General features: G+C 39.4%; 1 protein-coding gene and 2 long non-coding RNA genes across 3 annotated transcripts; 1 reads left to right on the top strand and 2 right to left on the bottom strand.

The window, feature by feature from the left end:
* Positions 1-27480: 27480 nt before the first annotated feature.
* On the bottom strand, positions 27481-29575 carry LOC104242013 (uncharacterized). Its single transcript, XR_714860.2, has 3 exons — positions 29112-29575; positions 28641-28764; positions 27481-27793 (listed from the first exon to the last, which is right to left on the bottom strand). It is a non-coding gene; the product is annotated as an uncharacterized lncRNA (long non-coding RNA).
* Positions 29576-43915: 14340 nt separating this feature from the next.
* On the bottom strand, positions 43916-47649 carry LOC104242011 (uncharacterized). The gene is made up of 3 exons (XR_714858.2): positions 45754-47649; positions 45217-45651; positions 43916-44154 (listed from the first exon to the last, which is right to left on the bottom strand). It is a non-coding gene; the product is annotated as an uncharacterized lncRNA (long non-coding RNA).
* Positions 47650-49950: 2301 nt separating this feature from the next.
* LOC104242012 (uncharacterized) lies at positions 49951-51805 on the top strand. Its single transcript, XM_009796984.2, has 3 exons — positions 49951-50059; positions 50812-51491; positions 51594-51805. Exons 2-3 carry the CDS (start codon positions 50834-50836, stop codon positions 51644-51646), a joined length of 711 nt encoding a protein of 236 aa, XP_009795286.1. The 5' UTR covers positions 49951-50059; positions 50812-50833; the 3' UTR covers positions 51647-51805.
* The last annotated feature ends 20284 nt before the right edge of the window (positions 51806-72089 follow it).

Here is a 72089-nt window from a genome sequence, read left to right as displayed (position 1 = left end):
GATTCATTGGTAGACCTATATGGATGTATGTTCTGCATCGAGATGGCTTTGTTGACTTCGAGTTGCTATTGGTGAGGGATGTGTTGATTCGGTTGTTATTGAGTTATTAGTGTTCTGAGGTGATCTATGAGTTACTTCTCTGTGTTGTGAGGCGTTATGATTTGTTGGTTATAGGCACATATTGTGCGGTTCTATTGGGGATTCATAGTGGAAGTCGAGCCGGAAGAGTATTGGGTATTGCTCGATGGATGGAGTATCGGTTATGTCCTTTTGGGGTTGTGTGGTGTTATGTTATTTGCTTCACCGTGGTTATGATGATTTGGTTTGGTTATAGACATCAAATTGGGCGTGTTTTTCGATTTTGAGCAGACTGACTGGAGGTGTTTCACGTGGACCAGTGTTTGGATAGGGTCGCGCATTGCAGCGAAGTTATGTGGAGGTATGATTCGTGTGTTCTGTTTCTACGATGTGTGACGAGTTCTCAGCTGTGTTGTGGTGGTACTGGTGAGCTTGCGGTACATCTCTTTCATTTGAGTTATTTTTCATGATTTGAGTATGTCTGGATTGTTGCTTATTGGTGTGTGGATTGCACGAGTTGTGGCTTTAGATGGCATTGATGTGTCATGTCACCAGAGCAGTTGTGTTGGATTAGATGAGATTGTTGGGATCTAGAATGAATACAAACAGATTCGGTTTCAGCGTGTTGGAAGGATAATATCGATGTTCGGCTCAAAAATTCGCTATGGTTCTTGCCAAAGGGGAAGTGGCTTCCTGAATGGGTGATCTAGGGAATGATTATGACTTTCTACGTGTTTCATTTATCAGTGGTAGTGTACGGAAGTGTTGGAATGAGGATTTATTTGATAAGAGGCTTGTTATCGATATTCGGTAGTTTTGAGCAACTGCTGTGATTAGAAGTTATCGCTGCGAGTGTTTGAGTTATGTGGTATATCATGAATTGCATCTGAGGTTGCAGGTATGGTTTGTTACAGCTTGTTTGGACTTATTCAGAGTATAGATGTGAGATTCTGATATTGTAGATGATTTCAAAAGTGGAAATATGGTTCTAAGGTTTATGGGCTAGGTTGGATTGTGAAACTATAGTTACATTTTGTTATCGGACCTATATGAGATAGGGTGAAGTGGGATCACCCCCGGGTATGTGCATGGTAAGGTTACATAGCGATTTGATGGGTTTCAGAACAACTCTGGGCACGTTCGAGGACGAATGTATGTTTAAGTAGGGGCATGACTAGCCCCGCATGATGTATTATGACTTATGTAAACCGTCGGTTTTGGTTTTCAAGGTAATCAGAATGAATTAGGAAGAACAGTTCTCAGTTTGAACATTTAAGTTTGAAAGGTTTGACCAAGTTTTGAATTGTTAGTATATGATCTCGGAATGGAATTTTTATGATTTGGTTAGCTCCGTTAGGTGATTTGAGACATAGGAGCATGATCGGAATGTGTTTTCGAGGTCCGTGGAAGGTTTAGGCTTGAAGTGGCGAAAAGGGAATTTTGGTATTTTCCGGTTGATAGGTGAGATTTTGATATAGGGGTCGGAATGGAATTCCGGAAGTTGGAATAGGCCCGTTGTGTCATTTGTGATGTGTGTACAAAATTTCAGGTCATTCGGACGAGGTTTGGTAAACTTTTTTATCAAAAGCGGAACTCGGAAGATTCTTGGAACCTTAGGCTTGAATCCGATGTTATTTGGTTGATTCGATGTTGTTTGAGATGTTTTGAAGATTGGCATAAGTTTGGATAGTGGTATACGACTTGTTCGTGCTTTTAGTTGAGGTCCCGGGGGCCTCGGGGTGATTTCGGGTGGTTACGGGTGGTTTAGAGTTAGGTTTGGGAGCTCAAGTTTTTCTATTGCTGTCATAACTTCACATGCGGCTAGGGGACCGCAAGTTCGGACTCGCAGAAGCGGATTTTGGAGTTGCAAAAGCGGCTAGGAGAGGGGCAGGCTTGGACCGCAGAAGCGAGGTCCTGGTCGCACCTACAATTGCGTAGGTGCGGATTTCTTTGCGCAGATGCGACATTGGAGTTTTAAGTGAATTTCGCAGGTGCGCACCTAGGACCGCAGGTGCGGCCATTTAACCGCAGGTGCGGTTTTGCTGGTTCAGAACATTGAGTGGGTTTTCACCATATTTTACTTGGGAGATAGCTTTGGAAGGCTAATTAAAGAGGGAATTCAAGAGGATTTCGTGGAGGTAAGATTTTTGGACCCTAAACTTGTTTCTATGATGAATTTTAACATTGTAAGCCTGAAATCTATGGAAAATCAGTAGCAAAATTGGGGGTTAGGGGTTGGATGAGGATTCTATTGATGTGATTTTTATCGGAATCCAAGATGTGGTCCCGGGGGTCCGGTTTGGCTAATTTCGGGATTTGTGTTGTAATTTTGTTATTTTCGGGTGGGCTTTGTCCCCTTAGCATATTTTGATGGTATGAATCTGCTTTTGGCTAGATTTGGAGCATTCGTAGGCCGAGTCGATAGGCAAAGGCATCACGAGCTAGAGTTTCGACCGGATTGAGGTAAGTAATGATTGTAAATGTTTGTCCTGAGGGTATGAAACCCCAGATTTCACATCATTATGCTAATTTGAGGTAATGCACATGCTAGATGATGAGCGTGGGGTCATGCACCGTTGGAAATTGTGATGTAGTCCGTCCCGCATGACTGTTAAGTCGCGTATTTGATTGAAAACTGTTTGATATCATTGTGTTTTGGAAATTATTATCATGTTTTGGGCTGAATGCCATATTTGGGCTTCGTGCCAACTTTTTGGACTCTTCGGGAACACTACTATCCCTCATTATTTTGACTTCATATTTGTACTCAGTCATGTTGTATTCTACTATTTTCATAACTCAACCATATTTACTCCGTTTTGATATTTTAAATGATATTTTGGGCTAAGCATCATGTTTTACTGTTGCCTGAGTGACATGAGAGGTTTCTGACTGAGTGAGGCCGAGGGCCTGTGTTGTGAGGATATTATGGGATCAGGCTGAGTGCTGCACTAGTGTTGTACTAATTTATGATTATGAGGCCGAGGGCCTGATTTGTTATGCCATGAGGTGGCTTGATATGAGGCCGAGAGACTGTTTGATTATGCCACGAGATGGCTTGATATTGCGCTTGGGCCGTAAGGGGCCCCTCCCGGAGTTTGTACACCCCCAGTGAGCGTGGGTACCCTGAGTGAGTGATATTGATTATGCCGCGAGGTGGATTGTTATTGCGCTTGGGCCGTAAGGGGCCCCTCCCGGAGTCTGTACACCCCCAGTGAGCGCGGATACCTAGTGTGATATGTGATATAGCCTAAGGGGCTGATGTTATTCCATGTTATTGCCCGAGGGGCAGTTCTTGATTTAAGTTATGCCCGATGGGCTGATTACGAGTGATTGTGCGGTAGCCCGAGGGGCTAGTTCTGTTGATATTATGCCCGAGTGGCGGTTTATGGTACATGTTTTGCCCGAGGGGCTGTTTACATTTCTATCATGTTTACTCACTGTTTTATCACTCGTTTGAAACTATTGAAAATTATTTTTAAAAGGTTTTACCGAAACTGAGCATGATTTACGAAGTAAATGATTTCTGTACTGTGTTGGAAATATCCTGCATTTGTTGTAGCGTTTGTGGTTTACGTGTTTTTCTTACTGCTCAGCTTTTATTTACTTTTATTTTTGCACCCGGTAGCGGGTGTTGATTGCTTAGTGGCAGAGTCATCGGAGTTAGCAAGGTAGCTGCTCGATGTTCGCAACCCCGCTTTTCTCCCTCTTGTTTTCCTTAAACTGTATTTAGTACATTTTCAGACTTTTCATTGTATTAGGACCCTAGTAGATGCTCGTGACTTGTGACACCCCGATGTCGGGCTGGTGTATTTATTTCGCACTATTCATTTAGACTTTCATTATGAAATATTTGATTAATTAAAGACTTAAAATTGACTTTTATTGATTAATGGTTAATTCGGGAATTGTGTCGGCTGCCTATTTTCATGGTAGGCGCCATACGACCGGATCGGTTTTAGGGTCATGACAAAAAGTTAGACTTAACAGCCTCACTGGTGTTTTCGTTGTGACATTATCAAATAGATTCACCTGCCTTTCATCCTTTTGGTTTTACTTTTATTTTTAGTGCGAAAATTGATACTTTAAAGGTGAATCAAATATAGATTATATGTAGATTGTAGTGTTAATCTTTCACTAAGATCTAAAATATAAAATGGAACTTTGAAAGTGGGTCAAAAGCACATACCTAGAACTTAGAAATCTCATAGAACACTATCCTATAAAGTATAAATAAAATAACCTGAATAAAATAATTAAATAATTAAATTTGCTTCCGTGGAACTGTGATGACCCAAGGGGTCATCTTGTATTTTGGAATCCGAATCTGGGTTCCGAGGTCTTGAAGACCTCATTTTCCTTCTCCTCGATTTGCGTGCATTGTCCGGGCACGTTTCCGTAAAGCTTTTATGTGAAATTTAAGAGAAATATTGTATTTTGCCTTTAAAATTGATTAAAGTTGACTTCGGTCAAAATATTTGGTAAACAGACCCGGACCCCTGATTTGACGGTCCCATAGGGTCCGTAATAAAATATAGGACTTGGGCGTATGCCCGGAATCGAATTCCGAGGTCCCTAGCCCAAGAAAAAAAATTTAAAAAAGTATTATTTGCTTGAAAATATAAGGACTTTTGGAAATGAAATGTTGTGTGATCTTGATTATATTGGGCCCATATTTTGGTTCCGCAGCTCGATACAGGTTTAAAATAATAACTAAGTCAAATCTGTGAAATTTGGTAAGAATCGAATTTGATTTGGTAAAAATCGGACCCTTAGTTAAGAAAATGGAAATTTTAATGTTCTTAAAAATTTCATGAATTTTGGTGTTAAATTCGTTATTTGGCGATTTGATCGCACGAGCAATTCCGTATGATATTTTTAGACTTGTGTGCAAGTTTGATTTGGATCCCCGAGGGCTCGAGTGAGTTTTGGATAGGCCACGAAGTGGGTTAGGATATAGGAGATTTTTTGTTGCAGCTGGTATTTTTGTTGCAGGCTCTGATCTCACAATTGCGAGGTCAGACTTCGCAATTGCGAGGGTTTGATCGCAATTGCGAAGAAAGCCCAGGCCAGCACTTGTTCGCATTTGCGAACCTCCCTTCACAATTGTGAAATCATCAGGGAGGGGCCAGTCATTGCAATTGCGACAAAATGCTTGCAATTGCGAAAGGAGTCAATATGCAGCAGGTTAGCAATTGCGAAGCCTGTCTCGCATTTGCGAGTGCGAAGCTCCTGTCGCAATTGAAACATCTGCACCTGAACAAAACATCTTCTAGACAGGATTTTCACTTCATTCTTCAAAATTCCAAAACCTAAACTCCTAAGAGTGATTTTTCTAGAGAAAGTTCTTCCCCAAATCATAGGTAAATGAATCTTAACTCTTTTTTCTTAAATCTATTTCACCTTTTAACATGATTTATCTCAAAATCTAGGTTTTTTCATGGGAAATTGGGTGTTCTTAGGTAGAAATTAGGATTTTCAAATTTTGGGGATTTGGACCTCAATTTGAGGTCGAATTTCAAAACCAATTGCATATTTGAGTTCGTGGGTGAATGGGTGATCGGGTTTTTGTTCGAACTTTGAGTTTTGACTAAGCGGGTTTAGGGTTAGTTTTTGTCTTTTTGGGGAAAACATTGGGAAATCTATATTCATGCATTAGAATTGGTTTATTTAGTATTTATGGATGTTATTAAGTAAATTATGACTAGATTCAAACGGATTGAAAGTGGAACCGAGAGGTAAAGCGGTAATTGAGGCTTGATTTTTGTTCGTGGAATTGAGGTAAGTGTTTGGTCTAACCTTAGCTTGAGAGAATACGTGTTGTGGTCTTATTTGCTACATGTTAGTGTTGAGTACGATGTATAGGTGTGGTGACAAGTATCTATACATTGGTGTCGAGCATGCCCGTGAGTCTTATACCATGATTGTTGTGACTCTATTATGTAATGTCTGTGCTTAAATTGATGATTATCAATGCTGAACAAGACGTATGATAATTTCTTGATAATTGATCATTGTTGAGTATTGTCTAAGTTGAGATTTATTTTGTGAGGTAACTATTGAAAAGATATTGGTTATAGCTGATTCCCTTGCCAGGATGTTATTGTTTATATTCTTGATTCCCTTGTCGGGACGTATTGTTTCTATTGTTTGGGTGAGGAAGAGTGTAAAGCACAAAGGGTGATGTCGTGCATGCTATTGTGAGTGAGTGTTAATGCACGAAGGGTGATGCCGTGCCGATATTGTGAGTGTTAATGCACGAAGGGTGATGCCGTGCCAATATTATGAGTGTTAATGCACGAAGGGTAATGTCGTGCCGATATTGTGATTGTTAATGCACGAATGGTGATGTTGTACCACTATTGTGAGAGTTAATGCACTAAGGGTGTTGTCATGCCCTGATTATGAGAGTTAATGCACGAAAGAGTAATGTCGTAGCATTTTTGTTGTTTCTTATGGTGAGAACGAGAGTAAAAGCACGAAGGGTGATGTTGTGCGCGTGTTACTGTTTCATTATTTCTTTGATACAAATATGGTGTTCATTATGCTTCTCTATTGAATTACTGTTAGAATTTGATATTCCCCGCAACATGTTCCCCTTCCCATCTTTATCTGTTATTTCCTGTTATTATTGTACTGCTCGTATATGATTTAACTGCACAGGTTTATATGGTTGCCGTGTCCTAGCCTTATTACTACTTCGCCGAGGTTAGGCTCGACACTTACTAGTACATGGGGTTGGTTGTATTGATACTTCACTATGTGCTTTTTGTGCAGATCTCGGTGCCAGACCTTGTAAATAGCTTGAGGTAGTTGCCTTCAGTACAAGTAGACCAAGTTAGATCTGCTGGCGTCTGTAGAGCCTAAAGTCCCCCTTTCCTCGCTTTAGTTTTTTGCTGTCTCTTTTCATTTCGAGAACAATTGTACTTTTCTTTCTAAACTGATGTTTGTAGAAATTCGTAGATGTTCGTGAGATTGTGACACCAGATCATTGGGGTAGACATGTATTGGAGTATTTTGAATTGTTATAACACTTCCGCACTTTATATCTTCTTAGCCTTAGTTACTATTTATCTTTGTTTGGGTTAATTGCTAATGTGTTAAAATCATAGTAGTTGGCTTGCTTAGCTTTCACGAGTAGGCGTCATCACGATCCCGATGGTGGGAAATCCGGGTCGTGATAAGTTAGTATCAGTGCACTAGGTTGCCTAGGTCTCACAATTCACGAACAAGATAGGTAGAGTCAGAGGGATCGGTACGAAGACGTCTGTGCTTATCCCCCAGAGGCTAGGTAGAGTCTGAGAGATTGGTATGGAGACGTCTATGCTTATCCCCCAGAGGCTACAGAGTTTAGGAAAAACTTCACATCTATTCTTTCTCGTCTTATGACTTGATTTCTCAATGCTAATTGAACTTCCACTTTGTTCTTTCGTAGATGGTGAGAACATGTACCGCTTAATCAACTGACCAACAGTCCGAGCCCCCAATGGTAGCTCCTACGAGGGGAAGAGGTCGAGGCCGTATTAGAGGTCGAGGCAGAGGCAGGGCTCACCCCAAAACTCGAGTAGTAGCACCAGCAGCGGAGCCTCAGGTAGAGTTTGAGGATGAGGTTTTAGCCTAGACAGTTCCAACAGGGCTAGCTCAGGTCTCAGAAAGGTTCATCGCCACCCCGGTACCCCAGGATGCACTAGTCCATCTAGTGGGCCTTATGGAGAGTGTCAGTCAGGCAGGTATATTCCCTGTAGCACTAGCTGTCTCTCAGGCTGGAGGAGGATCCCAAACTTCTACTACTCGCACTTTGGAGCAGATGGCTCCCTAGTTTCAGACTTCAATAGCTCAGCAGTTGGGGTAGTTCCACCGGGTGTTGTGGCACAGACCGGTGTTATGTCGGCTATGTCTGCTGATGCCTTATGGATACTAGATAGGATCACCAAGCTTTTACTACAATTTATGGCGATACATCTTCAAAGGATCCCTAGGATTATTTGGACAGTTTTCATAAGGTTCTGCGAAATATGGGGGTAGTGGAGCCCAATGGGGCGAACTTTGCTGCTTTTCGTCTGTCAGGTTTTGCCAAGAAGTGGTGGAAAGATTATTGTTTGGCTAGACCAGCTGGGTCACCAGCTCTGACGTGGGATCAGTTCTCTCAGCTATTTCTAGAGAAGTTTCTTCCTATCACTCGGAGAGAGGATTATCAGAGGCAGATTGAGCGTCTCCAGCAAGGTTCTATGACTGTCACCCAGTATGATACTAGGTTTGTTGATTTGGTTCGTCATGATCTTCTTATACTACCCACCGAGAGAGAGAGAATGAGGAGGTTCATTGAGGGACTTGCTCAGCCTATTCGATTGCAGATGGCTAAGAAGACAGGGAGCAAGATTTCTTTCTAGGATGCGGCCAATGCGGCCAAGTGGGTTGAGATGGTTCTGGATTAGGGGAGCGGTCAGGGGTCTGACAAGAGGCCCCATCATTCTAGTAGATTAAGTGGTGCCTCGTCTGGAGGCAGGGATTCTTTTGGTAGGGGCCATCCTCCCAGGCCGTTTCATTCAGCACTTCAGGCTTCTCATGGTGCTCTAGGTGGACGTAGTTCTCATATGCTGTATTCAGATCAGCTACCCTACAGTGCATCACCGGCTCCTATCAGTGCACCTCTGTTCTAGAGTTTTCAAGGTGGTTACTCAGGCCGTCAGGGTCAGTTTTAGGGTCAGCAATCCCAGCAGCCAAGGACTTGTTATACTTGTGGCAATCCGAGGCACATTGATAGATTCTGCCCTCGAGCCTCGAGCAGTTCTTAGCATCAGGGTTCTTGTGCTATGGTTCAGGCACCGTGTGTTCCACCGCCGGCTCAGCCAGCTAGGGTCAAAGGTAAAGCAGCTAGAGGTGGAAGTAGACGTGTTAGAGGTAGAGGTTAGGCCGTTAGAGGTAGAGGCCAGCCAGCAGGAGGTCATCCCAGGGATGTAGTTTAGAGTAATGGGGCCTAGCCATGATGTTATGCTTTCCCAGCCAGGCCTGAGGCTGAGGCATCCGATGCCATTATTACAGGTACGGTTTCCGTTTGCAGTAGAGATGCGTCAGTTCTATTTGATCCAGGGTCTATATACTCCTATATGTCTTCTTATGTTGCTTCATATTTGGTTGTTCCTCGTGATTCTTTGAGTGTTCCCATATATGTATCTACGCCGGTGGGTGATTCTATTGTTGTGGACCATGTCTACTATTTGTGCATGGTTGTTATTGGGGGTCTTGAGACTAGTGTAGTCTACTCCTCGATATGGTTAATTTCGATGTTATTTTGGGGATGGATTGGTTGTCACCTTACATGCTATATTGAACTGTCATGCCAAGATTGTGACCTTAGCTTTGCCGGGTTTGCCTTGATTGGAGTGGAGAGGAACTCCTGGTCATTCTGTCAGTAGGGTTATTTCTTATATGAAGGCTTGGCATATGGTTGAAAAGGGATGTTCTGCTTACTTGGCATATGTTCGTGATTCTAGTGCTGAGGTTTCTTTTATGGACTCTATGCCAGTTGTTCGGGAGTTTCCAAAGGTTTTCCCTGCAGACCTGCCAGGGATGCCACTCAACAGGGATATCGAATTTTGCATTGATTTGGCTCCGGTCACTCATCCCATTTCTATTCCTCCATATCGTATGGCCCCGCCATAGTTGAAAGAATTGAAGGAGCAGCCGCAAGACTTGCTTGATAAGGGCTTTATTAGACCTAGTGTCTCGCCCTGGTGTGCGCCGGTGTTGTTTGTTAAGAAGAAAGATGGATCGATGAGGATGTGTATTAATTATCGGTAGTTGAACAATGTCACCATCAAGAAAAAGTATCCATTGCCGAGGATTGATGATTTGTTTGATCAGCTTCAAGGTGTCAAAGCGTTTTCGAAGATTGATTTGAGATCTGGGTACCATCAGTTGAGGATTAGGGCATCTGATGTACCTAAGACAGCCTCAGTACGGGCATTATGAGTTCTTAGTAATGTCATTTGGGTTGACGAATGCCCCGGCAACTTTTATGGATTTGATGAACCGGGTGTTCAAGCCTTATCTAGATTCCTTTGTGATTGTCTTCATTGATGATATTTTGATCTATTCCCGTAGCCAGGAGAAGCATGAGCAGCATCTTCGAGTCATTCTCCAGACTCTGAGAGATAGTTAGTTGTATGCTATGTTTTCGAAATATGAGTCTTTGTTGAGTTCAATAGCATTCCTGGGCCATGTCGTATCAGCAGAGGGTATTCAGGTGGATCCTAAGAAGATTGAGGCAGCCAAGGACTGGCCTAGACCCACATCAGCTATAGAGATCCGGAGTTTCTTGGGTTTGGCAGATTATTACCGTCGGTTTGTGGAGGGATTTTGATCTATAGCAGCCCCGATGACTAGGTTGACCCAGAAGGGTGCCCAGTTCAGGTGGTTAGACGAGTATGAGGCAAGCTTTCAGAAGCTTAAAACAGCATTGACTATGGCACCGGTGTTGGTTTTGCCCAAAAGTTCAGGGCCATATACAGTATATTGTGACGCATCTCGTATTGTACTTGGTGTGGTGTTGATGCAGAATGGCAAGGTTATTGCATATGCTTCGCAACAGTTGAAGATTTACGAGAAGAATTATCCAATTCAAGATTTGGAGGTAGCAACCATTGTTCACGCACTGAAGATTTAGAGGCATTATTTATATGGTGTGTCATGTGAGGTGTTTACAAATCACAAGAGTCTACAGTATTTGTTCAAGCAGAAGGAGCTAAATTTGAGGCAGAGAAGGTGGTTGGAGCTATTGAAATATTATGATATCACCATCTTGTATCATTCGGGGAAAGCTAATGTAGTGGCTGATGCTTTGAGTAGGAAGTCAGCCAGTTGTCACGCCCCGAACCTGGGGAGGCGTAGCTGGCACTCGATGCCGTAGTGGCCAAAGCGAACCACTCTATAACTCAGTCATTCCTTTTTATAACTATCATGGGCCAGCATGGCCGCAACTCGTAATGTAAAATTGTATGTGGGCAAATGTTATATCAATGAACCATCGTTCATAAAACATGAATACTTATGGGCCGTCAAGGCCTCTAACATACTGTACATAGTAACCATGTGTCTACAAATCCTCTAAGATTATTTGACATAAAATGGGACAGGGTACCGGCCTACCCATAAGTTTATAGCAAAACTCTTACATGTGACTCATAGACTCGGTTGTGCTCCGAATGAGATGGAGTCTTGCCGATCCTTCACTGAATGCCAATCTCATCTACGATGAAGTCTCGTCAAACTGATTATCTATACCTGCAGGCATGAATGCATCATCCCCAACAAAAGAACATCAGTACGAATAATGTACTAAGTATGTAAGGCATGTAAATAGGTAAATACAGGACATGGAAGAAAATGTGGAGTAAATGACTCAGCCTGTAAATCTGGATGGTTCTGTAAATCAAAATCAGGAAATATCTTTAATGTCATGTAATGCATATGTTTGTACGTACATAACATCATCAAGCCTCTGAAGGCATCCCTATCATATCATTTCAGCCACTGTGGGCAACATCATCATCGTATACCAGCTGATCAGGTGGTGGTGCATATATAACGACGTAACCTTTTTCCCATATCCCATATACATATATTTACATATATACGTGTATATAACACCATCAGGTGCCACTGTAGGAAAAATCATCAACGTATACCAGCTGATCAGGTGGTGGTGCGTACATAACGCCGTAACCTTTTCCCATATCCCATATAAATATAATATACATATATACGCGTATATAACGCCATCTGGACATGGAATGAAATATGTTAATAAAATCTCCTCGGAATGCCACAAAAATCAATATACCTTTCAGATAAACTTTATCAAATACGTAACACAAAAGTCTATTTGCTGAAAATTTATGAATAATATGTCAATAACACTTCATCAAACTCACAACCTAGTATTAAAAAAGAGGTAAATTAATTAACCAGTAAAGTAAATAAAATAATATTGGCTGATTAAAACACAAAACAGTTGAAAGAGAAAAAAAAACATAAGGGGGGGGAAATAACATACAAGGATACTTGTTGTCATAATACATACCATAAATGATGCTTAGGCTTTAGTAAACATACTTAAACATCAAAATGCAGATATTCATTCTGTAACAACCTGACCGGTTATTTTAAGCTCTAGCACATCGTTCAGGAGTTTGAGGCCATGAGTAGCTTCACTTCAAGTAATAAGATTTGTACACATGGCAGGAATTGAATTTCGGGAAGTTCAGAGTTGATTTGGAAAGAAAATCCTTATTTTGGAAGCTCTAAGTTGAAAGAATTGACTAAGATTAGATTTTTGAGTAAACGACCTCGGAATCAGGATTCGAAGGTTTCAGCAGATTCGTATGATGATTTCAGACTTGGGCGTATGTCCGGATCGGGTTTTGGAAGACCCGAGAACATTTCGGCACCTATTTTGGAAGTTAGCATTTTTGGAAGAATTTCATAAGTTTGGGTTGAAGTGCATTTCAGTGTTATCAATGTCTGTTTGGGATTTTGAGTCTGGGAATAGCTCCGTATGGTGATTCTGGTGTTGGGAGCGTGAACAGAAGTGAATTCGGAGGTCCGTGGGTCATTTTGGAATCATTTGGCTAAAGATAGAAATTTGAAGGTTTTAGAGGAGTTTGACCGGAAGTGGACTTTTTGTTATCGGGTTCGGAATCCAATTCCAAAAGTTGGAGTAGGTCTGTAATGTCAAATGATACTTGTGTGCAAAATTTGAGATCAATTGGACGTGATTAGATAGGTTTTGACATCAAATGTAGAAGTTTGAAGTTCTAAAGTTCGTTAAACAAAATTTGAGATCAATTCATGATTTTGATGTTGTTTGATGTGATTTGAGTCCTCGAGAAGGTCCGTATTAAGTTATGGGACTGGTTTGGATGATTGGACGGGGTCCTAAGGGCCTCGGGTGTGTTTTGGATCAAATTTGGATAAAAACCTGCTGCTGGCATCTGGCTTCCTTCTTCGCGAACGCGAAGGGAGTCCAGCATTCGCGAAGAGGAAAGTGGGAGGCTTGTGGATTTGGCCTTCGCGAACGCGAAGTGGGAATCACGAACGCGAAGGGGTGGGCTGAGTTGACTACGCAAACACATATGGGAAATCGCGAACGCGTAGAAGGAAAGAGGGGAGCGGGGTCTGAGTCCGTTGGCCTACACGAACGCGAGGCCTGTAATGCGAACGCGTAGGGCCCGGGCGCTGGCCTTCGCGAACGAGAGTGTCGGGTGGCGAACGCGATGAAGAAATTTTGGGGCTGAAGCAGGTTGTGCTTCGCGAACACGAGGGCGTTTCTGTGTTCGCGAAGAAGGGCAGTGCTAGGCAGTGAGTTGTTTTAAGACGAGATTTGACCCATTTCTTTCATTTTTCTCTTAGCTTGGGTGATTCTTGGAGGATTTCAAGAGGGGGTTTCATCATTCAATGTCAAGGAAAGTTATCCCCACTTATTAGGAGTTAAATACATTGATTATGTATGGATTTTAACATGGAAATTAGTGGAAATTTGGGGTTTTGAGGAAGACCTAGAAATATTATATTCTTAAATTTTGACCACGATTGTGGACATAAAATTGAGTATAAATTATATATTTGGGTTCGTGAGATTATGGGAAAACTTTATCTTCGAAAATTTTTGGAATCCGGGTATGTGGGCCCGAGGGCAATTTTGTCAACTTTTCGATCGGGGTTAAGAATTGTTATAAATTGGATTATAATGAGTAATTGAATATATATTAATGGGTTTGCATAATTATTGACTAGTTTTGGAGCATTTTTTCATCGACTTGAGTCTTCGAAAGGGCGTGAAATGCCGGTTATGGAACTTCGGAGCGAGGTGAGTCTTCTTTCTAACCTTGTAAGAGGGAATTGTCCCCATAGGTGAATTAATTTGATTTGTGCGTCTATTTGTGGGAGCTACGTACGCACGAGGTGACGAGAGTCCCTGCATAGCTACTATTATGTTTATGTCCGGGTAGTCTAGGACCTAAAAGCATGCTATACTTGGAATATTTGTAATCTTATTGACAGTTTGAATTGCTTAAATCACATTGAATTAGTAAATAAATTCTAAAAAGATTAAACTTCATTTTCAAAAATTGTTAAAAGAGAATTGGCTTTTCTTTGGATAATTGTTCTCTGTCGACTTCTTGATTGACTATATGTGTGTGTTAAATTTCGGAAAGGGTCGAACGCCTCAGTAGATTAAATAGATGCATCTATGGTTCGCGCCATTCGACCCTTTGGCAGTGCACAGTTTAAATATTTATTGGATTGGGCCGTACGACCTCGGCATGATTTGCACATGCTTGTATTGCTTGACTTGAGATTTATAGATGTTGATATTTGCTCTCCTGGCTTGGGATAAATTGATAAATAATAGATTATGAATTTTGAGACTTCTTAATATAAAAAGGAATGTTTACTTGCTCCTTGACCTACTTGAATTTTCTGTACTTTTTTAATAAATCCATGATTATTCGCATTATTAATATATTACTATTGGACCATTAGTAAGTGTCGTAGTCAACCTCTCGTCTCTACTTCTTCGAGATTAGACGGGATACTCACTGGGTACGCGTTGTTTTCGTACTCATACTACACTTGCTGTGTATTTTGGTTGCACAGGTTCATGTGTGGTTAGTGGCATAGAGGTAGGGTTGATACGGGAACTTAGATGAGCTGCATCTTGCGAGACGATCTGCAGACAATGGAGTCTCCCTTAGAGTACTGTACTGTATTATTTTATTCCTGTCCAATTGTATTTCGTACATTTATTGTATTTTATTTCATTCCCTAATAAATGCTCATGGACTTGTGACACCGGGTTCTGGGATGATTATGGGGTATTGTATTAATTTCAAACATTTTTATTAAATTTTGAAACGGTTAGCTTTTACTAGTAAAATTGAAGGAAAAATTATAATTTTCAACATTGTTAAAACAAGGCCTAAATTAAGTATTTATGATTGGCTTGCCTGACAGTGATGTCTGACGCCATCACGACCCTTAGTGGATTTTGGGTCGTGACAATATGGTACTAGAGCACTAGGTTCCCTCAAGTCTTACGAGTTATGAGCAAGTCTAGTAGAGTCTCACAGATCAGTACGGAGACGTCTGTACTTATCTTCGGGAGGCTACAGGGCTATTAGGAGTACTTCCCTTCTTGATTCCTCATCGTGCGGTTTAATTCCTTTGAGACTTATGCCTTTATTTCATTCCTATTCAATCTTATACGACGTGAAGCACTTATTATAAATTAGGAATTGAGAAATTTTAAAGGTACTACAGAGGTGATGCAGGATGCTTCTCCCTGCGTAGTTGATCTGACTATTTTCGTCTCCTTGCGGAAGGATATTTTGTCGTTTCATCTCAGCAGCTGTACTTCTAAGAGCTCTGAGGCTAGGCACAACTTGCCATGATGCTTATGAATGGTTGTCGCGCGGTATTGATGTGATGGTAGGATTCTTGCCTACGTGTCGGGGCAATGAATGACTCAAATGGAGGTTTACTCAGAGCATGATTTAGAGATTCAGTATTTTATTCCCAGCGGGGGGAAGGCAATCGGGCTATGAATGTTTAGATTTGGGTTGATAGAGTAACAAGGCTTGGTATTTACGAGCTTGGTGGAATTTTCATCTGTGATGAGGTATCGTTGTCCTTGTTGAATGTACTAAGTTTGCCGGTGTTAACACCTTCTACAATTCTCCTTAGGGGTAGGATATTGAAAGATAGCAATGGGGTAGCAACCGTTAGAGATTGCGGGGTGCGGTGGTTCAGGATGGAATCGATGTTTGTAATGTCTAGGGCTCAAGAAGAGATGATCTCTGGAGATGTTTAAAGTTAGTAGCGGTCTATTGGTTCAAGAGCTACTGAGTTAGATTTTTTATCTAAGGCATCAGCTGAGCGGCGAAGGATGATGAAGGACATGTGGAAAGTGTCAGGTGGTGGTTAAATTTCTAGAAGGCCAAGTGTAAGAAGTGGAAGTGGGAGAGTGGTAGAGCAACACGTGGATTCAGTGGAAGGATAAATACACTCTTGAAGAAAGTTTGGAGTGATTCGGGAATTTTTTGTGGACGGTGATTGGGTCTACGAGCATAATTTGAAATATTGGCTAGCATAACGGTGGGAGATTTGATATGACGGAAAGGAGTTACTTGACATGCAGAAGGATACAACATAACTTTGAATTGGAAGATATTATCGCACATTTAGTTAATGTCCACTCGGAGTGAATGGACTTCTGCAGTTGGTGGATGAGCACGGGCTCAGGATGGATTATTGATGTCGTAAGAATTGTACCCCGTGAAAAGACATTGGAAGATGTCGGCGTGTAGTCTCCACATTTCGGGGATGTCTCCTATGAGCATATCAGCGGTCGCGTGGTTGGCAAAGCTTCGGCAAAGGATTCTATTAACTATCCGGTAAGAGGTCTAATATGTGAATGTTGCTAGGGATTCAGAGTGTTTATGAAATGCTAAATGAAGGATTTCGAGGAATCTGGCGGTTTAACTGTGCAAGGTCATGTCAATAAGAGATAAAAAATCTTGGTGGGTTCCAAAGTGGTGTAACAGTGGCTTCAAGCTAAGTGGGAGAGTCCCACCGCCTATGGTTGGATTGTCTGGTCGCCTATTTGTGAGATTTCTAGTTATCGGCATATTGATGGGCTACCGCAACTAAGGAAAGAGAACATCAGCAGTAATTGAGCAAGGGAATTGAAGAATGTGTTCTATAATTAGCATCATCGACTCATGTTCAGGCTTTGGGAAGACTCAGGAATTATGCTTCGCGTAGAGGAGAGTTGCAAGAAAGGTTATTCGGCCGGGTGCCTCTTTGAGAGGGTGGTCATGTGTTATCGGAGCCTTGCAGTTGATTATATTCGGGATCATGTCAGAGTGGGTGACTCTCAATAACGGTCCTAGTGAATTCAAAGGTCATAAATATGGTGCCTAAGGGTTCAAGCCCGTAGTATGGTTAAGAAACAATCTTTTGTAGCAGCTTATAATAAGAGGCTCAGAATATTTACTTTGGATTAGTAAAGGAATTATCAGAACGGGTGTATTAGTTGAAGATGCGAATATGCGTGCAAGGAGTGTATGAAACGATTCATAGGTTTGGAAATAGGGTGGTCTCGTGGAATGGGGTCACTCAAGGTGAGTGTGGATTCAAGTTGGTGACGTAAAGAATGAAGCTATTATTATCTCTAAGGCAAGTTAAGGATGAATTAGAAAAGGATAGATTTATTATCTATGGTTGAATTGGCATAGCAATGGCGATGCATGCGAGGTTCGACGGTCGCCGTAATTGATATTGTTTGGAAGTATTCAAGTATTATGGCCTGTTATGTGTAGGTGGCTCCCGAAAGGTTTGTGGTGGTTTAGACCACTACTTTAGGATTTGAATGTTCTATGGTTATGAGAATTCACTCGCGTGTTGCTATGGTCCTCCTGGAATGAGTTAAGTAAAAAGTTTCCAGGTGATGAAGTGTTTACCATATTAGTGGTCCAGGAGTTAAGATGAAGATCTTGTGCTATCACATATTGGCATGTTGGGTGCAGTGAGTGATATGGAATTTGAAAGTGAAGATCAAGGTTGCGGTTCGGTGTTGACAAGGATGTTACGAACTCGGATGAGAGTGAAAGGGATTTGAATGATTATAGTAAGCTGGCATTGTCTTCAGCGTCACTTGAGATTGGTGTTTTGTAAAAGAGGCTTTGCATCCGGGTTATAGATTCTTGATTACTTTTCAGAGTTAGTGCGGCCGGTGGTATGGGTGTGTAGACTTGTTATCTGTTACGGAAGGTTGTGGGAACGGCCCCACGTAAAGATTGTATAAGTGAAGCATGTAGTCACTTGATTGATTAAAGAATTAAACCAAGTATGAAGATTGTGGTGATATCATTAATTTGAGAATTTATGCCTGGAGGGCACTCGGTTTATTGGGTTGTGGACTATGGAGGACTGCTCCGATTATGGTGGTTGTTCTTGTGTGTTATGGAAAAAAGGGGTTATTATGGACCTAGGAAAGATTATGGACCTAGTTCGGTACGATCAGAATCAGCTGGAGGTCTGTAGATGGATTTAAGTATGAATATGAGTTCTATCTCAGGCCAGATGTGTTCATTTCGGCATAGCGCTCCTTATGGAGGAGTATTCAGCCGTTGGATGTTATTTCATCATCGGCTATTTCATGTAATATTACATTGTGTCGTGTGAGTTATGAAACAGCTTGGTAATTTCTTATGTGTCGATGTTCCGCGTAGAGATGATGTTATATGAGCAGGATGGCTCTTGAGATTCAGATCGTATGTCGCACCTCGGTTGTGCTTGAGTTTTGTAGTGTATGGCGCTATATGTCTTCCCAGGGATGGTATTATGCACTTAGCGTGCCTGTGACTGATATTCTGTATTTTGTTGTAATGAGCAATTTAGCTCGATGTATATCTCCTTATGTGCATTCTATGTGTGGATCGGGTGGCACGTCGCCATGGGTATGTTATTTGGATCGGGTTGCACGCTGCAATAGTGTGATGTTGAGTACGGTTTTCTATATGCTATATTTGTGTGCCTTGTTTCCTATTTTCTAAGGAAAGTCCATATTATTGCGTGAGTTGAGTAGTCCCTTCCAGAGTTCATTTTCCTGTTGTCACATTCGAGTTCATAACCTATTGGCACATTGTGGCATCATATAAGACTTTTAATCGTGTCCGGGGTGGCTTATTGCCTGAGTAGTTTGTGACGACCCGACCGGTCGTCTAAAGAATTAACGCCCTTATCCCCTATTAACTGCTTTCCTCAAATTTATTTCTACTATTTTGATTTGCCGGGATGTTCAGTTTTGAGTGTCGGAGAGTTTTGGGACACTTAGTCCCTAAATGAGAGCTTAAGTGTTGGAAAGTTGACCGTAGTCGGAATAGAGTGAAGATGGCCTCAGAATGGAAATTCGTTGGTTCCGTTAGCTCCGTTGGGTGATTCGGGCTTAGGGGCATGTTTGGATTGTATGTTGGAGGTCTGTAATTAATTTAGGCTTGAAATGCCGAAAGTTGAATTTTTGAAATTTTCGGTCCAATAGTGAGATTCTGATCCGAGGGTTGGAATGGAATTCCGGAAGTTGGAGTAGCTCTGTAGTGTTGAATGTGACGTGTGTGCAAAATTTCAGGTCATTCGGACAAGGTTTGATAGACTTTTTGATTGAAAACGTATTTGAGAATTTTGGAGTTCTTAGGCTTAAATCCATGGTTAATTCGAGGTTTCGATGTTGTTTTAGGTGTTTTAAGGATTGGTACAAGTTTGGATAGTGGTTTGTGACTTGTTGGTGCCTTCGGTTGAGGTCCCGGAGGCCCCGAGATGAATTCGGATGGTTGACGGAAAGATTTTTAGAATTGGAGTTGCAGCCTCAGCTATTCTTCTGTCATAACCGCACCTGCAAGTGTGGGACCGCAGGTGCGGAGCCCTAGAAGTAGTGGATTAACCGCAGAAGCGGAAATGAGGAAAGGGGCCAGACACCGCAGAAGCGGCATAAGGAACCGCACCTGCGGGACAGCAGATGCGGAATCTGAAGTCGCAGGTGCGAGATTGAACTTTTAAGTGAGAAACCGCAGAAGCGGTTCCCCCAACTGCAGAAGCGGTATCGCAGATGCGATTACAGGGCCACAAATGCGGAAATCACTGGGAAGAACTTATAAATTCTTGCCTTCGCGAAATTTATCCATTTTTCATCTTTTTCAAAACGGGAAGAAGCTTGGGGAACACTTTTCAATAGGGATTCTCAGAGGAGTTCATTGGGGTAAGGTCTTTGGTCCCTAAACTCGTTATTGGAATGATTTTTATCAATTTGAGCATGAAATATTAAGGAAAATCAGTGGTAATTGGGGGTTAGGGCTTGTCTAATTGGAGACCTTTGAGTGATGATTTAAAGGACAAATTGAGGTCCGATTTTGATACTTTTGATATGACTGAACTCGTGAGAGTGCGAGGGTTCTGGAAATATAAATTTTACCCGATTCCGAGATGTAGGCCTGAGCGGCGTTTTGGTCATTTTTACATAATTTCGAATATTAGCTTAGAATTTAATTGTAGAATCAGTTACTTGAAGTGTTATTTACATTATGCAATTGAATTGAATAGATTTGGGCCATTTGGAGTCGAATACTAGTGGCAAGAGTGTGGTTTCAGGTTGATTTCGAGCCGGTTTGAGGTAAGTGGCTTGTCTAACCTTGTGTGGGAGACCTTCCCCTTAGGATATGATATATTTGATAATTGATATGCCTTGTACGTGAGGTGACGAGCATGTACTTGAGCTAATTGTTGAAAATCCAGTTTTTCCTTAAGTATTTCAATTGAGATCTTTTTCCTATTTTATTCTACTTGCGAATATAGCCTGTTGCTAGTTTAGAAAAGCATGTTTAGTGGACTTAATTGCCTATTTTCTTAAACTGCCTTAATTGCATTACGGGAAGTATGTTAGGCTAGAATTAACTGTTTACTTGGTACGAAATTTAGCTTAATTGGGTATTCTTGTGTTGCTGCTGTGTGTTTTTACTTTGGGACTATGGGACGGCATCCCGGGAGATCCCCTGTACGTACTTATGATCTGAACTAAGGTGTGGGATACCATGAGATCCTTGGTACGTATATTGAGGATACTAAGAGATTCTTGGAATACCAAGAGATCCCTTGCATATATTGAGGATACCAAGAGATACTCGGGATGCCAAGAGATCCCCGGCTATCATCCTTGTTAAGAGTGATACTTCCTGGTGTTTGCCTTTATTTCTGTTTCCATTATTGTACTCCTTGTTATCCTGTGTAGATTCTTATTGTAGATTCTCAATTGTACTATTTATCTTATCCTGTCATCTTATTATTTATTTAATCTCTATAGGGCCCTGACCTTCCTCGTCACTACCCGACCGGGGTTAGGCTTGGCACTTACTGAGTACTGTTGTGGTGTACTTATGCCCATTCTGCGCATGTTTTTCATGTGTAGATCCAGGTACCGCTACTTAGGCCTACCATCCTTGAGGGAGGTGACTGTTTTAGAGACTTCGAGGTACATCTGCAGCGTCCGCAGACCGAGGAGTCCCTTTCTATTCCTGCTTTTAGTATTTATCCCTTCTGTATTTTTCTATTCTTATTAGACATTCCTAAGTTAGAGCTATGTAGTATTTTCTTAGCTTGTGATTCGTAGGTTTTCGGGTCTTGGATTTACGTATTGGTGTTAAGAGTTAAACATGGTGTATGTCGAGTGGCATATTTAAACACTATTATTACTTTATTCCTGTTTTAAATTGTTTTACTTCCGCAAATTTTGGTCTTTCTTCCGCAATTTAGGCTTACCTAATTGTAGAGACTAGGTGCCGTCACGATGGTTCACGGAGGGCGAACCAGGGTCATGACACAGTTCGTACTGGGTGAGATGAGATCATTGATTTAGGATCAGTGCAATCTGATTATATGAGGTATATTAAGGAGAAAAAACCATTACTTGGTTCAGAATGAGGTGATGGTTCTTATCAGTAGTATAGACCCAATGATTTGTTGATTCGGCAGTTGGTTATGAATTTCTACGCGTCTCTTCCATCGTGGCGGTATTGTAAGAGTTAGATCAAGACCTATGTATATCATGAGGTGTGTTGCGAGCATCAGATTCGGGGAATGTTGGTTATTATGATTAGAGAATGTTATTATGGTCCTGTGAATAAGGATATACATGGCGAGAATTCAGCAACGGCATGCAGTCATGTTCTAGTACCTCGTGTAGTGATTGATACGGTATTCATATATTGAAAGCAGGTCTGGCAGAGAATTTCGGATGTTGGAATTGGGCTCTAAGCTTATTTTCTTGAATAAAAGGGAATATCTTCAGAACTAATCGAGCTAATGTGTTCAACTGAATTGTGATAGCACGGGTAGGTGCACGAGGTGTTACACAGTGTAGTTCTCAGCACATTCGAGGACGAACGTATGTTTAAGTGGGAGAGAATGTAACTACTTCAGACCGGTCGTTTTAAGCTCTAGCGCGTCGTTCAGTAGTTTGAGGCCATGAGTAGCTTCACTTGAGGTATTATAACTTGTAAGCATGGTCGGAGTTGATTTGGAAAGAAAATCCTCATTTCTAAAGCTCTAAGTTGAAAGAATTGACTAAGATTGGACTTTTGAATAAACGACCTCGGAATCGGGATTCAAAGGTTCCAGCAGGTTTGTATGATGATTTCGGACTTGGGCGTATGTCTGGATCGGGTTTTGGAAGACCCGGGAACATTTCGGCACATATTGTGGAAGTTAGCATTTTTGGAACAATTTCATAAGTTTGGGTTGAAGTGCATTTTAGTGTTATCAATGTCTGTTTGGGATTCCGAGTCTGGAAATAGCCCCGTATGGTGATTCTGGTGTTGGGAGCGCAATCGGATGTGAATTCGGAGGTCCGTGGGTCATTTTGGAGTCATTTAGCTAAAGATAGAAATTTGAAGGTTTTAGAGGAGTTTGACCGGAAGTGGACATTTTGATATCGGGGTCGTAATCCAATTCCGGAGTTGGAGTAGGTCCGTAATGTCGAATGTGACTTGTGTGCAAAATTTGAGACCAATTGGACGTGATTTGATAGGTTTTGACATCGAATGTATAAGTTTGAAGTTCTAGAGTTCATTAAGCTTGAATTGGGGTGCGATTCATGATTTTGATGTTGTTTGATGTGATTTGAGGCCTCGAACAGGTCCGTGTTAAGTTATGGGACTGGTTTGGGTGATTGGACGGGGTCCCGGAGGCCTCCGATGTGTTTCGGGGTGGTTTCAGATCAAATTTGGATAAAAAGTCGTTGTTGATTGCTGGTATCTGGTTTCTTTCTTCGCGTGCCGCGTTCGCAAAGAGGAAAGTGGGAGGCTGCTGGATTTGGCCTTCGCGAACGCGTAGAAGGAAAGAGGGGAGCAGGGCGTGAGGCCATTGGCCTACGTGAATGCGAGGCCTGTAACGCGAACGTGTAGGGCCCCAGGAGCTGGCCTTCGCGAACACGAGTGTCGGGTCGCGAACACGATGAAGACATTTGGGGCTGAAGCAAGTTGTGCTTCGCGAACGCAAGGGCGTTTCCGCGTTCGTGAAGAAGGGCGGTGCTGGGTACTGAGTTGTTTTAAGACGGGATTTGGCCCATTTCTTTCATTTTTCTCTTGGCTTGGGCGATTCTTGGAGGATTTCAAGAGGGGGTTTCATCATTCAATGACAAGGAAAGTTATCCCCACTTATTAGGAGTTAAATACATTGATTATGTATGGATTTTAACATGAAAATTAGTGAAAATTTGGGGTTTTGAGAAAGACCTAGAAATTTGATATTCTTGAATTTGACCACGATTTTGGACATGAAATTGAGAGTAAATTATATACTTGGGTTCGTGAGATTATGGGTAAACTTTATCTTCAAAAAAATTTGGAATCTGGGGACGTGGGCCCGAGGGAAACTTTGTCCACTTTTCGATCGGGGTTAGAAATTGTTATAAATTGGATTATAATAAGTAATTGAACATATATTAATAGTTTTGCATAATTATTGACTAGTTTTGGAGCATTTTTGCATCGAATTAAGTCTTCAGAAGGGCGTGGAATGCCGGTATGGAACTTCGGAGCGAGATGAGTCTCCTTTCTAACCTTGTAAGTGGGAATTGTCCCCATAGGTGAATTAATTGGATTTGTGCGTCTATTTGTGGGGGCTACGTACACACGAGGTGACGAAAGTCAGTGCGTAGCTACTATTATATTTAAGTTCGGGTAGTCTAGGACCCAAAAACATGCTATACTTGGAATATTTGTAATCTTATTGACAGTTTGAATTACTTAAATCACATCGAATTAGTAAATAAATTTCTAAAAAGATTAAACTTCATTTTCAAAAATTGTTAAAAGAAAATTGGCTTTTCTGTGTCGACTTATTGATTGACTGTCTGTGTTTGTTAAATTTCGGAATGGGACGAATGCCTCGGTAGATTAAATAAATGCATCTACGGTTCGCGCCATTCGACCGTCTCGCAGTGCGCGGTTTAAATATTTGTTGGATCGGGCCGTACGACCTCCGCATGATTTGCGCATGCTTGTATTGCTTGCCTTGAAATTTATAGATATTGATATTTGCTCTCCTTGGCTTGAGATAAATTGATAAATAATAGATTATGAAATTGGAGACTTCTTAATATAAAAAAGGAATGTTTAATTGTTTTTTGAACTACTTGAATTTGTTGTTGTTTTTTAATAAGTCCATGAATATTCGCATTATTAATAAATTACTATTGGACCACTAATAATTATGGAAGTCGACCTCTCGTCTCTACTTTTTCGAGATTAGACGGGATACTCACTGAGTACATATTTTTTTGTACTCATACTACACTTGATGTGCATTTTTGTTGCAGAGGTTCATGTGTGGTTAGTGGCATAGTGACATGGTTGATACGGGGACTTAGGTGAGTTGCATCTTGCGAGATGATCCGCAGCCAACAGAGTCTCCCTCAGAGTACTGTACTGTATTATTTCATTCCTATCCAATTGTATTCCGAACAGTTATTGTATTTTATTTCATTCCCTAATAAATACTCATGCACTTGTGACACCAGGTTCTGGGATGATTATGGGGTATTGTATTAATTCCAAATATTTTTATTAAATTTTGAAACGGTTAGCTTTTACTATTAAAATTTAAGGAAAAATCATAGTTTTCAACATTGTTAAAACAAGGCCTAAATTAAGTATTTATGATTGGCTTGCTTGACATCGATGTCCGGCGCCATCATGACCCTTAGTGGATTTTGGGTCGTGGTACATTCTCAAATAAAAATGTACTCCAAGTGGGATTCAAACCTTCCAATTCCTACCTCATTTAGCAATTTAGGTTTTCAATAAAAATATCTCACCAGATTTAATCATCATGAATCACCAATTCCTTTAATGTCATGTTCTTTTAGATTGTGAATAAACTATATAGATCGCTTAATCATATAACATTCATGGTGCTATCTTGTGGTCATATGTGAAGTGGTTCAAGCTTTGTTCCAAATTTGATCAGAAGATATAACAATAATTCACATGGGGAATCAGGAATATAGATACCCTTAGTATTTTTATGAATAGAGTCATTTATGGAAGTTGTGTATTTTCTCGTTTTGTTCATGTCGTATAGATCATGACAAAATAAAAGAAGGAATAACGTTAATATACCTTTTAATGTCAACTTCCTACTTGTATATGTGAACAATCTCCTCAATTTTGAGAAAACTGATATAGGAAATACACATCTACGTTCACGGTTTGTTCTAATGCAAGGAGCGTTTCTAATCTCAAGCAAATGTGTCAGCCTGAAGCACAAGACATGTCTACTCTTTCCTCTTGAACCAGAATACATCTCCTAGCTTATTTCTAAACACTGCTACAACATGCAAAAGAGCAAGAAGAAATTTTTTGAATCGAAAATTAAACAAGTCGCTTCACCTAATGCAACATCTGTGCAGAGGGTATAAGACTGGAGGAGAGGGCACAAGAATAACTGTAGGGTCAAACAACCATTGGAGCACTGGTAAAACATTACTTGAAAGTTCGATCTTTTCAAAGAACAAAATTCTTCTATCGTACATAGCATTGTTTATTTGTGCAACTTCTCCCATTTATATACTCTCATATTTGTTTTTTTTCCTTCTCTCTATTATTTGTTGTAAATAAATATATATCTATATATGTCATAATGTGTCCATCCAAAAAAGGGAATGAGTGGATAGTGGAGTCCACCTCACTTTCCACTATTTTGAGGTATTGTGACACGTGGCATAGATGTCACATATTAGTCACACATTATTTTTGGAATGGGGGGAGGGGGTTGCCTAACCTTGTATGCCTTATCTAGTCTTTTAATTAATCTCTCATTCTATGCAAGAATGAAAATAGTTCCAGATCTTCCTTTATCAAATAATTGATTTTATTTTTGTTTTTCTTTGGTTATTCAAGGAAATGAACATCATTTTAAGCTATGCCGAACAGTTAATGACTCCACACAGAATTACGAAGTTAAATTTCACTAGTAGTAGTATCTTAATGTGTTATCACTCCATTTTAAATTACTCGTCCAACTTTTCTCATTCGTTTAAAAAAATTACCAATTCAAACCACATATGTAATAATTACATTACCTTAATGTTGATATGATGTTTTTCCAAAATAATTATCCTATAATTTCCAGTTAACATTTACTAGAACTAATTAAACACTTTTCATACTCTATTTACTACCTTCGCTCAAAATGAAAAGTCTAAATTTATTTAGAATAAAGGTTGAAACCGTAAATTGTCATGTGAAACCATATAAAATCAATACATACATTATTATTTATTAAAACATACAAGTAAAAAAATATGCACATATTTTCTCAACTTCTAATTTTCATAATCTCCTATAAAGAGTATAAATTTTCATATGTTTAATTCTTAAAATGGTAAAAAGATAACCTTTTTTTTTGTGAAAAAAAAACAATAATTTATATCTTTACAGTAAAGAAAATCTCATAAGCTTTCTCATATTATGTGTATAATTTAAAATATATTTGAAAGTAGTAATATTAATAACTATATAAAATTATATTTTTCAAACTTTTTACAAAAATGTTCCACCCAAAATACCATATCCATAGTATATAACGGTATCAAGGTTATTAAACTTATGGGGTCTTATAATAACATAGTTACAATTCCTCTATAATCTCATGAATGGTCTTAATTCCTTGAAATTCATATGGATTATTACGACTTATAATAATGTACGGGATTTAACATCCTTCCCCCCTTAAGAACATTCGTCCTCGAATGTTAACTCTTAAATATTCACAAAATTTTCACTAGGGTCTCCTCTGTAAATTAAACTAAAACCCAAAGTATAACCGAAGTCTCGACTATTCAAAACCTTTCGTACTTGAGTATCTCGTATCTTTTTCACCTTACCTTACTTACTTTTCAATTTCGCATTGTATCTTCTATTTTTTTCATAACTCCCTTCCATATTACGCCCTAAAGCTCTATTGTTATACGATACAAGATCTGGAGAAAGCTTCATACTGACTTCTTACGACTCAGCTCTATGGCATGATCTGAAAACAAATTAAGGGAAACATTTCCTAAATGCCCTATAGCCTCTCAATTATAAATATGGCGCGCAACACACCCATAAGTGAGACTCTACTAGGCACGACTTTGTAGACTTCCCTAGGACACGACCCGCTCTGATACTACTTTGTCACGCCCCGAACCTGGGGAGGTGTGGCTGGCACTCGGTGCCGTAGTGGCCCGAGCGAAACTCATTTATTCCTTTTTATAACTATCATGGGCCAACATGGCCACAACTCGTAATGTAAAATTGTAAGTGGACAAATGTTATATCAATGAACCATCGTTCATAAAACATGAATACATATGGGTTGTCAAGGCCTCTAACATACTGTATATAATAACCATGTGTCTACAAAGCCTCTAAGACTATTTGACATAAAATGGGACAGGGTGTCGGCCTACCCATAAGTTTATAGCAAAACTCTGACATGTGACTCATAGACTCGGCTGTACTCCGAATGAGATGGAGTCTTACCGATCCTTCACTGAATGCCAATCTCATCTTTGATGAAGGCTCGTCAAACTGATTATCTATACCTGCAAGCATGAATGCAGCTTCCCCAACAAAAGGACGTCAGTAAGAGTAATGTACTGAGTATGTAAGACATGTAAATAAGTAAATACAAGACATGGAAGAAAACGTGGAGTAAATGACTCAGCCTGTAAATCTGGATGGTTATGTAAATCAAAATTAGGAAATATCTTTAATGTCATGCATATGCATATAAATGTCATGTAATGCATAGGTCTGTATGTACATAACATCATCAAGCCTCTAAGGGCATCCCTATCATATCATTTCAGCCACTGTAGGCAACATCATCATCGTATACCAACTGATCATGTGGTGGTGCGTACATAACGCCATAACCTTTTTCTCATATCCCATATACATATATTTATATATATATATATATATATATATATATATATATATATATATATACGCGTATATAATATCATCTGGTGCTACTGTGGGCAAAATCATCAACGCATACCAGCTGATCAGGTGGTGGTGCGTATATAACGCCGTAACCTTTTCCCATATCCCATATAAATATAATATACATATATACGTGTATATAACGCCATCTGGTCATGGGTCAATGTAAATGTATAAATGCATGAAATGCATATGAAATGTGTTAATAAAATCTCCTTGGAATGCCATAAAATTCAATATACCTTTCGGATAAACTTTATCAAATATGTAACACACAAGTCTATTTGCTGAAAATTTATGAATAACATGTCAATAACATTTCATCAAACTCACCGCCTAGTATTAAAAAGGAGGTAAATTAATTAACCAGTAAAGTAAATAAAATAATGTTGGCTGATTAAAACACAAAACAATTGAAAGAGAAAAAAATATGAAGGGGGAAATAACATACAAGGATACCTGTTGTCATAATACAGACAGTAAATGATTGCTTAGGCTTCAGTAAACATACTTGAACATCAAAATGCAGATATTCATTCTCAAATAAAAATGTACTCCAAGTGGGCTTCAAACCTTCCAATTCCTACATCATTTAGCAAATTAGGTTTTCAATAAAAATTTCTCACCAGGTTTAATCATCATGAATCACCAATTCTTTTAAGGTAATGTTCTTTTAGATTGTGAATAAAATATATAGATTGCTTAATCATATAACATTCATGGTGCTATCTTGTGGTCATATGTGAAGTGGTTCAGGCTTTGTTCCAAATTTGATCAGAAGATATAACAATAATTCACACGGGGAATCAGGAATATAGATAACCTTAGTATTTTTATGAATAGAGTCATTTATGGAAGTTGTGCATTTTCTCATTTCGTTCATGTCGTATAGATCAAGCCAAAAGAAAAGAAAAAATAACCTTAACATACCTTTTAATGTCAACTTCCTACTTGTATATGTGAACAATCTCCTCAATTTTGAGAAAACCGATATAGGAAATACATATCTATGTTCACGGTTTGTTCTAATGCAAGGAGCGTTTCTAATCTCAAGCAAATGTGTCAGCCTGAAGCACAAGACATGTTTCCTCTTTCCTCTTGAACAAGAATACATCTCCTAGCTCATTTCTAAACACTGCTACAACACGCAAAAGAGGAGGAAGAAATTTTTTGAATCGAAAATTAAACCAGTCGCTTCACCTAATGTAACATCTGTGCAGAGGGTATAAGACTGGAGGAGAGGGCACAAGAATAACTGTAGGGTCAAACAACCATTAGAGCACACGTAAAAGATTACTTGAAAGTTCGATCTTTTCAAAGAACAAAATTCTTCTAACGTATAGAGCATTGTTTATTTGTGCAACTTCTCCCATATGTATACTCTCATATTTGTATTTTTTCCACTTCTCTAATCTTTGCTGTAAATATATATATATATATATATATATATATATATATATATATATATATATATGTCATAATGTGTCCATCCAAAAAAGGGAATATGAGTGGATAGTGGGGTCCACCTCACTTGCCACCATTTTGAGTTATTGTGAAATGTGGCATAGATGTCACATATTAGTCACACATTATTTTTGGAATGGGAGAGGGGGTTGCCTAACCTTGCATGCCTTCTCTAGTCTTTTAATTAATCTCCCATTCTATGCAAGAATGAAAATAATCTCAGATCTTCCTTTATCAAAGAATTGATTCTATTTCGGTTTTTCTTTGGTTATTCAAGGAAATGAACGTCATTTTAAGCAATGCCGCACAGTTATACATAGAATTAGGAAGTTAAAATTTCACTAGTAGTAATATCTTAATGTGTTATCACTCCATTCTAAATACCTTGTCCCACTTTTCTCATTCGTTTAAAAAAATTACCAATTCAAACCACATATATAATAATTACATTACCTTAATGTTGATGTGATGTATTTTCAAAATAATTATCCTATAATTTCCAGTTAACATTTACTAGAACTAATTAAACACTTTTCATACTCTAATATACTACCTTCGCCCAAAATGGAAAGTCTAAATTTCATTTAGAATAAAGGTTGAAACCGTAAATTGTCATGTGAAACCATATAAAATCAATACATATACTATTATTTTATTAAAACATACAAGTAAAACAATATACATATATTTTCTCAACTTCTAATTTTCCTAATCTCCTATAAAGAGTATAAATTTTTGTATGCTTAATTCTTAAAATGGTAAAAAGATAACTTTCTTTTCTTGTGAAAAATAAAATAATTCATATCTTTACAGTAAAGAAAATCTCATAAGTTATCTCATATTATGTGTATAATTTAAAACATATTCGAAAGTAGTAATATTAATAACTATATAAAATCATATTTTTCAAAAATTTTACAAAAATATTCCACCCAAAATACCATATCCAATGTATATAACGGCATCAAGGTTGTTAAACTTATAGGGTCTTATAATAACATAGTGACAATTCCTCTGTAATCTCGTGAATGGTCTTAATTCCTTGACATTCATATGGATTACTACGACTTATCCTAATAATAATGTATGGGATGTAACACCAATATGGGCAATCTTGCGTATATTCCGATCAGTGAGAGACCACTTACTTTGGATGTTCAGGCTTTAGCAAATCAGTTCGTGAGGTTGGATGTTTTTGGGCCCAACAATGATCTAGCTTGCACAGTCGCTCGGTCTTCATTATTTGAGCATATCAGGGATCTGCAGTATGATGACCCTTATTTACTTGTCCTTAGGGGCACAGTGTGGCACTGTTGTGCCAAGTAGGTTACAGTTGGAGATGATGGAGTTTTCAGGATGTAGGGCTGAGTTTGTGTGCCTAATGTGGATGGACTTTGAGAGTTGATTCTAGATGAGGCCCATAGTTCCCGATAATCTATTCATCTGGGCACCACTAAGATATATTAGGACTTGCGGTAGCATTATTGGTGGAGGAGGATGAAGAATATTGTTGTCTATGTAGCTCGGTGTTTGAATTATCAACAGGTAAAGTACGAGCATCAGAGACTTGGTGGTCTGCTTCAGAAGATTGAGATTCCTGAGTGGAAGTGGGAGCGTATCACTATGGACTTCATTGTTGGACTTCCACGTACTCAGAGGAAGTTCGATACGGTATGAGTTATTGTTGATAGGCTGACTAAGTCAGCACATTTCATTCCTGCGGAAGTCTCCTATTCTTTAGAGAGGTCAGCTGAGATCTATATCCGGGAGCATGTTCGTCTTCATGGTGTGCCCGTGTCTATTATTTCTGACCTAGGTACGCAGTTTACCTCGCATTTTTTGAAGGCAGTTCAGCATGAGTTGGGTACACGGGTGGAGTTGAGCACCGAATTTCATCCTCAGATGGGTGGACAGTCCGAGCATACTATTCAGATTTTGGAGGATATGCTTCGCGCCTGTCTTATTGACTTTGGAGGTTCTTGGGATCAGTTCTATTACGACCCGGCCAGTCATTTTAAGAATTTACGCCCCAATCCCCTATTAACTACTTTCCCCGTGTTTGTTTCTGCTATTGTGAGTTGACGGGACGGTTTATTTAGAGTTTCGGAGAGTTTTGAGACACTTAGTCCCTAAATGAGAGCCTAAGTTTTGAAAATTTGACCGTAGTCGGAATGGTGTAAAGATGGCCTCAGAATGGAATTTTGTTGATTCCATTAGCTCCGTTGGGTGATTTCGGGCTTAGGGGCATGTTCCGATCGTGTTTTGGAGGTTCGTAGCTAATTTAGGCTTGAAATGCCGAAAGTTGAGTTTTTGCAAGTTTTCGGTTCGATAGTGTGATTTTGATCTAAGGGTCGGAATGGGATTCTAGAGGTTGTAGTGGCTCCGTAATGTAGAATGTGATGTGTGTGTGAAAATTCAGGTCATTCGGACGAGGTTTGATAGACTTTTTGATCAAAAGCGTATTTTGAGAATTTTTGAAGTTCTTAGGCTTGAATCCGATGCTAATTGGTTGATTCGATGTTGTTTGAGGTGTTATGGAGATTTGTATAAGTTTGGATAGTGGTATATGTCTTGGCCGTGCTTTTGGTAGATGTCTCAGGGACCTCGGGATGATTTCGGATGTTTGACGAGAAGGTTTGGAGTTGTGAGTTGCAGCTGAAGCTTCAAGGCTGCTGTCATAACCGCACCTGCGGCTTGGGGATCACAGGTGCGAGATCACAGAAGCAACCAAGCAAACGCAAAAGCGGTTTGAGGCAAAAGGCAATTGACCGCGGATGCGGTCAGGGCACTGCATCTATGGTAAAGCAGTCGCAGGTGCGAAAGTCCCCCTTTAATGAAATGTCGTAGATGCGTCTGTGTCTTCGCAGAAGTGGGACCGCAGGTGCGGTCCCATGACCGCAGATGCAGTTTCACTGGTCAAAAAAGGGACAGAATCGAAGGTTTAGTTCAAAACTTGAAAAAATCAAATTGGAGCCCGGGAGAGGGCGATTTTGGGTGGAATTTGTAGAGGAAATCATTGGGTAACAATTCCTTAACCCTTTCTAGTTGTATTCCATTAATCTATTGTTAGTTTTGTCATTTAATTTCGAATTGGAGGTGAAAATGTGGGGTAAATTGGAAGAAAGTTCTTAGACCTAGAATTCGAATTTTGATTTGGAAATTTGATCTTGGATTTGGATAATTTTGGTATGCCTGAACTAGTGAGAGGATGAGGATTCTTAAAATACAAATTTTACCCAATTCCAAGGCGCGGCGCCGAGGGGCATTTTTGTTATTTTTATCTAATTTCGTGTATTAGCTTAAATTGTTTTTGTAGAATCAGTTACTTGAAGTGTTATTTACATTATGCAATAAAATTCAATATATTTGGGCCATTTGGAGTCGAGTACTCATGGCAAGAACGTGGTTTCAGGTTGATTTTGAGCCGGTTCGAGGTAAGTGGCTTGCCTAACCTTGTGTGAGGGACCTTACCCATAGGATTTGGTATTATTAATAATCGAAATGCCTTGTATGTAAGGTGACGAGTGCTTACTTGTGCTAATTGTTGAAAAACCGGTTTTCATTAAGTAATTACTAGTATGTTTCTTTTTCTGTTTATACTACTTGCAAATTTAAGCATGTTGTTAGCTTAGGGAAATATGTCTAATTGACTTAATTGCCTTACTTGCTCAAACTGCCTTATTTGGATTTCGTGCAGCATGCTAGGTTAGAAATACCTATTTTACCTTGGTATGGAACTTGAATTGGACTGTGTACTCTTCTCGTTGTTGTTGTGTGTTTACTTTGGGACTACGGGACGGTATCCTAGGAGATCCCCCTGTATGTTTACTTTGGGACTAAGGAACGGTATTCCGGGAGATCCACCTGCACAGTTACATTGGAACTACGGGAATTCACCCGGTAGATTCCCCCTGTATTGAGTATTTACATTTGGGACTACAGATCTGTATTCCGGGAGATCCCCTCGCATTATGAGTTGGACTACGGGACGGTATCCCGGGAGATCCACTGGATATTTATACTTGGGACTACAAGACGGTATCCTGGGAGATCCCCGCTTGTTATCTTTGTGCTGAGCTGTATTTTCTTTCTGTGTTTACTTGGCCTCCGTGGTAGTTGTTGCTGTCCTTTATATCATGTGTTACTTTTACTGTTGCACTTACTTATATTGTTTTGTTCTACACTGTTGAACCTTATATTTTATTTAACCTCAGTATGGCCCTGACCTTCCTCGTCACTACCCGACCGAGGTTAGGCTTGACACTTACTGAGTACTAATGTGGTGTACTCATGCCCTTTCTGCGCATGTTTTTCATGCGCAGATCTAGGTACTTCCACTCATACTTATCACACTTGAAACGAGGCACTTGTAGAGACTCCGAGGTATATCTGCTGCGTCCGCAGACCGTAGAGTCCCTTTCTACTCTCCCTTTTTGTATTAGCCCTTCTGTACTTTTGTTTCTTTGTTAGATATTCTGGAGTTAGATGTTTGTAGACATTCAAAGGCTTATGATCATGAGATTCCGGGTTTTGAGAAATGTTATTAGTTTTGAGTGTTGTTATTGTGTATGCCTAGCGGCATTTTAAACACTGCTTTATTTCACTATTTGGGTTTTTAATTATTTCCTTCCACAATTGTTGTTTATATTCCGCATTTTTAGGGTTACCAAGTCGTAGAGACTAGGTGCCATCACGATGGTTCACGGAGGGCGAATCGGGGTTGTGACAAGTTGGTATTAGAGCTCTAGGTTCATAGGAGTCATGAATCACAAGTTGGTTTATTAGAGTCTCGCGGATTGGTTCGGAAACGTCTGTACTTATCTGCGAGAGGTTATGTAACTGTTAGGAAAATTTCACTTCATTTGATTTCCTTGTCGTGTGAGATTTTGACATTACAATTCTAAACTTCTGTCTTCTATTCTCTCACAAATAGTAAGGACACGTGCTACTAGAGATGATCAGGCACCCGCACCCCTACTACAGCCGTCAGAGGTCGGGGCCGGGGTTGAGGCCGAGGACGCGCATGCGGTGTAGCCAGAGAACCCGCACGAGCTGCCACCGAGGTACCACCAGCAGTTCCAGCTGTAGTCCAGGTACCTGATACGCCTACTACTACTACTACTACTCCAGCTCTTTAGGAGACTCCTACATAGTTCATGAGTATGTACACCACTTTGGCTCAAACAGAGTTGCTTCCCCTTGTTGTAGACACATCTCAGGCTAGGGGGGAGCACAAACTCCCTCCGCCCGCATTCCTGAGCAGCAAGTGCATGTAGATCAGGTCCCAAAGATTATTCCTACATAGCCTGTAGTCCTAGGTAAGCCCGAGGACAGGGCAGCGGCTTCAGAGGATGAGCAGCGGAGACTTGAGAGGTTCAAGAAGTATGATCCTCCAGTATTCAGTGGGTTAGCATCAGATGATGCCTTGGGATTTCTGGAGGAGTGTCACCATATCCTCCACACTATGGGTATATCAGGACCGAGCGGGGTTTCATTCACTGCCTTCTAGCTTTGAGGAGCCGTCTATGAGTAGTGGCACACCTATGAGTTAGACAGTCTAGATGAGGTAGCTTCACTGACTTGGACCCAGTTTTCAGATATGTTCCTGATAGAGTTTGTTCCTCAGAGCCTCAGGGATGCATGGTGCGCAGAGTTTTAGTATTTGCACTAGGGTATTATGACTATTCTGGAGTATGTTATCCGTTACACCAGCTTGGCTAGACATGTCGCAGCCTTGGTTTCTACTATTCGTGATAGGGTTCATCGGTTTATTGAGGGGCTTATTCCCAGCATCAGGTCTAGTATGACTGGGGAGTTGGAGATGGATATTTCTTATCAGCAAGTGGTGAGCATTACTAGGAGGATTGAGGGAGGCCAAGAGGTCTCCAGAGAAGAAGAGAGGGAGGCCAAGAGGTCTCTAGAGTCGAGCCATTATTCTGGTGCCCGTGCCCCAGCTGCAAGTCATCATGGTAGGGGTTATATGAGTCGCCTTGTTCATTCAGCTTTCCAACAGCCAGTGGTATTCCAGCTCCTTCTAGGCCTCAGGAGCCTTTTTATGCACCTCTAGTATCTAGTACGCCTCCTACGCAGGGCGCTTTCAGTAGTCAGTCCAACAAACCTAGCCCGAGCCAGTCACAACCACCACATCCTCCCAAAGCTTGTTTTGAGTATGGTGATACATGCCATATGGTGAGGGATTGCCCCAGACTTGGGGGGGCACCTCATAGACTTCTCAGCCACAGCGTACCCCGCAAAGTTCTTAGGTTATGGTTTCAGATCTAGTTATTACCCCACCTGCTTAGCCAGATAGAGGTAGAGGTCGCCCTAGAGGGGGAGGCTAGGCCAGATACTATGCCCTTCCTGCTCGTACCGAGGTTGTTGCCTCCGATTCTATCATCATAGGTATTATACTGGTTTGTCACAGAGATGCATCAGTTCTATTCGATCCAGGCTCCACTTACTCTTATGTGTCTTCTTATTTTTCTCCACATTTGGGTGTACCTCAGGATTCTTTGAGTTCCATTGTTTATGTTTTTACTCCTGTGGGAGATTCTATTGTTGTGGACCACGTTTATCGGTCGTGTTTGGTTGCTCTTAGTGGTTTTGAGACCAGAGCCAATTTATTGTTGCCTAGCATGGTATATTTTGATATTATCTTGGGCATGGACTGGTTTTCACCCCATTATGCTATTCTCGATTGTAATGCCAAAACTGTGATGCTGGCTATGCCATGTGTACCGCGAGTAGAGTACAAGGGTATCTTAGATCATACTTACAATATAGTTAATTCTTTTCTTAAGGCTCGGTATATGGTTGAGAAGGGGTGTGATGTGTATCTAGCTTATGTGAGAGATGTTAGTATTGATACCCCGTTAGTTGATTCAATCCTAGTAGTACGGGATTTTCCTGATGTGTTTCCAGCTGATCTTCCGGGTATGCCGCCTGATAGAGATATTGATTTTGGCATTGATCTGTTACCGGGCACTAAGCCCATTTCTATTCCTCTGTACCGTATGGCCCCTCCTGAGTTAAAGGAGTTGAAGGATTAGTTACATGAATTTCTTGATAAGGGTTTTATTAGGCCCAGTGTATCACCTTGGGGTGCTCCTGTCATGTTTATGAAGAAAAAGGATGGTTCTATGCGTATATGTATTGATTATCGCCAGTTGAACAAAGTTGCAGTGAAGAACTGTTATCCTTTGCCTCGTATTGATGATCTGTTTGACTAGCTACAATGTGCACAAGTGTTTTCTAAGATTGACTTACGTTCAGGGTACCATGAGTTGAAGATTGGGGAGCCAGATATCCCAAAGACTGCTTTCAGGACTCGGTATCATCATTACGAGTTCCTTGTTTTGTCATTTGGGCTGACCAATGCCCAATCAGCCTTTATGAATTTGATGCACAGTGTGTTCCGGCCATATCTTGACTCGTTCGTCATTGTCTTTATTGATGATATTGTGGTATATTCCCGGAGTCGGGAAGAGCATGAGCAGCACCTCAGGAAAGTGCTTCAGACTTTGAGAGAGGCGGCCTCGGAATGGAATTATGTTGGTTTTGTTAGCTCCATTGGGCGATTTCGGGCTTAGGGGCATGTTCGGATCATGTTTTGGAGGTCCGTAGCTAATTTAGGATTGAAATACCGAAAGTTGAGTTTTTGGAAGTTTCCGATTCGATAGTGAGATTTTGATCTAAGGGTCGGAATGGGATTCCGGAGTTTGGAGCAACTCTGTAATGTTGAATGTGACATGTGTGTGAAAATTAAGGTCATTCGGACGAGGTTTGATCGAATTTTTGATCGAAAGTGTATTTTGAGAGGTTTTGAAGTTCTTAGGCTTGAATCCGATGCTAATTGTTTGATTCGATATTGTTTGAGGTGTTGTGGAGATTTGTATACGTTTGGATAGTGGTATATGTCTTGTTTGTGCTTTTGGTTGAGGTCCCGGAGACCTCGAGATTATTTCGGATGTTTGATGAGAAGGTTTGGAGTTGTGAGTTACAGCTGAAGCTTCAAGGCTGCTGTCATAACCGCAGGTGCGAGACCACAGAAGCGGTCAGGCAAATGCAGAAGCGGTTTTAGGTAAAAGGTAATTGACCGCAGATGCAGTCAGGGCACCACAGAAGCGGCACTGCATCTGCGATAAAGCAGTAGTAGGTGCGGAAGTCCCCCTTTAATGAAATGTCGCGGATGCGACAGGGTCGTCGCAGAAGCGGGACCGCAGGTGTGGTCCCATGACTGTAGTTGTGGTTTCACTGTTCAGAAAAGGGACAGAATCGAGGGTTCAGTTCAAAACTTAAAAAATCAAATTGGAGCTCGGGAGAGGCCGATTTTGGGAGGAATTTGAAGAGGAAATCATTGGATAACAATTCCTTAACCCTTTCTAGTTGTATTCCATTAATCTATTGTTAGTTTTGTCATTTAATTTCGGAATGGAGGTGAAAATTTGGGAAATATTGGAAGAAAGTTCTTAGACCTAGAATTCGAATTTTGATTGGGAATTTGACCGTTGATTTGGATAATTTTGGTATGCCTGAACTCGTGAGAGGATGAGGATTCTTAAAATATAAATTTTACTCGATTCCAAGACGCGGTACCGAGGTGCTCTTTGGTCATTTTTACCTAATTTTGCGTATTAGCAAAGAATTTGTTTGTAGAATCAGTTACTTGAAGTGTTATTTACATTATGCAATTGAATTCAATAGATCTGGTCCATTTGGAGTCGAGTACTCATGGCAAGAACGTGGTTTTGGGTTGATTTTGAGCAGGTTCGAGGTAAGTGGCTTGCCTAACTTTGTATGAGGGACCTACCCCTTAGGATTTGGTATTGATAATCGAAATGCCTTGTACGTAAGGTGACGAGTGCGTACTTGTGATAATTGTTGAAAATTCGGTTTTTATTAAGTAATTACTAATATGTTTCTTTTCCTGTTTATACTACTTGCAAATTTAAGTCTGTTGTTAGCTTAGGAAAGCATGTCTAATTGACTCCTCACTTGCTCAAACTGCCTTATTTGGATTTCGTGCAGCATGCTAGGTTAGAAATACCTATTTTACCTTGGTATGGAACTTGAATTAGACTGTGTACTCTTCTCATTGTTGTTGTGCGTTTACTTTGGGACTACGAGACGGTATCCCGGGAGATCCCCCTGTATGTTTACTTTGGGACTATGGAACGGTATTCTAGGAGATCACCCTGCACATTTACATTGGAATTACGGGACTGCACCCGGTAGATTCCCTCTATATTGAGTATTTACATTTGGGACTACAGATCAGTATTCCGGGAGATTCCCTCGCATTATGAGTTGGACTACGACACAATATCCTGGGAGTTCCACTGGATATTTATATTTGGGACTACAAGACGGTATCCTAGGAGATCCCCGCTTGTCATCTTTGTGTTGAGCTGTATTTTATTTCTGTGTTTACTTGGCCTCAATGGTAGTTGTTGTTGTCCTTTATATCTTGTGTTACTTTTACTGTTGCACTTACTTATACTATTTTGTTCTACACTGTTGAACCTTATATTTTATTTAACCTCAGTAGGGGCCTGACCTTCCTCATCACTACCCGACCGAGGTTAGGCTTGGCACTTACTGGTACCGCTATGGTGTACTCATGCCCTTTCTGTGCATGTTTTTTATGTGCAGATCAAGGTACTTCCACTCAGACTTATCACGCTTGAGACGAGGCATTTGTAGAGACTCCGAGGTATATCTGCCGCGTTCGCAGACCTAAGAGTCCCTTTCTGCTCTCCCTTTATGTATTAGCCCTTCTGTACTTTCGTTTCTTTGTTAGATATTCTGGAGTTAGATGATTGTTGACATTTATAGGCTTGTGATCATGAGATTCCGGGTTTAGGAAATGTTATTCGTTTCGAGAGTTGTTATTGTGTATGTCGAGTGGCATTTTAAACACTGTTTTATTTCACTATTTCGGTTTTTAATTATTTCCTTTCGCAATTGTTGTTTATAGTCTGCATTTTTAGGCTTACCTAGTCGTAGAGACTAGGTGCCGGCACGATGGTTCACGAAGGGTGAACCGGGGTCGTGACAAGTTCTTGCCATTATCAAAGTTTCCCTACACCAATAGCTATTAGTCAAGCATCCAGATGGCTCCCTATGCGGCATTATATGGTAGAAGGTGTCAATCGCTAGTTGGGTGGTTTGAGTCAGGGGAGGCTTGGTTGTTATGTACGAATTTGGTACGTGATGCCTTAGATAATGTTAAGATCATTCACGATAGGCTTCATACAGCTCAGTCCAGGCAAAAGAGTTATGCCGATCGTAAGGTTCGTGATGTGGAATTCATGGTTGGTGAGCGAGTGTTGCTTCGGGAGTTGCCCATGAATAGCGTGATGAGATTTGGGAAGAAGGGCAAGCTAAGCCCTAGGTTCATCGGGCCTTTTGATGTTCTTGATCGAGTGGGAGATGTGGCTTACAGACTTGCATTGCTGCCAAGTTTATCAGCTGCGCATCCAGTGTTTTATGTGTCCATGCTTCAGAAGTATCACGACAATCCATCCCACGTGTTTGCCTTTAGCACTGTCCGGTTGGACAAGGACTTGACTTATGAGGAGGAACCGGTAGCTATTTTAGACCGGCAGGTTCATTAGTTGGGATTGAAGAATTTTCCTTCAGTTCGTGAGTCGTGGAGAGGTCAGCCTGTTGAGGCAGCGACCTAGGAGACCGAGTCCGATATGCGAATCAGATATCCCTATCTTTTTATTGATTCAGGTACTCTTCTATGTCCGTTCGAGGATGAACGATTGTTTTAGAGGTGGAGAATGTGATGACCCAAGGGGTCATCTTGTATTTTAGAATCCAAATCCAGGTTCTGAGGCCTTGAAAACTTCATTTTCCTTCTCCTCGATTTGTGTGCACAGTCCGGGCACATTTCCGAAAAGCTTTTATGTGAAATTGAAGAAAAATATTGAATTTAGCCTTTAAAATTGATTAAAGCTGACTTCGGTGAACATTTTGGTAAACGAACCCGGACTTGTGATTTGACGATCCCGTAGGGTCCGTAGTAAAATATGGGACTTGGGCGTATTCCCGGAATCAAATTCCGATGTCTCTAGCCCGAGAAAAGAATTTGTAAAGAAAGTTATTTGCTGGAAAATATAAGGACTTTTTGGAAATGAAATGGTGTGTGATCGTGTTGGTATTGGACTCGTATTTTGGTTCCGGAGCCCGGTACAAGTTTAAAATAATAACTAAGTCAAATCTGTGAAATTTGGTAAGAATCGAAGTAGATTTGGTATAAATCGGACCCTTAGTTGAGAAAATAGAAATTTCAATGTTCTTAAAAATTTCTTGAATTTTGGTGTTAAATTCGTTGTTTAAGATGTTATTTTGGCGATTTGATGACACGAGCAAGTCCGTATGATATTTTTAGACTTATGTGCATGTTTGGTTTGGAGCCCGAGGGCTTGTGTGAGTTTTAAATAGGCTACGCAGTGGGTTAGGACTTAGGAGAATTTCTGTTGCAGCTGTTGCAGGCTCTGATCTCGCAATTGCGAGGTCAGATTTCGCAATTGCGAGCCTCTCAGGCTTGGCAATTGCGAGGGTTTGATCGCAATTGCGAAGAAAGCCTAGGCCAGCACTTGTTCGCATTTGTGAACCTCCCTTCGCAATTGCGAAGTCATCAGGGAGGGGCCAATCATCGCAATTGCGACAAAATGCTTGCAATTGCGAGAGGAGCAGACATGCAACAGGTTTTCAATTGCGAAGCCTGTCTCGCATTTGTGAGCTTCGCAATTGTGAAGCTCCTATCGCAATTGCAACATCTGCACTTGAACAAAATATCTTCTAGACGGGATTTTCACTTCATTCTTAAAAATTTCAAAACCTAACTCCTAAGGGCAATTTTTCTAGAGCAAGTTATTCCCCAAATCATAGGTAAATGAATCTTAACTCTTTTTCTTCAATCTAGGGTTTTTCATGGGAAATTGGGTGTTCTTGGGTAGAAATTAGGATTTTCAAATTTTGGGGATTTGGACCTCAATTTGAGGTCAGATTTCAAAACCAATTGCATATTAGAGTTTGTAGGTGAATGGGTAATCGGGTTTTTGTTCGAACTTCGAGTTTTGACTAAGCGGGCCCGAGGTTGGGTTTTGACTTTTTGGGGAAAACATTGGGAAATTTATATTCATGCTTTAGAATTGGTTTATTTAGCATTTATTGATGTTATTAAGTAAATTATGACTAGATTCAATCGGATTGGAAGTGGAACCGAGAGGTAAAGTGGTAATTGAGGCTTGATTTTTGTCCGTGGAATTGAGGTAAGTGTTTGGTCGGAGCTTGAGGGAATAGGTGTTGTGGTCTTATTTGCTACGTGTTAGTGTTGAGTACGACGTATAGGTGTGGTGACGAGTATCTATACGTTGGTGTTGAGCATACCCGTGAGTCTTATACCATGATTGTTGTGACTCTATTATGTATTGTCCATGTTAAATTGATGATTATCGATGTTGAACAAGACTTATGATAATTTCTTTGTAATTGACCATTGTTGAGTATTGGCTCAAGTTGAGATTTATTTTGTGAAGTAACTATTGAAACGATATTGGTTATAGCTGATTCCCTTGCCAGGATGTTAATTATTTCTATTGTTGAATCCCTTGCCGGGACGTATTGTTTCTATTATTTGGGTGAGGAAGAGTATAAAACACGAAGGGTGATGTCGTGCATGCTATTGTGAGTGAGTGTTAATGCACGAAGTGTGATGGTGTGCCGATATTATGAGTGTTAATGCACAAAGGGTGATGCCATGCCGATATTATGAGTGTTAATGCACGAAGTATGATTCCATGTCGATATTGTGAGAGTTAATGCACGAAGGGTGATGTCGTGCCATGATTATGAGAGTTAATGTATGAAGGGTAATGACGTGCCATTTCTATTGTTTCTTATGGTGAGAACGAGGGTAAAAGTACGAAGGGTGATGCCATGCACGTGTTACTGTTTCATTATTCCTATTGATACAAATATCATGTTCATTATGCTTCTCTATTAAATTACTGTTAGAATTTGATATTCCCCATAGCATGTTCCCTTCCCATCTTTATCTCTTATTTTCTGTTATTATTGTACTGCTCGTATATGATTTAACTACACAGGTTTATATGGTTGTCGTGTCCTAGCCTCGTCACTACTTCGCTGAGGTTAGGCTCGACACTTATCAGTACATGGGGTCAGTTGTATTGATACTGCACTCTACACTTTTTGTGCAAATCTCGGTGCCGGACCTTGTGAGTAGCTTGAGGTAGCTGCCTTCAGTCCAAGGAGACCAAGTTAGATCTGTTGGAGTCCGCAGAGCCTGAAGTCCCCCTTTCCCCGCTTTAGTTTACTACAGTCTCTTTTCATTTCGAGAACAGTTGTACTTTTCTTTCTAAATCACTATTTGTAGAAATTCGTAGATGTTTGTGAGATTGTGACACCAGATTATTGGGGTAGACATGTATTGGAGTATTTTGAATTGTTATAACGCTTCCACGCTTTATATCTTCTTAGCCTTAGTTACTATTTATCTCTATTTGGGATAATTTCTAATGTGTTAAAATCATAGTAGTTGGCTTGCCTAGCTTTCATGAGTAAGCACCATCACGATCCCGACGGTGAAAAATCCAGGTCGCGATAGGTACAAATTTATGTGAGTTTTGGCGCAAAATTATGAATGAGGTTAGATTTTTTTTAAAACCATAATCACTTATATAAAATCTATATCTATACTATATTAAAAGCATGAAGGCTCTTAACAAAATATCATTCGCCTATTTTTTCCCTTCGTAAGTATATATACAACTATGGCAACCCTTCGAAAACTATTGCAATAAATACACTAACCGTCCCTATAGGGCTATTGGGACGGATATGGACGCGTTCCGTGATTCAGCGTTATAATAGGTCTATTGGAACGGTTATTTGCAATGGTTTGAAAACCATCTTCATAGATAGGGATATTGCGATGGTTTGGACTATTACCGTTGTTCTATCTACAGAAACGGTTTTCTTTTTTGTTGGGACGGTTATAATCCGTCCTGGTATAATAATATAGGTGACTTTTTAAGTCTATTGCAATGGTTTTCATGATATATTGCAACGATGTTTGTGATATATTGGAAGAATTATCAGTACCCTATTGCAACGAATATTATAGCATATTGGAACAGTTATTAGGGGCTGCTCTTATTATTTGCTAGGTCTATTGGAACGGTAATATTCTCTATTGCAACAAATTATAATTTCTGATATTTATGGAAGCAAAATGAGAAATATTTTCCTATTCTATGAAATTGTTTACACCATATCCAACTAGCATTATCCATGTACAAAAATAAAATATGGATACATTGTTTGGTCAACAATTCAAAAGTCAAAACAGATGAGTTTGCCTACAAAAAGTACTAAACTAAAATATCCTAAAACATAATAATAGAAAGTCTAACAACGATCAACAACACTCAAGTAAGGTCTTCGTCACTGCTTTCATCCGCAATCGCTGCACCTACAAAAAACAATGAGAAATAATTAAACAAAATTTTTAGGATAATTGAGTCATAAAGTACTTAAAGCAGCTTCAAGCACAGATTCAGTTGATAAGCAATGCAAGAAACATGGAGTCTCAAATGATGATGCCTCCACTGTCTACTATAGGATTAATGCAACCACATATTCAGATGCCTTTACTAGGAAGAATGGGCATGGGTGTCAATCTTGGCATGACACCAGGAATACTTAACAATATGACTGCTAATAATTGAATCACAAAGTAATTGAATAACCAATTTGATAACTCGAAAATTTTCAAACTCTCTAAATTCTTAAATTTTTCGGCGAGTTTCCTTTGTAAATATGACTCGCAAAATTTTCAACATGCTCAAAACATCATTTTGTAAATACGGCAGTGCAGAACCTACTACGGCTGACATCTACTAAACCAAAACAACATCACCTAAACAATATTATGTCCTGCAGTTATTGAACCAAAACAACAACAGAATATGCTATTACGAAAAACAACATTATAACCAACAACTGAACATACTACGGCTTAGGAACAAACAAAGTCTCTCAACTTTCGCTTTCCCTCTTAATTTTCTTACTCATTTATTTCTTAGCAAAAGAACAGTCCCACCTTTACTAGCCAACTCAAAATCAATGTAGCAATCATCTAACCAATATTCTCTAAGCATATACTTCTGGAAATCGTTAGTCACTCAATTACTTCACGATCTCATGTAACAATAATGAATCATAAACCTATTATTTATAAAAGAGAAGAGGAAAGCAAAGAAACAATGGTTTTAGTAACATAAAATAAGGCCCTGCAAAACCAAAAAGAAGACTCTCTATTAAGGATTTATACATGTTTAGAAGAACAATGAATCAACTATGTTCAAGGCAGTTGACAAATTCAACCACATCACCAACATCAGATGACCACCAATATTCGCATATCTGTATGCACTTATGGATCAAGACCCTAATTAGTTTATCAACTTTAGGGATTTTATTTCATGTAATATTAAATCAGTACTTTTTCATTTTAAATAAGCAATATTAATACCTGGAATGAGTTGGCCTTCTTTGTTGCTATCAGTAGATGGACGACGGATTGGTTCCAAAGTAGCTGCTGTGCAGAAGAAGCTTCTCACTGAGAATTATCACCCAATGCCGCTAGAACAATGTTAGCATCAATATCAATTCCAGAATGCTGATGTCCTGCAAGTACATCTGCAACAACTTCTTGACGGATTGTTGCCTTTTGTTCCTCAAATTGTTCCTCCATTCTTTGTATCTTCTCGTCCATTTTTTGTAGATAATTTGTAGTCTTTGAATAGTATTCAAAACATCCTACTTTCTCTCTCAAAGAAGTTCTTGTAACCCCTCATCTATACTATCTCAGATGTCCCGGATGTTCAGACCCTATGACAGATGCAAATGCATCTGCAGACTCATTGCCATTTTCGTTTTGTTGTGCTTCAATTTCATCCATTTCAGCCTTCAAAGCAAATTCAAACAAATAGAACAAGTAAATAAAAAAGTAAACTAATAAAAACAAATAATTGATCTCGATATAACAATAGTTAAATATAATTCGCACAATTTTACTAGTTGTGTCTTCATCCGAGCACTTGTATGATCGCCCATCTTTCCTTTTTCGTGTAGTTACAAAGACTTTCTTTGTTGATAAAGAATCCGAAGTTTTCTTATCATTTTCCTAGTTATATGAAAGTGAGTTAGCATTCCTGGTGATCTACCATGTAGTAAACAACAGCCAAAATTGAGAAATATTTTGCCATGATTTGCTAGTTACACACCAACTTAGAGCGAACTAAAGCAAAACTTCTTTTTCCAGTAGTGTGAGGATTCTTCAACTTTTTTCGGTAATCAATATTAATTTGGGATATTCTCTGCAAGAAGAAAGAAACATCAAACAACAACTTACAAAATCACTAAGCAAATTCATGCAGTGCCCAAAAAGCAAACCATGACTCGAGTTTTTTAATTTACATGTATAGACCGGCCATGTCGTATGGGGTTGAGTCTTGGCCAGTTAAGAAGTCACATACCCAGAAGATGAAAGTTGCAGAAATGAGGATATTGAGGTAGATGTGTAGGCACACTAGGCTGAATAAAATTAGGAATGAAGATATTCGGGAGAGGGTCAGAGAGGTTCCGATGGACGACAAGATGCTGAAAGCGCGGCTTAGATGATTTGAACACGTACAAAGAAGAAGCCTAGATGCCCCGGTTAGGAGGTGTGAGTCATTGGCTTTGGTAGGTACGAGAAGAGGTAGATGGCGGCATAAGAAGTATTGGGTCGAGGTGATTAGATAGGATATGGCGCGACTCCAAATTTCCGAGGACATGACTCTATATAGGAAGGTGTGGAGGTCAAGAATTAGGGTTGTAGATTAAGGGGTAGTCGAGCATTAGGGTCGTTGGTTAAGGGTTGTAGGTTAAGGGGTAGTCGGGCGGTCGATTTATGTTGTGTTTCAGACTTTTGTATAATATTTGTGGTACTGCTTTTCCATCTATTTGATATCTCTCACGTTGCTGATATTACTTTTTCGGGTTTTGTTGTCATAGATCTATTGTCTCAGTGCCGACGGTCTCCCGGAAACAGCCTCTCTACCCCCTCCGGGATAAGGGTAAGGTCTGCATACACTTTACCCTCCCCAAACCCCACTGAGTGGAATTTTACTGGGTTGTTGTTGTTGTTGTATGTATAAGCACATTAGTTATTTATACAATTATACTAAAATTTAAACCCTCGTACCTAAGTTATTAGGATAATTCTCATCATCTTCATTATAGATCACTCATGTTCTTCAGTACAAGCCATTCGAATATATATGACTGATTATTCTTAGAACTTAATTGATCACTCAAGTCATATAGTTCATCCTTAAATAGCACAATCAGTCTAGAAGCTACGGACCTAGTGTTAGACAAGGTGAACTAAAGAAATATCAGGACACCTCTAGTAAGGTGATATTATACTAGAGGTATTACATACCATTCACTTGTACATGATATACATAAAATCAGCCTAATCGTTTTAAAATAAACATTAATTTGTGGTCGCCACAGTAAGCTCAGATAGAACTATCTTGACAAAGCGACTATTATCAGAACATGATATCCAGGAACTCACTGTTGATTAAGGAAGCTCCATTGTATGTAAGGTGCTATAGGAAGCAGCATCAGGATGTTTTGCCAACAAAAAGAAACTATACATACTTGATGTTGGGTCTTACTCTTTGACAAACTAACTAGTTGGCTAGTCTTTACAAATAGCAGCAGTAGTGAATAGAGTGTATATGCAGTAGCAATAAAGTAAATAGCGCAAAAAAAACCAGCAACAGTTAAGCAGAGAAAAAAGGAGAAAACATCCCCATAAACTTTAAGAAGATGAACTTTAAGAAGAAGAAGAAGAACTTTAAGAAGAAAAAGAAGAAGTTCAAGAAGAAGAAGTAGAAGTAGAAAGAAGTACACATACCTGGAGTTTCTGTGAGTTCCAATACCTAAGGAGTTTCTTAAACTGAGAAGCTGGAACATCTTCAGGGATATTTTGCAGTCAAGTTTCATCATTGTGATATGCGTGAAAGTGATCTTTTTTCAATCTACTCTTGTGCTTTCTCCAGGCAATTTGTACTGAGTCTAAAGTATATTTTTTTCTAGCTTCAGGAATATCATATTTATGCTACAATTGATGTCAAATATATTAGTGCAGAAGATATGAGATTTTTAACTAAAAATTGAAAATTAAGAAGTTCAGACCTTGGTATATTTACATATATCCTCTTTTGTGTCCATCTTCCTCCAATCCAAAATATCAAGAGGACATAGAGTCGCATTCCTTGCCAATATGCCGAGGAATCTTCCAAACTCTATCACAACTTCATCACTAGGACCAACGGGTTGATTTAAGTTGTTAAGTAAAATCACTTTACGCTCATGGCGTCCATGTACACTTTTCATCTTTGTTCTATCTCTTTTTCTTGGTTGATAGAAGGGCCTACAATTATATGATCCAAAAAAAACCACCAAATCAGTATTGTTGATATGTTATTTATGACTGCAATAGGATGTAATATTTTTAGATAAAATCTATATGTTCTTACCTTGTTCATCTACAGTAGGAGTTGTAGAATCCAACTGAACTTGTTTCTCCACTTGTTCATCTATTACTTTGTGGTAGGAGTAGTTGATCTAGTTTGTACATGGGCTGCTACTCCTGAATATTGTGGCAGTAGCAGATTCTCTTCAATGATATTCAGACGCTCTTTGTTTAATTGTTTAGCAGGAACAACATATTTTGCAAAAGTGATTGATCTAGTTTGTACATGGGCTACTACTCCTGGATACTGTGGTAGATTCTCTTCAATAATATTCGAAAGCTCTTTCTTTGATTGTCTAGCTGGAACACCATATTTTGGCTAAACAAACTCGTTATTTGATTTTCCAAAGATGCCATTGTTCTAGGTTTTGCATATGTCGCACTTGTCTTTCTTTTGGGCTTTGAAGGTCTTTCTTCACACATGTCTATCAGAATATGAGAAGAATATATGCAACAATGAGATAAATAGCAGCAGTAACGCACAGAAAGAAGGAAAGAAATAGTAACGTAGAGAAAGGAGGAGGAGAAGGAGGAGGATGATGATGATGATGAGGAGGAGGAGGAGGAGGAGGAGAGTTTCCAATATGAAACTGACATTCAAAGACTTGACCCTTGACTTTCAATACATATAACTCGAATATGTATTGAAATTGCTTAGTGTCCTTCACTTTCTCAATAGAACACTATTTTGTAGTGTAAATTTGAAATGAAATTGGTCAATTCACTCTTAAATTGAAAAAACAGAGACAATGTCCTGAATTCTTCTCTCTACTATTAAGGAACTACACTAGATATTCTATGAGCATCTTGCCTTTTGGGTATAGTTTGAATACAAATTTTCTTTAACTCATTCAATTCATTTGTAATCGATTAGATTGAATGAGTTAAAGAGGATTTCTATTCAAAGCATACACAAAGTTCAAAAAGTATAATGCTTATAGAAAATCTAGTGATTGTTCAAAATTATACCAAAATAAAATACAATACACAGCAAAAGCAAATATTAATAAAGAGCCTCTAGATTATTGAAGTAGAGATGCTTTTGTTGCACAGAATGTCAATTAAACAATTGGCTATCATATACTTACTACCGATGCTCTAAATCTTGCTTTTATAAAATAAAAAAATAGCTTAACAAACTGATGTCTAAATCTTGATAAAAAGAATTATGTATCTTACTACTTGATAAATGTACTACATGTTGTAAGTAGTACTGTATTTCATAGATGTATACTATATATATCGGCCTCTCAGAAAAGGAAACATAAAGAAAATAACTAAAGAAGAATATATTAAGACCACAACAATAAATCGAATGACTCAAATATAAAAAGTAAGAAAAACCAACAGATGTCGATAATTAAAACAAGGTATTATGATAATTGTCATTCTAAAACTAATGAACCATAACAAGTAGGCATTGTAATAAATAGCACTCGTTATAGCGCAAAAAGCATGTAGCGATGCGAGGCGAGGGTGTGTCGCTTCAGAGCAGCTGTTGCGTTACGATACAAAATAGTGGTCGCCTCTCTCTGTGTTGCGTGAAGCGACAGTGTCCCGAGAAGCGACTGTAGCGTCGCTATTTTTTATAAAAAAAAAAGAGAAAGGGAGAAGATTTAAGTAGGAAATTAGGGCTTGACCTTGACATTTGGTCTTCGAGCTTTTCACCTGCGAACAAAAAAACAGAGTTTCAGCGATTAGTCTTCTTCAAACCTTCAGCGATTAGTCTTCTTGTTCATCATCTGGCTTCATCTCTTCAAGCTTTAACACCGAAAAAACAGAGGTATGCTTCTTCTTCTTTCTTCTTTCTTCTTTCTTCTTCTTCTTCTTCTTCTTCTTCTTCTTCTCTTCTTCTTTCTATTTTTTTTCTTCTATTTTTTGTCAAAAGAAACAGAGCCAAATAGTATTTGTGTTGTATTTATCGAGCAAAAATTGGGTCTTTCTTCCTCTCTTAATTTTTTTACTCTGTTTGTCTTCTTCTTTATTTGTTGTTTTTCCAGAGGCAAAAAATTCATTTTTGTTCTCCTTTCTTTACTGTTTCAAAGGCAGAATCATTTTTTTTGCTCTATTTTTTTTGTCTTCTTTCTTCGCTATTTTTTTCTAGAGGCAGTAGGATTATAGAGTGTTATATGCAATTAATCGGAATAGTATTATAGAGTTGAATTAATTGCATATTGACTTGATAATTCTTTTTTATAAAACAACATTGAAAATTGAAATAGCGTCATCCGATAGTAATAAACGAAATGATGTAACTTGGAATTATGCTATACAAGGCTCATCATGATCCGCAATTAAATATGTATTTTGTGAAAAAATATATCATGGTGGGATAACTCGTCACAAGCAACATTTAATAGGTGGATTTAAAAATATAATACAATATCCCCTTTATCTGCCTGAGGTTAGGGAGGAAGTAAAAGCATTTGTTGATAAGAAAAATGTGACAAGAACTCAAATGAATTTTGAAGCATCGGTAGATACTCCCCCCCCCCCAAAAAAAAAAAAAACTCATAAGATATCTACTGGTTCTAGTGCTTCATCCACGGAACGTACAATGACAAAAGGTCCTCTTAACCTTTATTTCTCGGCAAAACAACAAGAAAAGGGAAAAGGTGAAGAAGGTTTAGGTTTAGAAGCCAAGAAGATTTTAAGAGATCGCGCCGTAAGTGCCTTTGCAGCATGGATGTACGATGCATGGCTTCTTTTCAACTGTGTTAACTACAAAACTTTTGATAAATTTATTGAGGTCGTAGAACAATATGGCCCAGGAATGAAGCCTCCTAGCTATCATGAAGTTAGAGTAAATTATCTTAAAAAGGAGGTGAAGAAGATAGACCAAATTATTGAGGAGCATAAAGTGGAATGGAACAAGTTTGGATGTTCCATTATGATGGATAAATGGACAACAGAGAATAGAAAAATGATCATAAATGTGTTGGTGAACTCTCCAAGGAGTAGTGTTTTTCTTGAATCTCACGATGCTAGCAACTCTTCTATGGATCGAAGCAAAATGTACAACTTGTTTAGAAAGACTATTGATAAAATTGAAAAGGAAAATATTGTACAAATTGTTACAGATAATGCGAGTGAGAATATTAGTGCGGGGAAGATGATGGAAGCTATGTATCCAAATATTTATTGGACTCCACGTACTGCCCATTGCATCAACTTAATGTTTGGTGACATATTCAAGGAAAACCCATATGCTTCAGGTAACTTTAATATAGTTATCTTTAAAAGCCTTTAACTTTATTTATACTTATGTCCTATCTTATTAAGTATTAACTATAAAATTGTTATTGTTACTTTTACAGTTTTTACTAAGGCCGTCAAGGTATATTCTTACATCAGTCAGAGGCCGTTGTAGTCGAATTTGATGAGGAAATTCATAAATGAAAGAAATTTGGTGAGACCGGCCAAGACGATTTGCAATAGCTCTCTTAACTTTGCATAGTTTTTACTTGCAAAAGAAAAATTTGTAAAAACTAGTTCTTTCGAATGAATGGAAAGATAATAAATATGCAAAGGAAGCTGCGGGAAAAGAAACTGCTAAAGTTCTTATTTCTCCATCATTGTGGAATGACGTCGTTCGGGCTTTTAAAGTTGGTGGTCCTTTGATTAAGGTGCTTCATATGGTGGATGGGGAGAGGAAACCACCAATGGGATACCTTTATGAAGCTATGGATAGAGTCAAAGAGAGTATTACAACGTCATTTAAGGGAGATGTTAGGAAATATGAGAAAGTTTTTGAGATAATTGATACCAGGAGGGACAATCAACTCCATCGACCTTTACATGCAGCAGGCCATCTCCTAAACCCAGGATTATTTTATAAGAACACTAGAGATGAAACTTTAGCTTCAAAGGTGTGAATTGGATACCATTCATGTCTTGAAAAGTTGATCCCTAATTCAGCGACGATAGATCATATAGGGGAGGAGTTTGGTAAGTACTCACAAGCAGAGAGCCTATTTGGTTTACCAGCTGCCATTAGAGACAGAGACATAAGGTTGCCAAGTAACTAACTTTAATATAGATATCCTTATAACTTTAATTTATTTTATTTGATTTATACTTATTAACTTTTAAAATATTTTTCTATAGTTGAATGGTGGAAGCAATTTGGACATCAAACTTCAAACTTGCAAAGGTTTGCCATCAAAGTACTAAGCCTAACTTGTAGTGCATCTGGATGCGAGAGAAATTGGAGCGTATTTGAGCATGTAAGAAGAAGATTTATTATATTAATATACTCTATATTGTATTATTATTAGTATCTATTAATTAATCTAAATAACTTATGCGCAGATTCACGCCAAGAAAAGGAATAGGCTTCAGCTATCGCGTCTCAATGATCTAGTGTATATTAAATATAATAGAACATTGAGTCGACGTTATGAAGCTCGCGATACCATTGATCCAATTTTGTTGGACAACATTGACGAGGCAAATGAATGGTTAACTGGAACACCCTAAAATCATGAAGATGAACAAGTATATGAAGGAGATGATCTTGATTAGGGTATTGTTTCTATGGCGGTTGGAGTTGAGGAGAATATCTATGGACTTAGAGGGAGTTCTTCAAGTTACAAGGGAAAGAGAGTAGCAAGTTCAAGACGGTCCCTAATTGATAAAGAGTCTGAGGATGAAGAAGATGATAGCCAATATAATGCTAACATTAATGATGTTGTAGAATTTGAAAATCTTGAAGAAGAATAGATATTGCTTGTTTTAGAGTTTAGACTATTAGACTTTAATTTATGAATGTACTATGAGTCTATGACTATCTTTTGAGTCTTTATTTTTTGAATAATATAATTATTAATATATTATTGTTATTGAGTTTTTAGTTATATGTATATAATATTTTATATTTTTGTATAAATTGTCATTTCACATCAAAAAGGCGAGCACTTCGTTGCGCGCCTCTCGCCTTAGTGAAGTGGGCCCTCGTCGCTATTTGTCGCCGCACGCTATCCAAAACATAGCAAGTAGGACAAGGGGCTAAGATACAAACTTCAATCTTTGACAAGTACGTAACGCACATCATTCTCTCAGATGCTAATCAATCTTTCAAAACAGATTTTCCACCACTTGAACGAAACAGATTTTTAGCATATCCAATCAACAGAAAACTAAAGAACAATAAACAACACAAAGACAGACCTCCTTCAAGGTAGTGAACTGATTGATATGTGCAGTCGGGACATTAGAGCGTGAATCCCAGGCACACTTTCAAGAATTGTATTTCAAACTCTTCACATTCAGAATAGGTATTTCATGCTTTTTAACCAACAATTAGAAACCAAGGCATCAATTTATGTTTACAATTGGCTTATACATCAACAAAGAGTCGGCAAGGCGATCGAAGAGAAAATATATCGTAGTAATAGAGCCAAGCGACAAATAGCCAGTGAGGCAACGACAATAATAAAGAATGTGCTTTTTAAAGTAATAGAATGCGGGCAAGGTTATTAATAAATGAATAACTAACAACTCATACTAATTACTAGAGCTAAGCTATATTAGTATGAGTCACTTTAATAATTTCTCTCCTGATAGACAGGCAACTAATTTCAGACTTGATTGAATTTTTCTCCAAAGATGAGTAAATACTGCCATGCTTGAAATGATACTTGAGATGCATATAACATCAAGTGATACATAATAACGAATAGGACAACGAGCATCGAACATCGATAGCGAACATCGAACATGGGTTTCTACCAAGAAATAAAAACCTACCAACAAAACCCCCAATTTTACAAACTAAAAATCATAAACAAATTTGAGCAAAACAACAATTTTTCAGCAAAACAAATTACTGAAAGTAAGTAAAATAATTGGTTATGAAGAATACTATCAGAGAAGAAAGCAGATCGAAAGAAGCAACGAACAATTTCAGTGCTCAACGAACAACCATACAAACATCGAACAGGGGAAAACACCAACATCCTACATTAGAGATTGCCTTACATTAACCGGAGCATGTAACAACCCGGCCGATCGTTTTAAGAATTAATGCCCCGATCTTCTATTAACTGCATTCGCCGTGTTTGTTTCTGCTATTGTAAGTTGTCGGGAAGGTTCGTTTTGGATTTCGGAGTGTTTTGGAACACTTAGCCCCTAAATGAGAGTTTAAGTTTTAGAATTTGGTCCTTAGTCGGAGAAATGTAAAGACGGCCTCGTAATGGAATTCCGTTGGTTCCGTTAGCTCCGTTGGGTGATTTCGGGCTAAGGGGGGTGTTTGGATTGTGTTTTGGAGGTCCGTAACTTATTTAAACTTGAAATGCCGGAAGTTGAATTTTTTAAGTTTCTAGTTCGATAGTGAGATTTTGAAATCAGGGTCGAAATGGAATTCCGAAAGTTGGAGTAGGTCCGTCGTGTTATTTGGGACATGTGTGCAAAATTTCTGGTCATTCGGACGACGTTTGATAGACTTTTTGATCGAAAGCGAAATTTGGAAGTTCGGGAATCCTTAGGCTTGCATTGAAGAGTGATTTGTGATTTTAGAATTGTTTGATGTGATTCGAGGGTGGGAATAAGTTCGTATGATGTTTTAGAATATGTTGGCATATTCGGTTGAGGTCCCGGGGGCCTCGAGTGAGTTTCGGGTGCTTAACGGAAGTTGAATTGGTCTTAGGAAAATTTAAAGTTGGTTGAACCTGTTATAATTGCACCTGTGTGTATGGGACCACAGGTGCGGCACTACAGAAGTAGTATGAGGACCACAGGTGCAGTCTTAGGCGATTTTGAGATTGACCGCAGATGTGACCCAGTTATCATAGTAGCATCATCGCATCTGCGGAAAAGAGGTCGCAGGTGCGGAAAAGAGGTCGCAGGTGCGGAAGGGTGGCTTTTAATGAAAAGTCGTAGGTGCTGGTTATTTCCGCAGAAGCGGGACCGAAGATGCGGTCCCATTGTCGCAGAAGCGATTTCGCAAGTCAGAAAAAGGGGAAATTTTGAGGGTTTGAAATCAAAACACGGAAAAACGATTAGCAGCTCGGTTGAGGGCGATTTTGGAAGGATTTTGAAGAGGAAATCAGTGGGTAACGATTCCTAATCCATTTCTAGGTGTATTCCTATAATCTAATTTTAATTTTTTCATTTAAATTCGGATTTGGGATGAAAAAATGGGGAAAATTGAGAAAAGTTCTTAGGCCTAATTTTGGGGTTTTGATCGAGGTTTTGTGTCACAAACCGGGTTCGCCTTTCGTGAACCATCGTGACGGCACCTAGTCCTCTACGACTAGGTAAGCCTAAATTGTGGAAGATAAACCAAGTGCGGAGTAAAACAAATTACAACAGAATGAAGAACAATAAAACAATATTTAAAAGTGTCGCTCGGCATACACAATATTTATTTCTCAAACCAGTACATACTTCCAAGTCCCAGAAATCCATGAATCACAAGCTAAGGATCACTACACAGTAATCTAACTCCAGAACATCTAAAAAGGAAAAGAAATACAGAAGGGCAAATGTTTAAAAGCTAGAACATAAAGGGACTCCTCGGTCTGCGGACGCAACAGATATACCTCAAAGTCGTTGGAGCAGTCGCCTCGCCTCAAGGGTGATAGGACTGAGTCGCAGTACCTTGATCTTCACATGAAAAACGTGCGCAGAACGGGCATGAGTACACCACAACGGTACTCAGTAATTGCCAAGCCTAACCTCGATCGGGTAGTGATGAGGAAGGTCAGAGCCCTACTGAGGTTAAATAAAGTATAAATTTTGACAGTGTAGAACAGAACAGTATAAATAAATACAGCAGTAAAAGTAATACATGATATAAAAATGGAAACAACAACTATTACAGAGACAAGACAAAACACGAAAAGAAATGTGACATAGCACCAAAATAACAACTGGGGATCTCCCAGGATACCTTCCTGTAGTCCTATATTTACATATCCAATGGATCTCCCAGGATCCCGTCCCGTAGTCTAACTCATAGTGCGCGGGGATCTACCGGAATCCCGTTTCGTAGTCCCAAATGTAAATACCTAGTACTGGGGGAATCTACCAGGTGAATTCTCGTAGTTCCATATAATTGTTCAGGGGAATCTACCGGAATCCCACATCTATAGTCCCAAAATAAACAGACAAGGGGGAGCTACCAGAATCCCACATCCGTAGTCCCAAAATAAATACACAGCACCAACAGGAAAATATACAAAAATGGCAAAATTTCATATTAAGGCAACAAGTGATTCTAGCCTAACATGCTGCACAGAATTCAGGTAAGGAAGTTTGAGCAAGTAAAGCAATTAAGTCACCTAGACATACTTTCCTAAGCCAACAACAGGCTTAATAGTGCAAGTAATAGAAACAGGAAATGAAACATACTAGTAATTACTTAAAGAAAATCGGATTTCCAACAATTAGTACAAGTACACACTCATCACCTCATGTACAAGGAATTTCAATTACCAAATATACCAAATCCTAAGGGGAAGGTCCCCCACACAAGGTTAGACAAGCCACTTACCTCGAACCGGCTCAAATCAACCCGGAACCATGCTCTTGCCACGAGTACCGACTCCAAATTGCCCAAATATATTCAATTCAATTGCATAATGTAAATAACACTTCAAGTAACTGATTCTACAAAGAAATTCTAAGCTAATACACTAAATTAGGAAAAATGACCAAAATGCCCCTCGGGCCCACATCTCGGAATCGGGCAAAATTTATATTTTCAGAATCCTCACACTCTCCGGAGTTCATGCATACCAAAATCATCCAAATCTAAGGTCAAGTTCCCATTCAAAAGTCGAATTCTAGGTCTAAGAACTTTCTTCCAACCTTTTCCCAATTTTCATCTCCAATCCGAAATTAAATGATGAATTCATATTTGGATTAATGGGTTACAAGAAAAAAGGAGTTAAGAATCGTTACCCAATTGATTTCTCTGAAAATTCCTCAAAATCTCGCTCAAATCCGAGATCCCAAGCTTAAGTTTTTATAAAAATGGCTAAACCCTCGATTTTGAAATTTTATATTCTGCCTAGGTATTTCCTTGCGAACGCGGAAGGACCCTCACCTTCGCAAAGCACAACTTCGCTTGGTCCAGCTTTCCTTCATCGCGAACGCGATGCCCTAGTCGTGAACACAGTGCACAAACTCTTCTTCCTACACAAACGCGGGAACACCATCACGATATGTATAAGACCTCTCAGCTTCGCGAACGTGGGAGAAACTTCGCGAACGCGAAGCATTAAACCTCCCCTAGCCCCAGCTCCTCTTCGCGAACGCGAGACCCCACTCGCGAACACGAAGAAGGAAACTCTAAAACATCCTAAAACATCATTAAAACTTGTTCCAACCTTTGGAACGATCAAAACAACATCAAAACACCTATTTTTCATCGGATTCAAGCCTAAGAATTCCAAAAACTCTAAAAATACTCTTTCGATCAAAAAGTCTATCAAACCTCGTCCGAATGACCTGAAATTTTGTAACACATCACATTAAGCACTACGGAGCTACTCCAACTTTAGGAATTCCATTCTAACCCTCGGATCAAAATCTCACTATCGAACCGGAAATTTCAAAAATTCAACTTTAGGCATTTCAAGCCTAAATTAGCTACGGACATCCAAAATGCAATCCGAACACGCCCCTAAGCCTAAAATCACCCAACGCAACTAATGAAACCATCGAACTTTCATTTCGAGGCCGTCTTCATATTGTTCCGACTACGGCCAACTTTCCAACACTTAAGCTCTCATTTAAGGACTAAGTGTCCCAAAACTCTTTGAAACTCAAAATCGAACATCCCGAAAAATCAAAATAGCAAAAATAAACTTGGGGGAAAGTAGTTAATGAGGGATCGGGGCATAAATTCTTAAGATGACCGGCTGGGTCGTCACATTTTGGTATGGGATTTGTCGAGGGGTTTCTCATCGATTGCAACACCTATGACTAGGCTAACCCAGAAGGGTGCTACGTTTCAGTGGACGAAAGAGTGTGAGGCGAGCTTCCAGAAGCTCAAGACAACTTTGATATTGCCTACAGGATTGGCCTTGGAGCAGTATTGATGCAGGACGGTAGGGTGATTGTCTATGCGTCCAGACAGTTGAAGGTACATGAGAAAAATTATCTTATCCATGATCTCGAGTTAGCTGCTATTGTCCATGCATTGAAGATTTGTCATCATTATTTGTACGGTGTTCCTTGTGAGATCTATACTAATCACCGGAGTTTGCCACACTTGTTCAAGCAAAAGGATCTTAATTTATGCCAGAAGAGGTAGTTAGAGCTGCTAAAGGACTATGATATCACTATTTTGTATCACCCGGGCAAGGCCAATGTGGTGGCCGATGCTTTGAATCGACGGGCAGAGAGTTTGGCTTATTTACCAGTAGTGGAGAGGCCCATGACGATGGATGTTCAGGCCTTAGCCAGCCAGTTTGTAAGATTGGATCTTTCGGAGCCTAGTCAGGTTCTAGTTTGCGTGGTCGCTCGGTCTACCTTATTTGATCGTATCAGGGAGTGTCAGTATGATGACCCTTATTTTCTCGTCCTCAAGGACAAGGTTGTGCACGGTGATGCCATAGATGTGACTATTGGTGATGACAGGGTATTGAGGATGTAGGGTCGGGTATGTGTACTTAATCATATGAGCTTTGGGAGTTGATTCTAGATGAGGCCCATAGTTTTCGTATTCCATTCATCCAGGTGCCGCAAAGATGTATTAGGATTTGAGGCAGCACTATTGGTAGAGGCGGATGAAGAAGGATATAGTTGAGTTTGTAGCTCTGTGTCTCAATTATCAGCGGATAAAGTATGAGCACCAGAGACCGGGTGGGTTGCTTCAGCAGATAGAGATTCCAGAGTGGATATGGGATCAGATCACCATGGACTTCATAGTTGGGCTCCCACGGACTTTGAGAAAGTTCGATGCCATTTGGTGATTATGGATAGGCTGACCAAGTCTGCCCACTTCATTCCTGTGTGTACTACCTATTCTTCCGAACGATTGGTAGAGATTTATATCCGGGAGATTGTTCGTCTACATGGTATTCCAGTTTCCATCATTTCAGACAGAGGTACTCAGTTCACATCGCGGTTCTGGAGGGCCGTACAACATGAGTTGGGCACTCGAGTGGAGTTGAGCACAACATTTCACCCCAGACGAACGGACAGTCCGGGCGTACTATTCAGATTCTCTAGGATATGCTTCGTGCGTGTGTGATGGAGTTTGGAGGTTCTTGGGATTAGTTCTTGCCACTGGCGGAGTTTGCCTACAACAATAGCTACCAATCCAACATTTAGATGGTACCATATGAGGCTTTGCATGGTAGGCGGTGTAGATCCCCGGTGGGTTGGTTTGAGTTGGGTGAGGCTTGATTATTGGGCACAGACGTGGTTCAGGATGCTTTGGATAAGGTTAAGGTGATTTAGGATAAACTCTGTACAACCCAATCCAGACAGAAAAGTTACGCAGACCGGAAGGTTCATGATGTTTCCAATATGGTTGGAGAGCGGGTCTTGCCTCGGGTTTCGCCTATGAAGGGCGTTATGAGATTTGGGAAAAAGGGAAGTTGAGTCTGAGGTTTACTCGTCCTTTTGAGATATTGAGACTTGTTAGGATGGTTGCTTATGAGATTGCCTTACCTCCCAGCTTGGCAAGAGTCCATCCGGTATTTCATGTTTCGATGCTCCGGAAGTATCACGGCGATCCGTCACACAAATTGGATTTTAGTTCAGTCCAGTTGGACAAGGATCTATCTTATGTTCAGGAGCCAGTGGAAATATTGGACAGGCAGGTTCGGAAGCTGAGGTCAAAGTATATTGCATCAGTGAAGGTTCAGTGACGGGGTCAGTAATGACCCGGCCGGTCGTTTTAAGAATTAACACCCCGATCCCCTATTAACTGCATTCCCCGTGTTTGTTTCTGCTATTGTAAGTTGTCGGGAAGGTTTGTTTTGGATTTTGGAGTGTTTTGGGACACTTAGCCCCTAAATGAGAGTTTAAGCTTTAGAATTTGGACCTTAGTTGGAGCAGTGCGATGACAGCCTCGGAATGAAATTCCGTCAGTTCTGTTAGCTCTGTTGGGGTGATTTTGGGCTACGGGGCGTGTTCCGATTGTGTTTTGGATGTTCGCAGCTAAATTTAGGCTTGAAATGCCGGAAGTTGAATTTTTGAAGTTTCAGGTTCAATAGTGAGATTTTGATATCGGGGTCGAAATGGAATTCTAAAAGTTGTAGTAGGTCCGTCATGTTATTGGGACATGTGTGCAAAATATTAGGTCATTCGGATGAGGTTTGATAGACTTTGTGATCGAAAGCGGAATTTGGAAGTTTTAAATCCTTAGACTTGGATTAGAGAGTGATTTGTGGTTTTAGTGTTGTTTGATGTGATTCGAGGGTGGGAATAACTTCGTATGACGTTTTAGGATTGGTTGGCATATTCGGTTGAGGTCCCGGGGGCCTCGGGTGCTTAACGGAAGTTGAATTGGACTTAGGAAAATTTGAAGTTGGTTGAACCTGTCATAATCGCACCTGTGTGTATGGGACCGCAGGTGCAGCACCGCAGAAGTGGTATAAGGACCACAGTTGCGGTCTGAGGCAATTTTGAGATTTGCCACAGATGCGGCCCAGTTAACGTAGAAGCGTCACCGCATCTGCAGAAAAGAGGTCGCAGGTGCAGAAGGGTGGCTTTTAATGAAGAGTCGTAGGTGCGGGTTATTTCCACAGAAGCGGGACAACAGGTGTGGTCCCATGGTCGCAGAAGTGGTTTCGCTAGTCAGAAAAAAGGGGAAATTTTGAAGGTTTGAAATCAAAACTTGAAAAAATGATTTGAAGCTTGGTTGAGGGAGATTTTGGGAGGATTTTGAAGAGGAAATGAGTGGGTAAGGATTCCTAATCTCTTTCTAGTTGTATTCCTATAATCTAATCTTAGTTTGGTCATTCAAATTTGGATTTAGGATGAAAAATTGGGAAAATTGAGAAACGTTCTTAGGCCTAATTTTGGGGGTTTGACCGAGGTTTTGGTATCGGATTTGAGAGATTTTTGTATGGTCAGACTCGTGAGTAAATGAGTGTTCATAATTTATGATTTTTACCTGATTCTGAGACGTGGCCCCGGAGAGGATTTTTGGGCGTGTTCCTATATTCTTGTCTTAGCTTCGTTTTCTTTAGCTAAATTAGTTTTTTGTAGTTGTGTTTACGCATTGATGTTAATTTCATTAGATTTGGGCCACCCGGAGTTGGATACTCGTGGCAAGAACATGATTTCGAGTTGATTTTGAGCTGGTTCGAGGTAAGTAGCTTGCCTAACCTTGTGTGGGGGAACTCCCCTTAGGATTTGGTATTGTTGATATATAAGATGCCTTATACGTGAGGTGACGAGTGCATACATATGCTAATTATTGAAAAATCTTATTTTCATTAAGTAACTATAACTGTGTTTTCTTCCCTGTTTATACTACTTGCAAGTTAAGCATACTGTTAGCTTAGGGAAGCATGTCTTATTGACTTAATTGCTTTACTAGCTCAAACTGATTTATTTGAATTCTGTGCAGCATGCAAGGTTAGAAATACCTGTTTTACCTTGGTATGAAATTTTAATTGAATTGAATATTCTTTGTGTTGCTGCTGTGTGTTTACTTTGGGACTACGGGACGATATCTCAGGAGATCCCCCTGTATGTTTACTTTGGCACTATGGATTTGTCTTCCGGTAGATTCCCCCTGCACATTTATAGTGGAACTACGGGACTGCGGCCGGTAGATTCCCCCAGTACTAGGTATTTACAACTGGGACTACGGATTGGGATTTCGGTAGATCCCCGCGCACTATGAGTTAGACTATGGGACAACAACCGGGAGATCCATTGGACATTTACATTTGGGGACTACAGGACGGTATCCTGGGAGTTCCCCTGTTTCTATATCTGTGTGGAGTTATATTCTTTTTGTGATTTCTCTCTCTGTTGTAGTTGTTATTATTCTTATTATCCTGTATTACTTCTTACTGTTTCATTTCCTTGTATATATATATATATATATATATATATATATATGTATGTATGTATGTACATGAACGGTAGGGCCCTGATCTTCCTCGTCACTACTAGACCGAGGTTAGGCTTGGCACTTACTGGGTACCGCTGTGGTGTACTCATGCCCTGTCCTGCACATATTTTTCGTGTGCAGAACCAGATTCTTCGACTTAGCCCTACTATCCTTGAGGCGAGGCGATCCTTCAGAGACTTCGACATATATCTGCCACGTCCACAGACCGAAGAGTCCCTCCCCATTCTCTCTTATAGTTATAGCCCTTCTGTATTTATTTTGGTTTAGACATTCTAGAGTTAGAGCACTATGTAGTATCCATAGCTTGTGATTTCATAAGATTCTGGATTTTGGGAGATCTTTTCAGTGGAGAGTGTATATTTTTATATGCCAAGCGGCATCTTAAACGTTTTCATTATGTTTATCCGTAGTTTCTACTAGTTTTTATCTGTTATTTTCCTTTTTTCGCAAATTGCTAGGCTTACCTAGTCGTAGAGACTAGGTGCCGTCACGATAGTTCACGTAGGGCGAACTAGGGTCGTGACAGAGCAGAACATCATTCACCGGAAATTCCCTTCTTTCGCCTGAGCAGACCGTCGTTGGATTTTTCAAGCCTGAAAATACAGAGAGATTTTGTGGGTTCAGACTTGGAGAAAGAGGCGTCTTATGTTTTTGTGGGTTTTGTATGTGTTTTAAACTTAAAATATAACCTAAACAAAGTTATTAAAAGGTTGGTGGGGTCATATATTTTATATTTATTTTTTTTAGTAAATATATAGGAGGGAAAACATATACCGTTCCAATATACTTTTATTTCACAAAACTGTTCCCACAAACTACCCTATTGTGTCGCCTTTACGAACCATCTCCATATCTAAACTTATGGTGACGGTTATTATACTATTGGAACGGTTATCCTTCAAAAGTGTCCCAAAAGCGTTTTGACTCTATTGGAACGATTGAAACTGTTCCAATAAGTTATTTATTGTAATAGTTACATAATCGTTCCAATAGGACCATTTTCTAGTAATTTTATTTTGGATAAAATTGTAATTATAAACTCAATAAATTTTCCCTAAGGAATAAGACTAAAAGTTGCCGTTTATTTCCGTTTTTGTTGCATACGGCTATAATTTATTTAGGTTTTGGTTTAAAATTAGTTTAGAATTCTTCTACCAATAAATATTTACTTAGTTATGTCTTTTCTTTGTTTAGGTTTAGGATTCACTTTAGATTTAGGATCTTTTGTCAAATTTTCTTATGCTACAGATCTTTTATAACAGCTTGATTTTTGTTTTAATTATTGTAGGTATCCTACAATTGATCATTGGACGAAGCTCTTTGTGATGACCCAAAAGGTTATCACTTATTTTAGAAATAAATTCTGTATTCTGAGGCCTTAAAACTTCTTTTTGTCTTACCTAGATTTGGGTGTGCAGTCCGGGCGCGTATCTGGAAAGCCATTATGTAAAAATCTGTTAAAAAAGATAAATTTTGCTTTTAAATGAATTTAAGTAGACTTCGATCAACATTTTAGGTAAACGGACCCCGACCCGTAATTTGATAGTCTCGGAGGGTCCGTAGGAAAATATGGGACTTGGGCATATGCCCGGAATCGAATTCCGAGGTCCCAAGCCCGAAAAATGAATTCTTTTAAATAAAATTATTTTCTGGAATATATATGAGTTTTTGGAAATGGAATATGTTTGGAATTTGATGGTATCGGGCCTGTATTTTGGTTTCGGAGCCCAATACAGGTCTTATATGTGATTTAAGTCGACCCTGCAAAATTTGGTAAGAAACGAAGGTCATATGACGTGATTCAGAACCTTAGTTGTAAAATTTGGAACTTTGAAAGTTCTTGAGATTTTCTTTGATTTTGATGCTAAATTTATAGTTGTTGATGTTATTTTGGTGATTTGATTGCACGAGCAAGTTCGTATGATATTTTTGGGTTAGTGTGCATGTTTCGTTTGGAGCCCCGAGGGCTCGGGTGAGTTTTGGATAGGCTACAGAGTGAAATTCGGACTTAGGAATTGCTGCTATGTTGCAGGTCTGCAAGCTTCACAAATGCGAAGCCTGGCTTGGAAATGCGAGATCGCAAATGCAAATAAAGCATCGCAAATGCGAAAGAAGGCCTGATCGCAAATGCGATCATTTGGTCGCAAATGCGGAAGACCTAAGTTGCAAATGCGAACCCCTCAGAAATATGGGGTAGTCGCAAATGCGAAGAGGAAAGTCTTCTGAAGGGTTCGCAATTGCAAACCCTGGTCGCAATTGCGACATCTGCGACCTGCAAATTCATGACATAGCCGAAAATCTTTCATTTTTCAAACTCTTTCGAAACATAAACTCTCTTGGGCAATTTTCCAAAGAAACATTCTTCTCCAAATCGATTATAAGTCATTTCTAACTCGTTTTCTTCAATCTTTAACATCTTTTCACATAATTTCAACTCAAAATGGATAATCGGGTTTTGGCTTGAACCTCGAGTTTTGACCATGTGGGCTCGGGGTCGATTTTTGACATTTTGGGAAAAACGTTCGAAAATCTATTTTCAAGCATTGGAATTCATTTAGCATTTATTGATATAGTTATGCAACTTGTGGCTAGATACAAGCAAATTGGTGATGGAATCAAGAGTTAAAGCGATAGTTGAGGCTTGAATTGTGTTCATAGGATCGAAGTAAATGCTTGGTCTAACCTTAGATTGAGGTATTAGGAGTTGTGTCCTATTTTCTATATGCTAGTTGTTGAGTACAACTTATAGGCATGGTGACGAGTATCTATACGTTGGTGTCAAGTATGCCCGTGAGTCTTATATTATGACTAATGTGATTCCGTTTGTATTGTTCATGCTTTATGTGATGATTTCTATTGTTGAGCAAGGCTTGTGAAAGTGATATTTGTATTTGAACATTAAAGAGCGTTGGCTCAAGTTGTAAAGTGATTTGTGGAAGTATAATTGACAATTGAACCTTATAGAGCATTGGCTCAAATTGTGAATAGAGTTGTGAAGTAAAGGTGAAAAAGAAAAGAGGATTATGATATTGTCTCCCTTGCCGGGATGTTGTTGTTTAATGTTGTCTCCCATGTCGGGATGTTATTGTTGATATTGTTTTCCCTTGCCGAGATATGACTATTGTACTATTGTTCCATTGCCGGGATTTAATTGTAAATTTGTTGATTTCCTTGCCCTTATTGCTTTGTGATTGTTGTTTGGGTGAGAAAGAGTGTTAAAGTACGAAGGGTGATGTCGTGCATTGTTTTGGTGAGAGAGTGTTAAAGCACGAAGGGTGATGCCATGTATGATTTTGCGAAGAAGAGTGTAAAAGAACGAAGGGTGATGTCGTGCCAGACGATGTACAATTCCGTGCCGATTATATTTATTTTTATGGTGAGGGCGAGAGTAAAAGCACGAAGGGTGATGTCGTGCTCTTGTTTGATTTCCGATTCTTGTTGATAATTGAGTCATGGTTTTCCTTATATTTACATGTTACCCTTCTATTATCATTTGATGTTTCCCCGCAGCATGTTTCCCCCTCCCATCCTTAACTGTACATTCCTACTTTTATTTTCTGCGGTATATGATTTAACTACACAGGTTTATTTGGTAGTCTGGTCCTAGCTTCGTCACTACTTCGCCGAGGTTAGGCTAGACACTTACCAGCACATGGGGTCGGTTGTGCTGATACTACATTCTACACTATGGGCAGATCCTGGTACTGGAGCATACAGACCGTTGCTTTGGGTTGCTGTCTTTAGTCCATTCGGAGATCCGAGGTAGTCCTGCAGGCGTCTGCAGGCCTTGACGTCTCCTTCTATCCTTTTACTCTGTTTCTTTTATATATTTCAGAGACCGTGTTGTTATAACTCTTGCGGACCTTTATTTGTAGTATTCCTAGATAGTTTGTGAAATTGTGATACCAGTCTTGGGTAGTTTACATATGGATTGGTATTGGCACCAGTCTTGGGTAGTTTACGTTTCAGTCTTCCGCTTTTAATTTCCGCTGTTTATATAATGTTGGCTCTTAATTGTTAAAGGATAAAAAAATGGGAAAAAGGTAAATAATTCAAATGGTTGGCTTGCCTAGCTTTCACTAGTAGGCGCCATCACGACTCTCGAGGGTGGAAAATCCGGGTCGTGACAAGTTGATATCAAAGCTCTAGATTACCCAGGTCTCACAATTCACGGTCAATCTTAGTAGAGTCCGAGGGATCGGTATAGAGATGTCTGTATTTATCCCCCAGAGGCTACAGAGTTAGGAAAAATTTCACATCTATTCTTTCCCATTGTGCGGTTTGGTTTCTCAATGCTAATTGACTTTCTACTCTATTATTTCGCAGATGACGAGAACACGCGCTTCCTCATCCACTGATCAGCAGCCCGAGCCCCCAGCAACAGCTCCCACGAGGAGCAGAGGGCGAGGCGAGGCCGTGCTGGATGTCGAGGTAGCGGCAGAGATTAGCCTAGAGCAGCAGCCCTAGCGGCAGAGACTCAGGTTGAGTTTGATGATGAGGTTCCACCCCAGGCAGTTCCGGTGGGCCCAGCTCAGGTCCTAGAGGGGTTCATTGCTACCCTAGTACTCCAGGATGCTCTGGTCCGTCTAGTGGGCCTTATGGAGAGTGGCATCCGAGCAGGCTTACTTCCTGTAGCACCAGCTGCCTTTCAGGCTGGAGGAGGAGCCCAGACTCCTGCTGCCCGCACTCCGGATCAGATAGTTCCCCGGGTTCAGACTCCAGCGGCTCAGCCAGTTGGAGCAATTGAGTCGGGTGTGGTAGCTCAGATTGGCGATGGAGCAACTATGTCTGCTGATGCCTTGTGGAAATCGGACAGGTTCACCAAGCTTTTCCCTACCACTTTCAGCGGTGCATCTTCTGAGGATTCGCGGGATTATTTAGACATCTGTCATGAGGTTCTCAGGAACATGAGGATAGTGGAGACCAACGGGGTCGACTTTGCTACTTTTTGCTTGTCTGTATCCGCCAAGACTTGTGTTGATACCCAATTTTTCCTCAAACTATTTTTAAAATTTGCATATATACCTTCAAAATCACTTTTTATAATAATTAGTATTTTTCCATAATTTTCCATATTATTATCGATTTATTTTCCTAATTTATTCATTACTTTATATCCAATAATTATTCATAAATTATATTACAAGTAATTTCAAAGTATTTCTTAGCTCAATATATTATTTTTAATCCTATTAGGATTTAAATATTTCACAAATTAGCCAATTTGGCATTGTTTGGCTATAATTACAATAATTTTGCAATTATAGCCTAATTGTACACTTTATGCTATTTTAATTCAATAATAAGTTATTTTATATTTTAAATATTAGTTAGTTACCTCAATTTCATCTATTTATATTTAATTTCATTTTATATAATTATTAGCTATTTTTATTAATTATTTATCTAATTTTAATTAGTATTTAACAATTAGCCATTCTTATTTAAATTATAGCCTAATTAAACCCGGTCCAAATTAAATAATCCACCAGACCCCAAGTCCAATACCCTATCATACCCGGCCCAATCCCCATTCCACCTGAGTCATTGATTATTTTTAATCAACGGTCCAGATCAGCCCCTTCCTAATTTAACCCCCTAATGACTACCCCCGCCTCTCATTTCCCCACCACTCTCATTCTCTCTCAATCGGTCTCTCTATCTCCCACTCTCTATCTCTAGTTCTCTCTAGATCCTTCTCTACTCCTCTCCTCTCCGATGGACCCTGTCCACCTTCTCCGACCATCCCCCTCGCCGGAAACCATCGCTTCTCATCATCTCCTAGCCTCTGCGTCACCCCACGTCTGTTTGACGCTATCCTGAGGTCTTCAGGTGAGCCTGGAGCGGTTCAACTCCTAACCATGGTCCTTAATGTCATTTTCCGGCCACCTCCGGGCGTTCGAGTAAGATCCAGAAATTTTCCGACTAAAATCGGTAACATTTTAAGGTTTTCTCATCTTCTCTGGGTTCTCTGAAACCCTAACTCTTAAGATTTTCCGATTTCTTTTAGACCTGTGTATATTATGAGATTTTTGTTATTTTCCTCAAAGGTTTATTCCGATTTTTCTAAAGTAACTCTTCATCTTCAACTAGGGTTTTAACCCTTTTTAAAAAAAAAACGCTTTTCTTCTGATTTTATTTGGTGTTAATCTATGACTCTTACTGTGTTTAAACGTTTGTTTGAGCCTTCTCCTTTATCCGAGTTATTCTGTTGAAAACCCTAATGTTTTCTTAAGTTTCTGAGTTCGTCTTAGGTGCTATGTTCAATTAATCTATATATTTCTTATGAACGTTCTGTGAATTCCTGATTTATATGGTTTTTACCCTATGTGTGCTTGTTAGAGTTGCTAATTTTCGTCTATTATGAATTTAATCTGTTTATTTTCATGAGCTTACGCTAATTTCTCCTAAATTGATATTGTTCTCTATTTGTGGGTCTTCGAATCCCTGTGATTGGTTCTTCATTAATCTTGCATGATATTCTCTACTGATTCTTGGGATATCCCTTTAATTAAGGTTGGTGTCCTGTTTATCCTTGCTTATAGCATGTTACTCCGCTCATGTGTGATATTTTCCTTTGATAAATATTGATTCCCTGTAATTAGAACCTCACTCGAGGATCTCCTTACTGATTTTCCGGAATTTGAAATATCTCTTGCCTTATTTCTGTGGCTGATTCCACTGTCAAACTAATTTGTATATATTTTCCTTAAATAGAATTCTAAATTTGACCTTAATTGCATGCTCTATACCTATATTACACTTGTACTACTTCCTTATTGTGTTATAATCAGCTTTACTTGATTCCTTTCCTTATTTTTCCACTGCTTCTTACCGTTTGAGTATGATTCCTTAATTAAAGAAAGTCTGTATGCTAAATTGATTCTAACTAACGCTTATTTCTATAATTACTGCTGAACTATTATTTTTACTTTATTCTTCTACCCGCTTTCAAACTATATATACTCTATTCATTCATTTGCATAACATACGAACAAAAATCAGCTCAACTCTCTCTCTCACACAACTAAAACTCTCTATTCTCTCTTCTATACTACTTGCTACTATTCTAAGCTAGCCGGCTGCAAGCCAAGGATAACTACTGTGCCTCTCCTATTTCTGCTTGTATTTTTGCTTTCTTCACTTCACTGGTATGCTCTAATTCAGATTTCAGTCCTCAAACCAACATGTTTCTATTACTGTTCAATTCCTTGTATTTCTAATATACTTTTATTTACTATTTTTGATGTTCAACATGTAATTAGGATCCTGAATTCCCTCTACATGTTAAGTTATGCTTTACTTGTCAATGACCTACATGTTTCTGTATACTTAGTACATGTTTCTTATGTGAATCTCCATGATTGGTACGTTAGTTTGATCATGGTCTTAGTTGTTGGTGTTGATATGCTAATATAATCCAATACCCTACTATCCCTCCCCCCCCCCGATCCTCTAAACCTGTAGGAGTTTCTGATTGTGTACTCGTATATATTCCTGCCTGCTACATGTTTGCCCTCACATGCTCCATATTTATCCCTCTAATCCCATTCCCTTGCTTGTGTTTGTTGGACTATTCTTGGTCCTTGGTGTGATGCTGACTTTGTTTTGGTTCTGAGATTGGTATACATGCTCCATCAAATTATTTTCATCAGTTAAACTTTGTCATAAAACTATTCCAATTAAGTCTCTCTTTTCAAAACTGCTTCTTACTTACCCTTCTTCAAAACTGTTCAAAACTATGTCGAGCACTCTCACTCTACTCTTAGACCACTAAGTTCTGCCCCTTTTGTGTGAGCATTGCCTTGGGACCCTTGAGCTCCCTCTGAACTTTGACACACAAAAGCTGGCCTTTCTACACTGCACTTACTCTATCTTGGCTATAAAATCTAGGTGTGAGCACTGCTTGGGAGCCCTTGAGGTCCTTAGGGAACTCTGACACACTCGGATCATGAGAAAGGTTGTGAAACAATACTTGGCATTGAGGACCTGGAGACTTGGGCCTATTCTGTAGGCTCCCTATAATTAACTTCTTATTTTTTCTTTATTTTTAGTTATTTAATTCCTATTCAAAGGCATGTAATAATTATTTGTAAATGACTCTGGGGTTAGATAGTGAAAAGGGGTGGGTAATATGCATGATGTAGTATACTCCAGGGTAGAAATCATGTTCCTAGGTTTACTTTCTCTGTGCGCAATAGCAGCCATGTTTAGGTACAACATGCCAAGCATGATGTGCATTAGATATCATGCTATTTAGGATTTAAATGTACTGTTTTCAGAATCTCATCCACACTTAGAAACTCTGCCTTAAGGTAAACGTGTTAACACAATTTGTTATTCATATACTCACCATATTGCAACCATGCTCTGCACTTAGAAATCCTTCTTTGGGTAAATAACATCAAAACTGTCACTCCTGCCCATTTTGAAGTTGTGCATAACTTGATGTGCATTTAGAAATCCTGTTTAAGTTATTATGCATCATGCTGCATCAGACATCATGTTATAGGATCGCACTTATTCAATCACACTAGTCTAAATACATATTTATAAACAGTCCTCCTGTTCTAAACAAACTGGTGATTAGTCTCTAGATATTTGCAACATTTAGAATTGCATGCTATTAGGTATCACAACCTGGAATTATTAACAAATATGAATAACTACTACATATTATTTTACACCTATGCAAGCCTTAGGTAATCAACTTTAAAATAAAACCAGAATCGTCTTTGTGATTAGTGTTTAACTGTCTGCTTATTAAAATCAGTAGTCAAGCCTGATTAGGACTTCCTCTCTGAGTTTTGTAATAAATATGACTCTGTTGTTATCACTTAGATACCATGCTTAGGATCTGAATTTAGGCCATAATTATGTATGAGTCATGTTGTTTATGTGTACTTGTATGAAGGTATATCTGAGCCTTTTATTTGTCTTCCTGTAACGACCCGAACCGTCGTTTCCTGTATTTTCGTTCCGTATTCCCCCTTAAATGCTTATTCATGTTTCAATATGTGTACTTGGTGAATTTGAGTCAATTCGGGTCAAGTTTGGTATGAAATGGGACAATTAGTCTCTTTAAGGAAGAATTAGTTTGGAAAAGTCAACCGGACGTTGACTTGTGAGTTAGAGGGCTTGGAATTAGTTTCGGGGGATGATTTAAGGCCTAGGAGCGCAATCGGAATTAATTTTGGAGGTTCGGTGAATAAATTAGCTCATTTTGGCGAAGTTAGTATTTTGGCAATTTTCGGTTGATAAGTGAAATTTTGATCTGACGGTCGGAATGGAATTCCAAGAATTTTTGTAGCTTCGTTATGTCATTTTGGACTTGTCTGCAAAATTTGAAGTCAATCGGACGTGATTTGATAGGTTTCGGCGTCGGAAATATAAGTTGGAAATTTTAAAGTTCATAAAACTTGGATTGGAGGTTAATTCATGATTTTAGCGTTGTTTGATGTGATTTGAGGCCTCGAGCAAGTCCGTAATGTATTTTGGGACTGGTTGGTATTATTGGTCGGGGTCCCGGGGGCCTCGGGTGTGTTTCGGATGCCCAACGGGTCATTTTTGGAAGATTTTTGCCGTTTTGAGCATAAATGTAATGATCTAAAGGTTCATTTTTAGTTCTAGAGATCCAAATTTGATTTCGAGACTTCCAGAATTTAAATCATGAATTATACGACTGATCTGGAAATTTTGGTTTAATTTCATCAAGTCCCGATTGGGTTTTTGACGTGAAATGTGAGTTAACTGTTTAACGAGCGAA

Source organism: Nicotiana sylvestris, chromosome 1, assembly GCF_000393655.2.
Source record: "Nicotiana sylvestris chromosome 1, ASM39365v2, whole genome shotgun sequence".
Taxonomy (NCBI): domain Eukaryota; kingdom Viridiplantae; phylum Streptophyta; class Magnoliopsida; order Solanales; family Solanaceae; genus Nicotiana; species Nicotiana sylvestris.
Note: the sequence above shows the minus strand (reverse complement) of the source record. Positions and strands in the feature narration are given on the sequence as shown.

Coding starts and splice junctions, on each gene's coding strand:
- LOC104242012 (XM_009796984.2), top strand. CDS start 50,834: ATGACAAAAGGTCCTCTTAACCTTTATTTCTCGGCAAAACAACAAGAA. Junction 51,492..51,593: donor GGAAAACCCATATGCTTCAG/GTAACTTTAATA, acceptor TTACTTTTACAG/TTTTTACTAAGGCCGTCAAG.